Below are 53,317 nucleotides of genomic sequence, written 5' to 3'. Positions count from 1 at the left end.
ATGACTCATCGTAGGTACTGTCCAATGTGTAACCATACATATTAGTGCACTCACCATGGGAAATTAACTCATCTTGATAGCCAAGACCATTCATCCCTATAAGGTAGTGTACTACAACCTTTAATAGGTTATCTAAGTCTATGAACCATCTATGAACAAGTTATCTATTTACAGTGAACCTATGACTTAGATATTTCATGCAACTCCTAATGCATTCAAGTCATGTGCAATGGAAAAAGATGTAAGCCAAAATACTTACAAGGTAAAATGGATGGAAATAGGATAGATAAAAGTGAACTAGAACTTTATTAATAAATAATAAAATCCTAAAGCTTATTGCATCATGTCATGCTTTTAAGGGTTCTATACGAACAAAATCTCTTCTACCTCCTTGGTTGATAATAACTTTTACACTTAGCACTCTTTTCATCTCTTAAACCTAGAATTAGGCTCAAAATAGAGTTAGAACCTTAACTAGAGTCTTAGCATCAATTTAAGTTAAGTTGGATGATTTGAGTTTTTTACATTACATAAATCATATCATATATGTATCATTGAAACACATCTTTTGTCTCCAATCAATAAGTAATGATTTAATAAAAAGAATAAAAAAAAAATATTACATATAAACAAAGATAGTAAGGAAAAAAGAAATGCAATCTCAAGATTTTATAGTGGTTTAGCACAACCTAACCCACATCCACTCTCCTCAAGATCTAACCGAGATAAGAGTTCCACTAATCCAAAATTTTAAAGCTAAAGCTTTTAAACTCTTTACACTTGGATTCTCGGTTCTAATGGACCTTCCACAAGTGATACTTTTGAACAATCCCTAAAATAATATCCTACACTTGAGAATCCTTAAGTGATACCTCATATTTAGAATTTTTTTTTTTCTGTAAGTGATATCTCACACTTAAGCTCACCTCACAGAGTTTACAATAAATATCATTTTTAATACAAATTCCTAGTTTACAAATTTTTTTCTTCAAGGATACAAAGAAAAGTAGGATTGATTAAGTGCATTAAGAATGGAATGCAAGTTTAAGCCTAATGTACTCAAAATATTTTCTTAAGACTTGAAGATGATTGAATAATAGTTTGGAAATATTTTTTTTATTTTTTATTTTTATAAATGAAGTATATAGCCTTTATACAAGAGTTAAAATGTCAAACTAGTCATTAGAAATAAGCCTACTAGAAACAAATGTCTGCATTGTCATTAATATACTAGTCATTGGAATATTTAATGGGTTGTAAAAAGTTATTAAAGGCCAAAAGATAGATATGGATGTCTAGGCAGTCATCCATATTGCCAAGTGGTAGTCCAAGTGGATGTCCACATGGCTTCTAATAGATAAAAATCACTTCTTAGGATAAGTACTGGTCATCCAGGTGGACATCCACTTTACTTTTGGTAGCATTATGTCCTAAAACAAAGCAAGTAGACAACCACCTAGACATCCGCATATCAACTGGATGACCACCTGGTCATCCACATCTACTCTAACTAATGTTTTTAAAAGTTAATACATGTTTTGGGGCTAAGACATTTTTTTAACTAACTCATATAAATGTATACTACCTTCTAACAAAATATTAACTGATATTTTGAGGTTCAAGGTAGTCTCATAGGCTAGGTAGATCTTTCCATCCTTAAAATGATTTTCATGTAAACTATAAAAGTATAAAACCAATTAAAAACTTATGGATGAAGTTTTGATGCTTTAATAAAAATATGCAATCCTAACTTAATACACCCATCATCTTACATAAAATATCCTAATAATAAACTTGATAAACCTTTTGTTGAAATCATTTTGATTTTTCTCTTTTGTTCCAAATATCTTGTTCTTTGATGGCTCTAAGGAGATCTTCTTGTTTGTCACACTTAAATATAACCATTAGATCCAATTTTATCATCTTTAAAACCAAGATTAACCAAACTTTGGTCTAACAATTCCATTAACTAGTTGTAAACAACTTATCATCTTGCAAGAAATTCATAACTAGAATCTTCTATGTAACTCCTAATGCACCCAAGTTATGCACATACAAATGATACAAGCATGAATTCACAAATAAATAATAACGCAATCATGTATATAAAAGTAAAAACTTATACGAGCAACTTGTTCATATGATAAGGCAAATTAAAGTCCCCTAGTTTGTGAAAAAAGATATGCCCAACACTACTACAAAAATAATTTATGATGTCACTATTTATGGTGTCGTAGTTAAAATAATGACACCATTGAGCTTAAAATTTATAAAGGTGACACATCATATAAAAAAAATGTTCAATTAAGGTAGTTAGATAATGCTAATTTCAAGAAGTGACACCATATGAAATAAAAAATTTTAAATTTTATAACTCAATGGGCCCTTTTTTAAAATAGTGAGTAGAAACAGTTTATGAAAAGTCCATTGTTTCCATATATACATTAACTAATATAAAAGATCTTATTGCTTAATCCTAACCATCGTTTTCTTCTTTTTCTTCTTACACCCATGGTCGGCACACCCATAATTGATATTCTTTGCTTCGTAAAATCTTGGGTAAGTCAAAATCCCTTATCTATCATCTTCATTTTTTTTTTTTTTTTATTAATGCAAGAATCTTTGTTAGTATAATTGTTTTATATCTCTTGATTTAGTATATCTATGATGTGAGTTTTGTACATGATGTTTTTTATCGAGTTCCATGGAAGTAAAAAGTAGGTCTAACATTCTAACATATTTTTCGTTTCATTGCTAATAAGCCCCAAAACAAATGAAAATAAGAAAAATGAATGATTTTTAAAATTTTTGTCTAATTGAGAATGAGAGATACACTAGTTGGTAGTAATTTTTCACATGTAATAATATTTTATTGAAGACTTGACTATATAGTGTATTGGTTGTAATTTTTTACATGTGAAAATATTTTATTGAAGACTTGACTATATTTGATATTTTTTTCCACCGTGCTAGGAGTTTTTTGGTGAAATCTAACAACAGAGATTGACATCTACTACAAGATGATGCTCAATTAATCCAAAAGCATTTAAGCTATTTAGGGTTTTCTTCAGTTAACCTAAGAAAACATTCCCACTTTCTTTGTATTGAGAGTCACCTAAATGGAATAGAATATTGGGTATCATAAAGTGATAAAGGGTATTATGGATATGATTTCTTTTTTAGAGTCACCTAAATGTAATGAATTATTGGTAGGTGAAAAAAATATTGGAGTGATTGTAATAGTTGAATTAGTAAATGGGAGAGAAGTGTATGTTGCTTTGTTTATTCTATAAAAACAATAATTTTAGTGGTTGAAATTTACATGCTTTGTTGTTTTGTAAAAACAATAATTTTAGTATTTGAAATTTTAAAATGTGAATGAAATGCCTGAAAATATGTTTTGAAAAATATGATAGTAATAAATGGAAAATAGCTCATTTCCCAAAAATATTTTGATAAATTAAAATAATTTGTGGTTAAAATATATTTTTGTGAAAGCATTTAAAAATGAACCAAAATATTAATAATTTTTATTTTGTTTGAAAATAATTTAGGAATATAAAATAATATTGGGGATAATTTTTGAGTTTAAATTGGGTTATAAATAGTTAATTTTTTTTGGACTATCTTGTTTGAAAATAATCCGGTGATAATTTTTTTAAGTAAGAATGTTGAAAATAATTTTAAAAATAAAATTTTGTTGACAATGATTTTTCTAAAAGTATTTTAGGCATAAATGGAAATTTCTTATATAAAAATAAGAGAATTTATATATATATATATATATAATAGACATAAAAATAGAATTCTTTGATATTTAATAATCAAACGAATTTTTCTCTAAAAAAAAATAAAATAAGAATTTCTCTATATAATAAAATAATTTATATATGAGATAGTTGTCAATAAGAAAGTTTTGAAAATAAATTTGGGATAAAATATTTTTTAGTAAGTTTTGTTTAGAAAATTCAAGAATAAAGTAGTTTATTAACTTTTCTTAAAACAATATATGAGATAGCTCATTTCCTGACAATCTTTTGATAAATTAAATTAACTTGTAGTTAAACAAGTTGTAGTTGATGATCAACTTGTAGTTGATCATATAACCATCGCCTATCCACACAATTATATACATCTTCCAGTACAAAAGTATCTGATACCTTCATTGTACCACATCATCATGCTAATGTGGCATAATCTTAAACGTGAACCATAGATTATTTTAATTTTTTTTAAATTCCTTTAAAACAAGATTTGAGAGTTTTTTTTATTAAATTTTTTTTTTTTATGTTTTGTTTTTTTCAAAACTGCTTAGCACTGACCCTTGTGAACTGGCTGGTTAACATCCTTCATATAAAGATGTATTTGGAAAAATGTGGTTGAATCAATTAAATGCTTGTGTCAATTAGAACAGAATAAATATTTATTAGAACCAAATAAAACACATAGAGAAAAATACTTCAAACGTACATGCAAATGAATAGATATGCATGCCTCCACACGGTAAGCGGGAAACACCTAAAGTTAGAATCAAAGCCATGAAGCTTGGACGATGAGAAAAAGAACTGACAGGTGTTTTCCTTCCATAGACTCTCAGTTGGTGTCTAAAATACTCGGATTCAAAGAGGCAAATTGAAGGAGCTCCTCATCATGTTCAAATATAGCCATGTCTTGTTTCTCCAGAGTCATCAATGCTTCTATTCCATCCCCTTCTCTGGTATCCATCCAAATGATTCTACTATTGGACATGCTGCCTAATTAGGTAATCCATACGGGTTTTCCCCAGCCGAAGTCCATTTGGTATAATGGGAACCTGCACCAGCTGCTACATAAATATACATTAATAGGATTGTTACTATCAGAAAAACATTGGGATCCTTCCCTTAAAAACATTAATAGGATGGCAATTCATCGTTTGTAAACTTTTTCCCATAATGACTGCGAAGGTTTGCAATCCCTTTCTTCAACTGACCCACCAAGCCATGGAACTCAAAGTCATTTTCCTGAATTCCAGATATTGAAAAGAAGTACAAGTTTCCAAAAGAATTTGGTGGAAATGATGGGCTAGTATTCCACGCAGGTTCACCAGTTGGATCAAAACTGAGGACATTGGAGAACCTGAGCTTACTTCAGATGCAGCAGCAGCACATTTATAGAGTAGTGCAGTTGAAACTTCCACCCGTGTTGGATTTTGTACTCCTTAGCTGGTACCTAAGGCCTTGAGTGCATCTAATTTTGTTGCGTCCAATACAAACCTCTTTGTGACAATTTTCATTGACCTCACTTTCAGGCCTAATTAATGAAGCGATAGATGGGAAGAAAGAAGTGACAAACTGAGCAGAAATTTCTTCAACTGATTGTTGCGCCATCGCAGCCCTCGTTTACAAAGATGGTTACGAAGATGGTTATGCAGCCCTCCCAAGAAAGTGGAAGGATCGCAATGATCTCACTTAAAACTCACTTTCATTAAGCTCTTATTGCCTTTTTGACAGAACTTTCCTAGACATATACTAACCACACAAGTAAGCCACTTATTGTTCCAAACTTGGCTTTGATACCACTGTTATGAATTGATTCCTATAGCGATAATTTGAAAATATAGTAATAAAAGGAAAATAAAGCAATGGACAAAACTACTTACATGGTAAAACCCTCCTAATTATAGGGAAACCTTCACAAGGTTAGACTGAAAAATATCCCTATAAAGACAAAATTACAGTCTCTCTCTCAATTATGATGAGAGAATATAAAAGCTTACAAAAGGATGAAAACCTTTTTTTGTGATGAATAATGTTGGAAGTGGGGAAGTGGAGGCCTCCTTTTGTAGTACAAGGAAACCACCCCCCTCTCCCCTTCTCCTACCTGGTCTCCTAACCAATGTGGGATGACTTCAACTTTAATAAAATTTGTGCTAAGAAAAGGCTTAAATTTGTCCCTCATAGTGCTTGCATTTTGTGTTTGATAATCCTTTGTCTATCTCCAAATCTAGAGTATAAATTTGTAGTAACCTGAATTTTGAGTATCGAACCCAAGAGAGAATAAAACGGGCTTAAGTTAGTGAAGAGGGATGTGGAAGAGTATAAAGATAAGGCTAGGATGGTGAAGTTGTAAAGCTTTTCTATTGGATGAAATTGAGAATTTTTTGAAAACAGGGGAAGTAGAGATAATGAAGGGAAATTCAAAACTATAAGATTAATAATATGTTTAAAGACTTTTTTCAAATAGATGTAAAATTTACTTTTTTTGAATGAGCATCTTAAAGGAGAAGTGTATGTGGAACAACCCATGCTATGTGGTAAAAAGACATGAGAAAAAGGCCCAAGTGCATGAAATAGTAGAATTGACATATATTTTTAAAAGAATAATTTTATTAATGTCCTTATGAGCATCCTCTCTACATATAGAAATGAAAAATGTAATACATAACATTTTTGTGTATGTTGATTCATTTATTCTTCACTACAATTTATAATTCATTCATGTTTCAATAGTTCAAAGAAGTAATCCCTTAAGAATGTGAGATGACTAACATGGGTTGCATGTCATACCACCTTGGCATAGAAGTGAATAAAACCTAAAAGGGCATTTTTATTTCTCAAGAATTAAGGTTATGCAAAAGAAATTAATTGTCAAGAAGTTTAACATGAATATATGTACACCAATAGAATATGAAGTTAAATTGTTAAGATATAAAGAAGGAATCAATACAATATAAGATTTTAGTTGGAAGCCTATGCTACTTGACTTATGCAAGGTTGGCTATTCCTTTTGGAGTTAGACTTGTTAGTCATTATAACGAAGCAGTACTGATGATGACTCACATAAAGATCACAAAAAGAATTCCTATGCATTGAAGATACACCTTATTATTGCTTATATTATTCACTTCCAAATAATTTTAAGCTTGTTGCCTTTGTACCAATGCTTAGGATACTAGAGACTTTGATGATTGAAAGAGCATCGCCAACTTTTTGTTTTTTATTGAGAGATATCACATTCATTTGCACTTCAAAAAAGTAACCTATTGTAACATTTTCAACTTATGAAGTCAAAATTTTTTAAGCAACATTGTGCATTTGTTATGTAATTTGACTCAAAAATATGTTAAAGGTTTACCACTAGAAAAAAAAAATACAGAGAACTATGTGGACAACAAATAAGTGAGCATTATAAAAAAATCTAGTATTCTGTGATTAAAGCAAGCACATTAATACAAGATATCTATATCAGAGAGAGAGAGAGAGAGATCATAAAAAAAAAAAAAAAAAAAGGAAGGGCAAATGAAATTTGCAAACTCTCATAATCAAATCAATGATATTTTTACAAATGTCACAAGTTTGAATGTTTTAAAAAGCTAAGAATGCTATTTAAAGTAACAAATCAAATCTAAAGGGACACATAAGAAAATAAACTTAATTTTTGGAAGTTAATTTCCAAAAATTAGGATGTGATTTGGTTCTTAAAAAATCAATAGTAATATTTTTAGTTTGAGTGGTTAATTTAGGGTAATTTTTCAATGTTTTCTTAAACTTGTTTTTAAAAACTACTTTTTATTCTTTAACTTAAAAATAATTTTAAAAAATATGGTCAAACAAGCCTATGTTTTCTTTTTATTTTTAAAAAACTAATGAAAGCAACTCCTACTTGTTCTCTAAAAATTGTTTCTAAAGAACAACGGTTAAATAGTGTTAGAAATTTTTAAAAACAGTTTTTTTGTTTTTAAAAATAGAAAATTGTTTTTCAATCACATAGCCAAACATGCTCTTAATTTCTTTTCTTTTTTTAAAAAAAATTAGTTAGGAGTTTCAATTTTTTTAGGTGTTAGTATTTATAAATAAGAGGTTGTTTAATAGTTGAATAAGAGTAAGAGAAGACAATATTTTTCTTTATATAGTTGTTTATGTGTTTTCCCCTTACTTTAACAAAATGTCTCTATGTATGGCCAAAACTTAATACAATAGAACAGATTATAAAGGAAAGTTAAGGGATTACGATTTGAGGATAAGATAGAGCATATTATAGGGAGGAAATCGAGGCATTATAGGAGGTGTGGCAAGAAAGTATCTAGTACTTTCTTTATAGCATGTTATTCTGCTAATATATGGTAAAACCTGCTACTAATATATCATCCTCTAGAGATGCTATGGAACAAGTCTCGATCACTTCTCAAAGTCCATTTCTTTTGATACATTGCTTAATCCAATGGGAAGGCTCTACCGCAACAATGTAATTGCTAGATATTCTCTTGATATATAACATAAAAGGGAGAAATTATGTCCCAATTATTGGAGCACCTAAAAGGCAAATTAGGTCTAGATCACATAATCTAGCCCACTTGGGTCCTAATTAATTAAGCTCTAACTAATTAATTAACTTAGTCCAAAAAAGGCATTCATATGATCTAGTATAGCCTTTCATTTTTACCAAAATGCATTTAAACACATATATGAATTAGAAACCCAAAATACCCTCAAAATTGTGCCACCATACATTAAGAGCTTGAACAAGAGCCATTGAGACTCAAAAAAATATCATCCATCTTAGTGGTCCCTACTTGAACTTGTATAATTCCTTGATAGCATGGTTTATTAAAATTAACTGAGTTTTCTATTCACATGTATACATAAAGGCATTATGGTAAAAATGCAAGGTTGCACAAGAGCTTATGAACGGTCTCCTTAGACTAGGCTAATTGATTAATTAAAGTTCAATAAGGCTTAATCCCCTTATTGAGCTAGATTAAGTGACTTAAGCTAGTATAGACTCAAGTCACTTAAGCCAATTTTAAACCTATATTAAACCCCTTAGGGATTAAGGCTTTAGTTCAGTCTTCCTATTTACTCCAAAGACAAGAGAGCTCTAGCTATCAACCCTACATAAGATTCCACCCTTCTTGTACTAAGATTTAGGAAAGAAGATCTATGATGACCATCTTGCCTTTAACACTTCTTTTCACTATCAAAGTGTAATTTGTAAACATCCAAATCTTAATTATAATCTCAATTCTCTCTAGATTTATATTATTTATGGCTTTTGTTGTCATGATTTTCCATTGTGATTAGATCGCGAGAGCCCTAGGACTAGTAGAATGCACCCTAAGCGATCTAGTGTCGAGAATGGAGTGATCCAAAGATTCTTGATAATTAGTACTCTTTTTGAAATGGTTTTTTAGCTTTGGATAAAAGTTTGAAGGAAATTAGTTTAACAACTAATCAATTAATAAATTTATACAGAGAAATAATGAACAATATCTAGAAAAACCAATCAATGTACATATATATGGACTGAATAGAGTTGGATTGCCCGTTTTCATGCATTTGATCACTTCTTAGAATTCTGATTTTCATTCAAATGAACTCATATTCATTCCTAGATTACTACTGAATTTAGACAAATATGATTTAATGAAAAACAATGGATCAATTATGTATAAAGTATCCAATATATTATTATAGAATCAGGTGTGAAATCACAACTAGCCTTATATTCATTATATTTTTGATATAGTATCCAATAGATTTATAGGTGGCAAGACCAAATCACAACTTGTCAGCTCATCTAAACAAATCCTAGGAAAATCTGAAGTACTTACAAGCAATTCTAACTACTGCTTATTACAATCCTCGCCACGATTTAGTATTGGTAACTCCAATTTAATACTAGTTAATATAGAGATTGGTCTTTCCTTCAACATATAATATCGAAATAGCCAATTCGATAAAGCTTGATAGCATGCGATACCATGATTATTATATCTTTGTCTATCAAATTGAATTTCGTATATCAAATGAGTTTGCTATCCCTTCCAATAAGTTTTTAAATATATCAAAATGGGATTTGATAGCAATCGATATAAGAGATCTTCATCACCAGCTATCAAATTGGTATTCGATAGGGATAATGTAGCTCTCTAAATCACCAATGAGTTCTTCTTCTTATCGATGTCAAAATGCATCATGTATCAAATAGGATTTTGATATCTTAAAATCTATTTTTAATATTATGGAGGATAAAAGAAAATATATGTAATTATTGGATCCTTAAACATCCCATATTTCATGCTCCGTGTATTTGTACCTTAAAGTGCAAGCCATGCTCCACCAAGGACCTTTAAGTTTCACATGCACATTTCCATTTTATAAGAGAATACTAACATCTAAAATACTCTATATAGTATATTTTACCAAAAGGAATATTTACAAAATAGGAATTTGAGATACTTTATAATAATTTCCACCTTAAATCAAATTCCATGGAGTGAATCTTTCATCTCTTTGTCATACATGTCCTTATTGTTCACCTCACATACCCATATGCAATCACGGGTACACATGACTCTTCTAATATATCACAAAGATTCAACTATACTCGACCTCAAAACTTGTCTTAACCTGTTTCTTATTTCATGCCACAACTTCTTCATGCGCTATACAATCCCCTGTGCACCATATTCACCCCATACGCCACGGTCCTCTTATGTGCCATGAGTTCAAACACTTCATAGGATTCACCTTTCAAAATCCAATAAAAGTATGGAATAAACCACACTCCAAGTGACAAAGTTCATGCTCCACTAATCGCATTACATTGAGAGAATGACTAACTCCACTTCTAGTCAAAATTTCTTTGCAATTCTCGTGTATTCCATTCTCCTTGAATCTTTTACAAATCTTGACCTAGTCTCTATGATAAATTGTGTGTTGGAAAAAAAAGAAGTCTAATACCACTTGTTATGATAGTAAAAGCTTAAATGCTCTTGGTTAGTGCAAAACTAAAAAATAAAATAATTAAAATCAACTCACACACAATGGTTTATTGAATTTTAACATGAATAGACTAACATTGCCTACATTTACAAATGGAAGAGAATTATTATATTAACCATAAAGAATATTATAGAGGATAAAAAAACAAATATTATTATTGAGCCATGAAACTTCTATGTTCCTCATTTCTTGTCATATACATAAAATGATCATGGGTAGTCTCTCCACTGATTTTCTCACTCTTCTTCACATTTCATTAAGAATGACAACTAATAATCCATCTACTTTGTCAAACTGATTATTCAGACTGTTTGTTTAACAAACACATAGTAAAAAGTACATTTGAAGAATCAATTAAGGGTGTCTTCGGTACGTAGGAATGAATGGATATTTTATTTTTTTTCTCCTTCATTTCCATATTGGAATTACAAATTCATTCTTATTCATCATGAATAGGAATGGAAACAAAAAATTCATTTTCATTTCTCATTTCCACCTGTTGTTAAATAAACATGTAAATTAATGCTGTAAGCACAGTAGATTTCCCATATAATATAGCCATTAACCTGCAGGCTTCTGCAAATTCATCTTCTTGTACTTTCTCTCATTGTCATTGGCATTTTTGGTATAAGATTTTGTGATCTTGAGGTGGCTCAAAGAATAATATATTACAGGTAGGTCTTAATTGACATCCATACGAAAAGTTTCTCCATAAATCAATGTGAGGTCCAGTTAGGAAAAGCCTTAAACATGGAGTAGTTCCAAGTGTATACATCCAGATGGTGAAGGTAGTTATGCATCAATCAGGATAGGTTACCTCCAGACCATCTATGAAAAGCTGCCGGTGGTTGCTTAATTAATTTGGTTTGGACAATTCATCTAGATCCTAAATAATCTTTTGGGACACAGCTTTTTAGGCTTCTTTCCAGATTGCCTAAATAACAAAGATTTCCGGTTTTTTTTTTTTTTTTCCTTTTTATATTTAATTGTAAAGGAAAAAATTTATACTTCAATTAAAGTTCGCGTTTGCGTGTTTCATATTACTTTGAATGGAATCAAAGATATTTTTCACAAGGCATAAAGTCAAAAGAACTTTGCATTTGTTGGAAAATCAAAAGTAGCTTCCTCTAGCTTTACGAAATAGGCTACTCGTATTGTGTTTTAAGAATATAATTAGCCTATTGGAATTCTATACATCTACGCACCCATCACAGTTGGAGTGTCTTTTTCATTTTGACTACCTAACATGACATACCATCTGCGCTTAGATCTGCAATCGGACCATATGTGGTTGTGAAGGGTCCAATATCCACTCAAGTATCACAATATTCAGAACGACTATTCACAAATCAGGGTTGGGCGTACCGATCAGTTTGGTGTTTAATATTGGCAATGGGAGAGATCGAGGTTGAAGTGATCTCCACAGATACCATAAAACCATCTTCTCCGACCCCTGCCCACCTTCGCCATTTCCAACTCTCCTTTCTTGATCAAGTACTCAGTCCAATCTTTATACCCATCATCCTTTTCTATCCAATGGATGGCGATGTCAAAGTTGATACAATTGAAAGATTCATCTGGCTAAAGAAAACCTTATCCATGACCTTAGTTCAATTCTACCCACTAGCCGGACGAGTCAAGGACAATCTTTTCATCGACTGCACTGACCAGGGTGTTCCCTACTTTGAAGCCCAAGTTAAGTGCCAACTTTCGGAGTTCATATGCAACCCGGACCCCATGCAACTAAGCAAATTCGTTCCTTATGCACTGGACGATATAGTCGACATCGTCCTGGCAATCCAAGTCAATATCTTCAAGTGCGGTGGGATAGCAATTGGTGTTTGCATTTCCCACAAGGTCGCGGATGCTTCGTCAGTGATTACGCTTGTCAACGGTTGGGCGGCTGTGGCTTGCCGGGATACTCATATGGTCTGTCCACAATTTGGACTGGCCAACCTCTTCCCTCCCATAAATTTATCCGGGTTCAATCCAAGCACTGGTATGACAAAGGAGAAGATTCTGACAAAGAGATTTGTATTTAGTGCCTCTAGTGTAGCTGCACTTAGAGAGAAGTACGCTGATCAAAGCACAACCGAAGATCTCCCAAGGCGTCCTACACGTATCGAAGCCTTATCGGCTCTCATATGGAGCCGCTTCATGGCTGTCACTCATGGGATGGCAGACCCAAAAAAAATCTACACGATCCTGCATGCGGTGAACCTACGTACAAGGATGGACCCTCCATTGCCGGAGAATTACTTTGGGAATATTATCTGGTTTGCGATAACAAGACCATGCATCGACGGTATGAAAGAAGGGAAGCGCCATGCCCTTGTGAACCAAATGAGAGAAGCAATAGAAAAATCGATGGAGATTACATAAAAAAACTTCCAGAGGGCACAAAGCACTTGAATTTCTTGAAAGAGCGAGCTGAAAGAGTCACCAAAGGAGAGATAGAGTCATTTCGCTTTACCAGCTTTTGTAGGTTCCCTGTATATGAAGCTGATTTTGGATGGGGGAAGCCTATATGGGTTGGATCAGGTAGCCTACCTTTCAAGAATCTAGTTATTTTCATCGACAGTAGTGGAACTAATGGTGGAATAGAAGCATGGATTAACTTGGTGGAGGAAGACATGGATAAATTCCAAGGAGACGAGGAGTTACTCTCATTTGTTTCTCCAACTTAATTCAGACGGAATTTAAGGCTTTTCTCTGATATATTCAAGGTTCAGTTGTTTATGCAAGTGTGGCGGAAGTTGTCCATCAGTGTTGATGCAAGTGTGGTAGAAGTTGTCCATAATTAATTATGAAACAAATTAGCAGTTATTATTGTATTGTTATAATCATTGATTTATGTTTGATTTTAGCATTGGACTCCTTACTTTGCAGCTTCAAATCGATATATAGTTTGCTAAAAATAAATCTCGGGAAGTGCTTTAGATTTTATCTTAAAATCAGAGCACATATATGTTGGTACCAGATTGCAAGTTTCAAATTACTATGCGAATTTGTTGAATTTTGCTTCATCCCTCCTTTCCCGTGATTATGTACCTTCTTTCTTACTTCATCATGGTCATTCCTCATTTGTCAAGCTCATGACATCATCATCTTGTCTTTCTTCATGTTTCACGAGTTTTGACTCTCTCATTTAAGCATATTTTATAAGGGAACCCTAGATCATTCCATTTCCTAAGCCCAAATCAAGTTAAAAGCATGCAAAACTATTTTAGGGCTTTCTAAATCCTATTTACAGTGAAAAAATTACATTTTTAATATGATAATAGGATATAGAATGTGCATTCCGTGATTTGAATGTTCTTTAATTGATTCTTTTCGATGAAGAGTAAATTTATAGTTGTAAGAAGTCTCATTAACCCAAGTCTTCTGCCCAATAACTTGAACCACTTCTTTGGCACACTTTCGGTGGGTAGGAAGAGAGGATAGAGGTGATGACTCTCTTGCTCCCTCTCTGTGGAGGTGGAAGATAACTCTATGGAAAAGCTATAAAAACCCTAATCCCTAAGAGGGTCTTTATGGGGTTCCTCCCATAAATTTATCTGGGTTCAATCCAAGCACTGGTATGACAAAGGAGAAGATTCTGACAAAGAGATTTGTATTTAGTGCCTCTAGTGTAGCTGCACTTAGAGAGAAGTACGCTGATCAAAGCACAACCGAAGATCTCCCAAGGCGTCCTACACGTATCGAAGCCTTATCGGCTCTCATATGGAGCCGCTTTGTGGCTGTCACTCATGGGATGGCAGACCCAAGAAGAGTCTACACGATCCTGCATGCGGTGAACCTAAGTATAAGGATGGACCCTCCATTGACGGAGAATTACTTTGGGAATATTGTCCGGTTTGCGATAACAACACCAAGCATGGACGGTATGAACGAAGGGCAGTGCCATGCCCTTGTGAACCAACTGAGAAGCAATAGAAAAAATCGATGAACATTACATAAAAAAAACTTCGAGAGGTCATAGAGCACTTGAATTTCTTGAAAGAGCGAGCTGAAAGATTCACTAAAGGAGAGATAGAGTCATTTCGGAGAGATATGAGTCATTTCGCTTTACCAGCTTCTGTAGGTTCCCTTTATATGAAGCTGATTTTGGATGGGGGAAGCCTATATGGGTTGGATCAGCTAGCCTACCTTTCAAGAATCTAATTGTTGTCATGGACAGTAGTGGAACTAACGGTGGAATAGAAGCATGGATTAACTTGATGGAGGAAGACTTGGGTAAATTCCAAGGAGACAAGGAGCTCCTCTCATTTGTTTCTCCAACTTAATTCAGAAGGCTTTTCTCTGATTTATTCCCGGTTCAGTTGTTGATACAAGTGTAGTGAAGGTTGTCTATGATCCATTAATTATGAAACAAATTAACATTTAGTATTGTATATATTGTTATAGTAAATGTTTTTGGTTTGATTTGGCTCTAATATCCTCTTTATCAGTAACCTTTTGCTCTGAATTTGTGACAACACTTGTTTTAGCCCTTTTGGGGGATTTTGAAAAACATAGAGCAAATTTAATTTAATTTAATTTTTTAAATATGATAATTAAAAAAAATATTTTCAATTTATTGAGAAGAGTCCAATTAGAGTAGAAGATGTCTTTTGAAAGACAACTTCAGTTGAATTTCCAAATTATCATTTAAAAGGACAATTCTACGGTTATTTTTAAAAAAACAACTTCCAATTGATAATTTTGGAAATAATGTTGAAATTGTCACTTTTTAGTCTATATTTAAATTTATCAAAATTGGGTCAAGTATCACTTTATATCATAATCAATATTTTCATAACTAAATCAGTTATTAAACTAAGAAAGTTATTGAATAGCTAAAAGTATTTACTAGATCATGGTTCATTGATCAGTGGGCTGGGCCATTGCACTTGAACCATGATATCATTATGATATGATAAATGATATATATTAGTGCTGAGGAAGGTAGATAATATCGAATGACATTAGATTAGTTGAAAGCAAATATAAATCAAACAGCAACTTGACCCCGTGGTGACACCCCTCCTTGGACCAATGCCAGCCAGCTTCACGACACCAGAAGTAAGGAGAGCCCATAAATAAAATCAAAGACTCGATTGGTTTTGTGAAAATCGCCAGTTTAATTGTCCAACGGTCTAAAACATGTAATCGAACAAAAGGAGGAATGGGGGTCGATCAATCAACCCGATTCGATTTGAAAATATTAATTATAATTAATCATGATTGATAATCAATCAGTGAGATATCTCAATCTGCTAACCTTCAAATTTAAGTTTGCCATGAATGTGCATGAAAAATGTCTTACTTGAAGTTCTATTTCAACTAATAACTGATATGCACTAATAGTGTTTGGCGATTTTTAGATGTGTTGAGATGGAAATTGAACTTAATAGGGTGAAATTTTTGTCAGTCTATCTTAGTTTAATAAATATTTGGTGTTTGTATCAATTAACATAACTTGATCTTGACCTAAAACAAGGTATTTGGATCTTATAGTTCTGTTAGATTATTTGAATGTGATGACTATTTGGATAATGAATATAGGAGAAAGAAAATAAGGATGAAAAAATAAATAAAAGAAATATAAAAGAAAATAGAAAGTAAATTAAAAAAAAATTTATGCTTTTTAATATTATTTATGTTTACATTATGGAAAAGAATGAAGATTTGCATAATTGTAGGAATGAAATTTGATAATTTAGGATCGTATATAAGCTATTGATTTTTTTATTGATTGTAATTAATCGTCTATACATAGTTTCCTAGAATAGGCTAGCTAATATACTATATAAATATATGCTCTCTTTTGTAAGTAAGTTATACAGAAAATTCTCAAATATTTGATTTCTTTTAGATGGTATCATAGCACCAAACTTGGTGACTCTAAAATGTTCCAAACATTTGCACAACCTAATCTTTTGTTACAATTGCCACCATGGGAGACAAGGCAATGGCGGAACAAGATTGACATCGTATAAGTTTACCGTAGAAGCCTCAAACCCTTACTCTCTACACCACTCAAACCACTCAAGTATGGTACTCATCTTCAAGGTGCTTGAAGGAGACAACTACAACACATGGAGTCGGGCTATGCGAATTAGTTTGAGTGCTAAGGACAAGATTGGATTTGTCATAAGTTCCATCAAGCCACCTTCTTTGACAAATGATAGTTTTCCTTCTTGGCAATGATGCAACGACATGGTGATCCCATGGCTATTGAATTCCATTCATCAAAACATAGCAAGCAGCATGATTTATGCTAAAACAATAACAAAAACAATTTAAGAATTTATCAGACCAAACGAGACATCATGGAAAATAGGGAGGTACAAAAGTCAATTTTGGTCTACTACACAAAGCTTAAAGCATTTTAAAATAAACTTCCATCCTATGATGTGTTCAATCATCGAAGTAAATTTTGACATCCAAAGAGTGTAGAGTTTTTTTTTTTTTTTTTCAAGAAGATTTTGTGGCGCAACAACTTAGCTTCATATACTTTTGTCAAAGTATCCTAAATTTCTTTTGTCAATTGTAATTCTAAGATTCTTGACAATATATTATCTTCTACTACTAATGTAAGCTTGAAACGATATCCCCATCCATTTGCTCCTACTTTTTGTCTTCAATATTTTGTGGCCTTTTAGAAATTGCTTCTAGGAAATTTTCCTTCCTAAGATGGCTTTCATTTCCATTTTTCATAGCTCAAAATTACTCCTTTTGAATTTTTCTATTTCACATTTCACTATCATTTGTTTTTTTACTGTGAATAGTAACTAAGAATAGTAATAAGTGTCTATGTGTTAAATACACCAAGAAAGTCTCCAAGAAAATGAAAGGATCACAATGGTCTCGCTTAAAACTCACTTCCCTTAAGCTCTTATTGCCTTTTTTTACATAACTTTCCTAGACATATACTAACCACACAAGTAACCACTTGTTGTCCTAAACTTGGCTTTGATACCACTGTTATGAATTGATTCCTACAGCAATAATTTGAAAATATAGTAATGAAAGGAAAATAAAGCAATGGACAACAGTACTTACATAGTAAAACCCTCCTAATTATAGGGAAGCCTTCACGGGGTAAAACTAAAAAAATATCACCTATGAAGACAAAATTACAACTTCTCTCTCAATTATGATGAGAGAATATAAAAGCTTACAAAAGGATGGAAACCTTTTTTTGGGATGAATAATGTAGGAAATGGGGAAGTGGAGGGCTCCTTTTGTAGTACAAGGAAACCACCACCCACCCCCCACCCCTCCTCCTGCCTGATCTCCTAACCGAAGTGGGATGACTTCAACTTTAATAAAAATTGTGCTAAAAAAGGCTTAAATCTGCCCCTCATAGTGCTTGCATTTTGTGGTTGATAATCTTTTATCTATCCCCAAATCAAGAGTCTAAATTTGTAGTAACCTGAATTTCGACTATTGAACCCAAGAGGGAATAAAATGGGTTTAAGTTAGTGAAGAGGGATGTGGAAGAGTATGAAGATAAGGCTGTGACGGTGAAGTTGTAAAGCTTTTCTATTGGATAAAATTGAGAATTTTTTGAAAACTGGGGATATAGAGATAATGAAGGGAAATTCAAAACTATAAGATTAATAATATGTTTGAAGACTTTTTTCAAATAGATGTAAAATTTACCTTTTTGAATGAGCATCTTAAAGAAGTGTATGTAGAACAACCCATGCTAATGTGGTAACAGGACATGAGAAAAAGGCCCAAGAGTATGGAATAGTAGAATTGACAAATATTTTTAAAAGAATAATTTTATTAATGTCCTTCTAAGCATGCTCTCTACATAAAGGAATGAAAAATGTAATACATAACTTTTTTTTGTATGTTGATTCATTTATTCTTCACTAGAATTTATAATTCATTCATGTTTCAATAGTTCAAAGAAGTAATGCCTTAAGAATGTGAGATGACTAACATTGGTTGCATGTCATACCACCTTGGCATAGAAGTGAATAAAACCTAAAAGGACATTTTTATTTCTCAAGAAGGTTGTGCAAAAGAAATTAATTGTCAAGAAGTCTAACATGAATATACATACAACAATAGAATATGAAGTTAAATTGTTAAGATATAAAGAAGGAATCAATATGATATAAGATTTTAGTTGGAAGCCTATGCTATGTGACTTATGTAAGGTTAGCTATTCTTTTTGGAGTTAGACTTGTTAGTCATTATAACGAAGCACTAATGATGACTCACATAAAGATCACAAAAAGAATTCCTAGCTTGATGCATTGAAGATGCACCTTATTATAGCTTATATTATTCACTTCCAAATAATTTTAAGCTTGTTGGCTTTGTACCGATAGTGCTTAGGATACTAGAGACTTTGATGATTGAAAGAGCATCGCCAACTTTGTGTTTTTTTATTGAGAGATATCACATTCATTTGCACTTCAAAAAAGTAACCTATTGTAACATTTTCAACTTATGAAGTCAAAATTGATTAGGCAACATGAATATATGTACACCAATAGAATATGAAGTTAAATTGTTAAGATATAAAGAAGGAATCAATACAATATAAGATTTTAGTTGGAAGCCTATGCTACTTGACTTATGCAAGGTTGGCTATTCTTTTTGGAGTTAGGCTTGTTAGTCATTATAACAAAGCAGTACTGATGATGACTCACATAAAGATCACAAAAAGAATTCCTATGCATTGAAGATACACCTTATTATTGCTTATATTATTCACTTCCAAATAATTTTAAGCTTGTTGCCTTTGTACCAATAGTGCTTCGGATACTAGAGACTTTGATGATTGAAAGAGCATCGCCAACTTTGTGTTTTTTTATTGAGAGATATCACATTCATTTGCACTTCAAAAAAGTAACCTATTGTAACATTTTCAACTTATGAAGTCAAAATTGATTAGGCAACATTGTGCATTTGTTATGTAATTTGACTTAAAAATATGTTAAAGGTTTACCACTAGAAAAACAAATACAGATCTATGTAGACAACAAATAAGTGAGCATTATCAAAAAATCTAGTGTTCCATGATTGAAACAGTCACATCAATACAAGGTATCATAGTATTAGAGAGAGATCATAAAAAATAAATAAATAAATCAGTGATATTTTTACAAATGTCACAAGTTTGAATGTTTTAGTAGGCTAAGAATGCTATTTAAAGTAACAAATCAAATATAAAGGGACACATAGGAAAATAAACTTAATTTTGGGAAGTTAATTTCCAAAAATTAGGATATGATTTGGTTCTTCAAAAATCAATAGTAATATTTTTAGTTTGAGTGGTTAACTTAGAGCCCATTTTGCCATGTTTTCTAAAACTTGTTTTTAAAAACTATTTTTTTATTTTTTATCTTAAAAACAATTTAAAAAAACATGGTCAAACAGTCCATGTTTTCTTTTTATTTTTTAAAAACTAGTGAAAACAACTCTTACTTGTTCTCTAAAAATTGTTTTTAATTTATTTCACTTTGTTTTTAAAAATTGTTTTTAGAGAATAATGGTTAAATAGTATTAGAAATTTTTAAAGATAGTTTTTTGTTTTCAAAAATAGAAAATTGTTTTTAAATCACACAACCAAATATGCTCTTAATTTCTTTTTTCTTTTTCTTTTTTAATTAATTAGGAGTTTCAATTTTTTTTAGGTGTTGGTATTTAAAAATAAGAGGTTGTTTAATAGTTGAATAAAGAGTAAGAGAAGACAATATTTTTCTTTATATAGTTGTTTATGTGTTTTCCCCTTACTTTAACAAAATGTCTGTATGTATGTCCAAAACTTAATACAATAGAACAGATTATAAAGGAAAGTTAAGGGATTACGATTTGATGATAAGATAGAGCATATTATAGGGAGGAAATCAAGGCATTATAGGAGGTGTGGCAAGAAAGTATCTAGTACTTTCTTTATAGCATGTTATTCTGCTAATATATGGTAAAACCTGCTACTAATATATCATTCTCTAGAGATGCTATGGAACAAGTCTCGAGCACTTCTGATACATTGCTTAATCCGATAGGAAGGCTCTACCGCAACAGTGTAATTGCTAGATATCCTCTTGATATAACATAAAAGGGAGAAATTATGTCCCAATTATTGGAGCACTTAAAAGGCAAATTATAGTAGATGTGTTAACTATTTTTTCTTTTCTTGTTCTTGTAATGGAGGTTAACCACCCCTCGAACCAAATGATGATGGCTTAGGATTCCCTCAAATCAAATAATGAACGATGAAATTGTAGAGCCCCTCAAATTTATCAGCAGGGAAACCTTTAGTTAGAATAGTTTATTCATGCAGCAGAACATAACAAATATCCAAATCATGGCACATGACATGTTCTTGGACAAAATGATAATTTATATCAGTATGCTTCATGCAGATATGTAAAATGAGATTTGATGCCAAGGAATCAACAATGGAGATATGACATATTGCAAGAGATACATGTTTCGATTAGGTATACCCAACTCTTTAAATAGAGTCGAAAGGACTTGTTTGGTGTTCTTCAATTTAAACCTCTAAATTTACAGTCATCATTTTCCTAGCTACTTCATCTCTCAATACGATTTGTTCAAGCTTGATTTTCTAGGTACTTCATGCAGGTTGCTGTTCTTCAATTTGGACCTTTAAATTTACAGTCATCTATTTCCTAGGTATTTCATCTTGTGACAAAAACCAAAGTTTACTACTTAATAACGTAGTATTCAGGATAAGAGACATTTTTTTATATAGACCTGAACATTATAATATCAACTGATGATTATAATTTTGGCATAATTACTTTGTTAAATAAAAACATATTCAAATAACTGCTTGAATCAATAGGGGATATTCAAATGAAGGAAAAATTATAATCACGAAATGAAGAGTTCACTATAAGAAAAGGGCCTCTCAAGGGGCTTCAAAAGCATTTGGATTCAAAGAGGCGAATCGAAGGAGCTCCTCATCATGTTCAAATACGTTCATGTTTTGTTCTTCAAGACTAACCAACGCTTCTATTCCATCTCCATTTCTAGTATCCATCAAAATAAAGGTATTCCACATAACATTTGTGCAGCTAATCCATACGGGTTTTCCCCACCCAAAATCCACTTGGTATAATGGGGACCTACACCAGCTAGTACATGTAAATCTAACCATATTCCCCTTTCTCTTGAATGAGCTTGCAGATGCTTTCCTAAACTCAGAAACCAGCCGGGACAATTCATACCAACTAAAACTTATTCCATAGGTAAGACGAAAACCTGCTATCCCTTCCTTCAACTGGGCCACCAAGTCATGGAACTCAACTTCACCCTCCTCGGTGGCAGATATTGAAAAGCACCAAACCAAGTTTCCAAAGGACTTGTCTGGCAATGGCGGGATTACTAGTCTGCGCAGGTTCACCATTTGTACCAAGTCCGATGCCCTCGGTGAATCTGAGACTGCTCTAGATGCAGCATCGGCACATTTATATAGTAGTGCAGTTACAACTTGGACCCGTGTGGGATTTTCTACTCCATGGCTAGTAGCCAAGGTCTTGAGTGCATCTAACTTTGAGGCATTGAATACAAACCTCCTTACCACACGATTTATTTTCCTTGGCACATACTCAGGTATGTCTAATGAATCATGAGGTGGGAAGAATGAAGTGATGAACTGAGCGGAGATTTCTTCTTTACCTGATTGCCGTGCCATCGTGGCCCAGTCATTTAAGAAGGCGCTCATGGAGGATATATCAGCAACCTTGTGTGACATAGACACCCCAATGGCCATTCCCCCGCAATCGAAGAAGGTGATCTGAACGATCAATGTACTGCTCAAATCTAAGTTGTCACACTGGATTTGACCTTGAGCAAGCAGGTTCAGAGCCTCAAACTCAGGATGATTTAGAAATCCTTGCAGATGACAGTCCATCCGGGCTTCAAAGACATCAACTCCCTTATCATTGCACTCAATACTCCCACCATCCCCAATCCTCCCGGCTAGTGGATAGTATCGAGTTAGAGTTTCAGAGAGGGATTTCTTGAGCCCACTTAATCTATGGGAAAAGTCAACTGGGTTTTCACCGCCATTGCTGGTGTAGAATAGGATGATGGGAATATACACGCCATAACTCATTTGATCGAATACGGAGAGCTTGTACCATCTTTGGGAATGTGGGGTTGGAGAGGAAGGTTTGATAGTTTCTTTGGATAATATCTCTGGTTTCATGGTTGCCAAACCCTCCCTACAGATTTTCTCAGGCTCGTTATCTTTCTGAACGAGGTTTGTAAGCCACAACCATGCCACTGTTCTCAAAAACAGTCTTTTTTTTTTTCTATATTTGTTAATTTTTTATGACATTTTTTTTAAAGATTTTAATGAAATATTGAAGATTTTCTCACGCTTGTTTCCTTGTATATCCCAGAGTAGGATCGTGGTTAATATTTGAATATGCACAAATTAAAATTTATAGAAATATTTTTAAATTCCCATTTAGTATATGAAAATCTATTTTCACAAAAGAATATCAATGTAATATTTCACATAATATTCCTTACCAAAAGAGAATATACAATAAATTGGTTGCCTTGTATTAAAGATTTCATTGAGGAAGTATCAATTACCTTCTTTCTACCATATAAACATGTTGACATGACATAACCATCCCTTTTTGTTGTTGTCTTATTAAAAAAAATTAAATAAAATAAAATGAAATAATAAGTTATTTTATTGGATAGCTAAATTCCATATAATAATAATATTAATAATAATAATAATAATAATAATAATAATACCATATCAACAAGGCAACATGGTACAACAGAGGTATATATGGATTATTTTTCCTATTTAAAACATTTTAGGTAGTATATGTTAGTGAAAATATTGTATATAATATTTTATATATTAGAGTTTTAATTGTAATTAAAAGCAATTTAAGATACTTAAATTTGATTCTGAAAGTTCATACATGGGGTAAAATCTACCCATTCATAGATAGGCATTTTGTAGAGGTAGTGTAATTTTTTTAAAAAAATATTTCATCAAAAATGATTTTGAAATTATCATACATTTTTATTTTAAATAGAATTTAAACTTTTAAAGGTGAACTCACTATAAAAAGTGAGCTTGTCTTTTCAAAATATGAGAATCGTTGTTTAAAAAAACAAATTGAATACAAAAATAAAACTAGGGGTGAAATGTATTGTATTTTTGTATTGACTTTTTAAATAATTATATTTTAATAATATTTTCTAAAATAGTATTTAGAAGAAAAAAAAAAAAAAAAAACTATTCATAGATTCTTGAATATATAAAGAATCAACCTCAAATCAACATGTTTGAAAGTTGCTATTCATAGTCATTATAAGAGACTTTTGTAACATGTGAAATAAGTGTATCATTAACTATTTCAAATAATATCACGTTTCAATTAATTGACACTTATAACATATTAAATTTTACCATCGTATAATTTATAGTTTCAAATAAAATAAATCAATATATATATAACATAAGCCTCACATAACGGAAAAAATTAAATAATTCTAGAACTAAGAATATAATTATTAATTAAGCAATTTTAGATAATTATCAATGTGTAACATATATAATTATGTTGAATAAAATTTCTCAATCGAATTAAGGAGTCCCCTTAACTTTCAAGCCACATTAATAGTTAGAGAAAACCACCACCAAAATTCAAAGATTTTAAGAATAAATTTGAAGGTTCAAAGATTTCAAGAACAAATATGAAGATTCAAATTTCAAGAATATGTTTGAAAATCCTCAAAATAAAGTTTGAAAAGTTTCCAAGATGAGATCAAGAAAGCATGTTTTCAATTTGAAATCAAATATTTATATTTTCAATTCGAGATCAAGCATTCATGTCATCAATCAATGCTTTTCCATTAGAGCCTAACTCAAGACAAGAGCCATGTGCCAACTCAAGACAAGGCCTTAAGCCAAGTCAAAGGTTAGCACATTTAACAAATCAATAAAATTTCAATATATTCACTAGTTTTTTGTTTCTATGTACAAACTTTTGGCATGCCTTCTAGACAATAATTTTGCACTACACTACATGAAGTCCATGCATGAAAACAAATTCAGAAATCAAAGAATCGAATCTAATCCCGCGAAAGCTAGTGGTGCTAGAACAAGCTCTGACTCATGACTTGAAGTAAGGTGAAAATTATTTATTTATTTTCTTGATATAATTATGTTTTTTTTTTCAAGGCGCTTCAAAAATTCCAAACATCCCCCTAACCCTTTTTAAGCAATGAAGAAAGACATGGTTGAACAAGAAGTATTACACTTGTCTCAAAAGGGAATTCTAGAATCCACTTGCACTCAAGAAAATGATAAGCCTAGCAGTGGGCCTATGCTAATGTTTGCATATGAGACCCTAAAATCAAGACAACCAATAGCAACTAATCCTTATGCCACTTATAAGAGCAACTTGTTCATATGACAGGGCAAATTAAAGTCCCCTAGTTTGTGAAAAAATGATATGCCCAAATTGCTCCGCTACTCATTGACAGGATTTAAAGTATACAGTCACTAGAGCCAAGTTTTACTAATCCATCTATAAGATCTTCATAAAATAGGAAATCTTTTCTAACATCTTCAGGGCAATAGAAGCCCCTCGCAGCTTTTAAGAGCTTGTTGAATATTTAGTAGTTGAGAGACCATCCATGGCTTTTACTCCAGTGTTGGTTGTTTGGTGGTTTTTCCATGTTATACATTGTAAAATCAATTGTGTTCATCTATGTATGAGATTTTTGCTCTCATTAAAAAATAAATATAAAAAGTCAAACCTAAATTAGATAATAAAAATATTAAATTGGGATTTAATTTAAAGACTACCTATTTCTTTAACTATGTATCTTATAGGTGCAGAACATTTGCATTGCACTCCACAAGTACCTTATTATAGCTAGAAGAATAAAAAATCTGAATATATATAGTACCTTTATTATTCAACGTTGAATTCAGGAGGTATGGCAAGCAAGAGGTATTACTGAATTTGGCATATATGTATCATCATTAGCTGTCTCCTAAATGTAAATTGTAGTCATGATCCTGTATATATAATACAGGAAAACCTAAGCAAACTTTGAAGGTGGTTTCAATTGGCAAGTGATGGAAATCATGAAACTGGAGATAATATCCAGACAAACCATCAAACCCTCCTCTCCCACCCCAGATTCCAAAAAAATTTACAAGCTCTCCTTATTAGATCTACTTACTGCTAATCGCATTTATGTGCCTATCATCTTCTTCTACCAGAACAAGGAAGGGGATAACTCAGTTGATGTCGCCCAAATATCAAGTGTGCTCAAGAAATCCCTATCTGAAACCCCAACCCATTACTATCCACTGGCTGCAAGGATGAAAGATGGAGTTACGGTTGAGTGCAACGATGAGGGAGCCTATTTTTCCGAAGCCCGAGTTGATTTTCACCTGGAAGGATTTCTAAAACATCCGGAGGCTCGGGATGATTTAGACCTGCTTGTGCCAGGGGAAATCCAATCGAACAGCTCGGACATGGGCAGTTTACTGCTTATTCAGATCACCGTTTTCAGCTGTGGAGGAATTGCGATTGGGCTGCGTTCGGTACGCAAGGTTGCTGATGCCCACAGCATAAGTGCCTTCTTAAATGACTGGACCACGATGGCACCTAAATCTGGTGAGGAAATCTCCGCTAAGTTAACTACTTTCTTCCAACCCGGTGATTCATTGAGCATGCCTGAAGCTTAGCCTTACAAAGGAAATTTGGTCAAAAGGAGGTTTGTATTTGACGCCGTAAAATTAGGTGCACTCAAGGCCATGGCGACTCAGTCTGGAGTGGAAAATCCCACGCGGGCCGAAGTTGTGGCTGCACTTATTTACAGATGTGCGGTTTCTGCATCTAAAGTGAGCTCAGGTTCTCTAAAGCCATCTGTTCTACGCCAAATTATGAACTTGCGGAAAAAGATTGTCCCACCATTGCCAGAGAAGTCTTTTGGAAACTTACTTTGGACTTGTGGGATACACACTGCACGAGAGAGTGAGATTGAGTTTCATGCCTTGGTGGGTCAGTTGAAGGCAGGGTGGGCACATTTCTGTGATACCTATGGGAAAATTTTCACAGGACAAGAACTGATACGACTCATGTTCAAGGAAGAGGCTAAATCAGCCCATTCCAACGATAATCACCATGTCAATATGTATAGATGCACTAGTTGGTGTAGGTCTTCATTATACCAAACCGACTTTGGATGGGGAAAACCCATATGGCTAAGTCCTACAGGCGTTGGTTCAAAGAATATAATCTGTTTGACTGATACCAGAGAAGGGGGTGGAATTGAAGCATTTGTTACTCTTGAAGAACAAGAGATGGCTGTATTTGAACGTGATGAGGAGCTCCTTCAATTCTCCTCTTTGAATTAATCCAGGTGTTGTTGATGATGAAAGAAGGTTCGGGGCTTCCGATTGAACTTGGTGATGGAAGAAATCAGGAGAAACAGTTGTTTGGATTTAGATTTGCTTTCTGGTATTGTGTGACTATTATTATTCCTTTTGATGTTTAACTATGTTGGGGTTTGGGGTTTTGTTATGTTCATTGTGTACGCTTAAACATTTCATATCAGATTACTTCTATTTTCTTCTTCAATTTGGTCTCAAAATAAGGTGCATAGGAATTCATTACTTTAAAATCTTGTAAGGTTTGGAGATTGATTATTTCAAGTGCAGTGCCTGGAACTCCACTAAGCTATTCCTACTCTCCTAGTACTACTGTAGATAAATTAATTATTGTGCCACATGTAATTGGCTCAGCTGCAGCCTGCAGGCCCTCCGTTCACTTATGGTAGTTTTAGAGCAGTATTTGATGTCCCAAAAATACGATGGATATTGGAGTCCAAGGCTGAGATGGATCCACTTAATAGTATTGAGAAGTTTTTATAGCGTTACCAACTTTTATGCTCATTTTGGAAAGCACAATTCAATTTTCAAAATTTTATACATCGACTTTCTGGCACTCCAATGACGCAAACTTTGTGTAACTAATCATGTATGATTATTAGTAGAACCACCATAATATTTTCACTCTTCAAAAGTTTTCTTAGACAAAGATCTGAAATTTTTTTTTATTTATTTACTGAATTTTCAATCCAAAGATAGATGAAGAGGATGTTAGATAAATCAACTTAATGATTTAAAGTAGATTAAATTAACATGTTCAGTAAAATAATTTAATATCATAATTTAAAATAATTACCTTATTTTTAATTTAATTTTTGTATAAAATTTATTTTTTATAAGTGAAATTAGATAATTAAATTTGGAATCTCTCAAGATTTAGTTGTTTAATTCAAAGAATTTAGTTCTTTGATTTTTGGCAACTTGTGTCTTTCATTAAGGAAATTTATCGGTAAGAATATTTATTTTTAATTCTCTATTGAGTTTGATTGAAAGATTTATTTTCTTTTAGAAATTTGCCCAAAAAGAAATATATATTTATCTTTAATTCTCTTTTTATTTCAATTAGAAGATTTAATTTTATTACTATATCTAAATTTTGTAACCATCCAAATTTCGTCAAGTATCACCTTTTGAATACATGTTTTATGTTCAATGTGTGTGACTCGTCACTTATCAAACACAAATTTAGTTGAATTGGGAAGTCACAATTTTGAAGGCCAATTTAATCATAATTTAATTCATTAAAAATTTTGATGTTTACATCTATACCATTTTTCAATGTGAGTTGTTGATATATATTACTTAAATGTTAAATAAATTTATAAAGAAATAAGTTTTAAGTAAAATATATATAGAGAGATCTAAATATAAATAAATAAAACTTAAGTATTACAAATAAATGAAACATAGTCCTATGTATACATAAATTGAATTATTTTTAGTAAGTGACTAAGGGTGTTTTAAGGGTAACAATTCCCTTACTTCTTTTGTCTTTTCTCCCCTTTGTATATGATAATTTTTCAAGCCCTTTCTTTGGTTAGACATTTGTGAAGGAGGCTATCTGGAAAGATGCCAAAACAACTGTGTCCAAAAGATTGTGTGATTTGTATAGAATTCCAGTGAAATCATCTTTATGATCTTGCATGATCCGGGTATAAGATAAGAATGCACCACCACATAAATTTTATCAAAATACTATTTAACAATACACAAGTGGAATGTGTGAAGCATATAATATACCACAATTTAGACTTATTGCTTCCATGGATCCTGTAAGGATTAAAAATGTACGGCAACCCAATTAATTTATCAAACAAGTCACACAACCTCTCCTCCAAATTAAGTACAAAGAGGATGGCTCCATTAAATGTTTCGAGGCCCGACTAGTTGTAAAGGGTTTCACAAATACAAGTAGTAGATTATGATGAAATGTTTAATCCCAAAGTTAAACCAAGACAGGTGGTTTGGTTATAGCACTCTATCCCTGGTTGACTTTATTTTTTATATATATTGCAAACAATATTAACCATAGTTACACTAGAAGAAATGTATTAAACAAAATAAAGCTTAGGATAAAGAGAAGACATACAAAATTATCGAGTGCTTGTCTTCAATTTTGCACTTCAAAATTATGGAGGTAATTATCCATTAGTAAGAGGAATAAAATTAGAGAAAAGGAAGGACAACCAAGATAAAAATATGTGGTGATTTTTTTTAGTTCCTTTAAGGATTTATTGCTACATGTGAATGTGTGTTCAAAAAAGTAGAGCCACCATTCATAAAACCAGTTTGAAGAAAAGGTTTTTTCAAGATTAGTATGGAAATAAAAGAACCATGAATTATCTTTAGTCTAAAATAAAAAGCAGTATTAGGTAAACTTTGGAGTCAAAAAATTGTGGTTCTAGTCTTTTGGTGATAAAATCTTGAAAACTTTGACTTTTGAAAAACCAATTCTTTGTTTTGTAAATCTTTTCATCAAGCTTATGATTGATTTTAACTGATTTTCATTCAATGAGAATTTGTTCATAAAATTATTGGTTTTACCTAAGGATGGGAGAAAAGTAAAATCTAGGAGGATTTTTTATATTATTAGTACAGTTTTCTAAATTTTTTTGAAAGTCTTGAGGGGGACGGGGAAGAGATAGAACCATCAAGAGAAATCTTTCTTGACATATTGGGTTTGACTAAAAGGAGTAAGTAAAGATTGAGCATAAGAGAAAAAGGAGAGAATGTCTTGATAGAAGAGTTTAGATTTAGGAATTGGAAAAGAATTTCAAATTAGATGGGGTCAAATTAAAATTTGGAAAAAAAAAAAGGATTGATATTGGATTTTTCTTCTTAATTTTCAAAGTTAGATTCTTCTACGATGATTATTTCATTCGAAGAATTTGGTTTGGAAGGGGATGCAATCGATTGATTTTTCGTCGTTTATTAGATCAAAACAAAATTTATAACCTAATTCAACTATGTTAAGGTAACTCTTACCCGATCAAAAAGGTTTTTTAGCAAAAGCTATGCTAGTATAGCAATCTTAAGTGTCATCCATTGGAATGGATTATTCTCAGTAATTAAGGCTTAAATAGGAGGAAAAGAAATTATTGTGATCAATTAAAATTGATTTGACAATTCATGATAAAAGTTCAAAATAACAATGATTTCAAATTGAGAGGAACAATAAAATGTAAAATAAAAGAAAATCAATAAGGAAAAAAAACTCTTAGAGTTAGGATTTTCTAGAAAACAATCTTTATGGTGAATAGATGTTGAGATCTATTTTTCATCAAGTTAGATTGAAAATCTAAATTCTCATCTAAATCAATTTTTTATTTAGCTTTAGTTCTAGATCTAATTTCTTTTCAAATTAGGTTATTTAATCCAAGAGATCAATTCAAATCATATATTCAATTCATCTTAAATCATCTTCCAATTATTCTTACAATGCAACTATTTGATCTCATCAAATCTAGCTTTAAAATTTTAATAAATCTATCTAATTTGCAATGTATTAGTCATTCAAGATAATTTGAAGAGAAAAATCTCCAAAATTCAAATAATCAATCAATTAGATCAAATTACCTTTACAATTCAAGCTCATTTCTCTAATTCACCATGGATCTTACCTCTAAATCCTCCTTCCTCTAAGAAAAAATGAGATTTAGTCACTCATGCTTGGAGATTGTCTCACAAGGCATGTTTGGCTAGTGAGAAAATGAGGGAAAATGAAGGAAAATAGAGAATTCTATTAAGAGAGAGAATATCGAAAATTCTACAATCAAAAGTATTCCAAAAGCTCCTTACATGAGAAATTCAAGTTTCTATTTATAGGCCAAGGTCAAGTGGACACTTGGCAACCTCTCATTGGTCTTCTAAAACCTTCCAAATTCAAAGAAATCTGGAAGTTTAACATTTCGCATAAAATATTCACATTTCGCACGATCGTGCGAAATTCTAAGGTGAGTAGTTGTAGCATGTTGAAACACTTTCTAGACCATTTCGCATGAGTGTCCGAAATTTTATCATGATCATGCGAAATCAACTTACACATCTTCCTTAGCCTGTAGTTGATTTTCCTCATCTTATCCATTTCACACAATCATGAGAAATTTTCATATGATCATGTGAATTTGCAACATTTGGTGTTTGAGCTTCCCTTTGTCATTTCTTCCATTTCCTTCTTTTGATTCCACCTTAACTACCTCTAATTAGCCCAAATCCTGGTCCAAACCAATTGCATTACCTCTTTCATTATGCATTTGGATCATCATCAACATTATTTGTTCTTTTCAATTTGATTCATCTCTTTGGTCACCAATTTATCAAAATTATACCTTGAAATAACTCTAAAACTTCATAAAACTTGTTAGTGACTCTTGCAAGGGCAACAACATGTTAATTGAATGTTTTTAGGCATAATTACTACTCAAAAGATGTGAAACTCATGAGAATTATTATCTAAAATACGCTCCTTTTGAGTAGTAACCAGTATGCTTTTGAAAAGCTCATCTCTTTTCAAGAGTCTCTCATAGAAGATATAAAAGAGAATTTGAAATTTCTTTAATAAATTCTATTTGAAAATTAAAAAAATAGATATTAAATCATTTGTCATCTAGCAAAAATATATTTTAAAACTAGATTTTTAACAATCTTTTAAATAATTTCTTTTACACTTTTGCAATAAACTCTTAAAAGAAATTATTCATTACAAAAATCATCTTGACATTGTTGTATGCATAAAATAATTGACAAAATCTCTTTTTTAATAATTGAGTAATTTAACTATAATCTTGTCCATATTTGTGAATGAAATTTAACAATTTTTTCTTGATCTCTTAATTTTTGTTTTAATACTTATCCTTCAATAGAAGCATCTGTTTCTCCTATTATAAAAACTTTTGTGTCTAAAATATTTAGACAATATAATTAATGTTTAACTTGAGTCTTGACTTTTCTTATTATCCCAATATTTGTTAGAGTTTGAAGGGGAAAATTCTTTTTAAGTCTATTATACAATAGTTTGACCATTTTCTTAAATTTGGGTAAAAGTTAGACACATAATTAGGGCATGCTAGGAATCTTTGAAGTTGGTTTTTGCCTTTAATTTCATGTGAAAATTTGTCTACAATATGACAATATTTCCACTCTAATGAGTAAAAGGAAACTTAAAAAATATAAGCAAAAAACTCTTTTAATAATAGGAAGTGATTCAAATGACTCAAAAGACCTTACTTTTGGATTTAATCTAGAAAATAAAGATGATTATTATGAAATATTACCATAGAATTCACAATTTGACCTAACAAGATTTCTTTAGTGAATATTCTTGACAAAATATTAAAAGATAATTCACCCATCAATAATTCAAGATCAACAATCTTTTACAATATGTAATCTAGCAAAAGGTGACCAGACTTATTCGTTGAGATAATAACCCATGGGAAGGATTGATTTGAGGAGGAGAAAGATTTGAGGATGAGGAATTAGCAAATTGACTCGCAAATTAATTATCAATAATTCAATATCTAGATTCCTCTACTAGCTCAAATTTTTAGATGATAAATAGAGACTAAAAAATAATTTTTAAAAAATAAATAAATAAAATGTTTACTAGGTCAAATTTAAAAAAAAAAAATTAAAACATTTTTTAAGATAATAAACTAAGTCTCTATTTAAAGTTTTTATATTTCATATAAGATTAACTATTATTTTTTGTTTTAGAAAAAAAAAAAAACAAAAGAAGGTGTATCTTTTGGCAAAAATAAAGAAATGAGAAAAAGAAAAAGAAAATTATTCATTAGCATTGCTCAAACTTGAACCAAACACCTTCAGTGTGTTAAACTAGCGTGATAAACAATGATAGCACAACACCATTGGAAGCCCATTGTGTCAAAAGGTTAATCCATCAATATTGTTATCAATTTTATGTATTATTTAGGCTTCTATGGTTAAGTGTAACTTCTTAGGGGTTAACATTAACAATCCAATGAGTTTGTTAACTAAGAAACAAAATTATATCAACTACAATTTCTTTTTATTGTAAATTATTTTCAGTTCCAATAGAAAATAAATCAAATTTTAATATATTTTAATTTTTATAAATTAATTTATTTTTGTTTTTAAAAATTAAAATAATAATAACTAATCCTATCAATGAATATTAGATGATCAACAAATCCTACACTCTTCTTACACATCCTTGATGCAGCACTCTCTCATGCTCCTTAGTAGATCCCTCATAGTCCTTATTGAGGTTCTATCCTATGTAAGTCTCACACCTTTTTTACAACCAATAGGTAATTTGAAAATAAATCTCGAAAGCTTTGAGAAATGAAAGCTCGAGTTTAATGAATGATTATCTGGGGTCACAAATTTCAACAAAATAACTTGAAAAAACCTTGGGCTAGTTTTGGAAAATAAGCATATCTTTAATTTACCAAACTACCCCTGAATAATGAAGTTGAAAAGATAACTTAAAGAAAAATTGACTAACATTCAAATGCTCTACATGGAGCATTTCAATGTCGGGTTTAATGTTTGAATGCTCCCTATAGGGTGTTCAAACATTCCTAATGAAAAACCTAATATTGACTTTGTTTTTCTACCATTTTGTCCATAATACATACATAATAATCATATATTTAGTCATTCTAAAAGATTTCACATAATAATCATATATTTCAAATGCATATATATCTCAAATAAAATTGATATTGAGATATTTTGAAGGCAACTTTGAAGTAATATAAAGTTGAACTAATAGTTATAAGAGCCAAAAAAGTATGTTGCCAATTTTAAACTGCCAACCAACCTTAATACATCAACAATGAAGTAAAAATGTCTTATCTTTATTATAAAAAAATAATGAATAACGACCATAATAATATTTTTTTTATAGAAGGAAAAATTCATCCAATTACCAATTTTAAAATATTTTTAGTTATGAAGTAAAAATACATTAAAGAAACTTAATACATTGAGTACTTTTCAAATATCTTATCTTTATTATTAAAAAGTAGTAACGAATATAATAATTATTTTTTATAAAAGGAAAAATTCATCCAAAAATGTTTTTAGTTATAAAGTGAAGATGCTTAACACTTTAACTATATTCAAACATGAATGAAAAATCAAAAGGAGGTGTATCCTTAGGTAAAATAATAATAATAATAATAATAAACAATAAAAAGAAAATTATTCATTGGCGTCGCCCGAACTTGAACCGGAGACCTTCAGTGTGTTAGACTGACGTGATAACCAACTACACCACGACACCATTGGAAGCCAATTGTGTCAAAAGGGTAATGTATTGTGTTAACAATTTATCATTTAAATTTATGTTCAATTTACTTATGATATTTTTATTAATTTTGTGTATTATTTAGGTTCTATGTCCAATTATAACTTATTAGGATGTGACATTGAGAATTAAGAAACAAAATTATATCAATTGCTCTTTCTTTATGTTGTAAACTATTTTCAATTTCAAATTGAAAATAAATTAAATTTTAAGATATTTCATTTTTTTACCAATTAATTTATTTTTATTTTTCAAAATTAAAACAATAATAAGTTACTACAAATCAAAAATAAATAACTAATCTCATTAATGAATATTAGATGATTGGATTTTACAAGGTGAAAAATGTTATTATTAACTTTTATTTGCACAAGGTTCCAAGAAAATATTAAAAAAGAAAAAAATGATAAAGAAAATGATTACCTTGTATTTGATTTTACCATATAAAATATTTAATTTTATATATAAAAAATTAAAATAAGTTAAATGAGCAAGAAGGAACATATAAACATAATTTTTTTTTTTTTTTCATTTTCTCTTTTCTTATATTTTTCCTTCCTATTTTTCTTTTCTCCACATTTTTCCTCAAATTTTTTTGAAACCAAGCATATAATAATAATGTGTAAATCATAATATATATATATATGCAATAATATTGTTCTTTATAATAATATACCTAACATTTTTCATGTGAACAAAAACTATAGACCAAACAAGATTTTACACATTTTAGTTTTAAAAAATAGTCTTCAATTGAACAAGATTTTACACTTTTTATTTTTGAAAAACAGTTTTTACTATTTTAAGAAATTTAAAAAAAAAAAAAAAAAAAAAAAAAAAAAAAAAAAAAAAAAAAAAAACTATAACTAAACCAAGCATACAATCCTTTGGAAGGCAAGGTAAAGTAAGGTGATGAGTCAATTAACCTCAAAATAGTGTTGAAGTTATCCTTAAAACACTACCAAGTGGTTTGATGAAAATTGAAAAGAGGAGTGTAACTTCTAGGCAATTCCTTGGAAAAAGGTAGTAGTGGAGTCGATTAAATCAGTGCAGTCTCGTGTGACTTGTTCGATTAATTAATTGGGTTTCCGTAGATTTGAATGCTTACATGATTCATGGGAAGCAATACGTCTAAAATGTTGTATATCATATGTTGCACACAGTCCACATGTGCATTGATTAATTATTATTTTGATAAAATTAATGTGGTTGTGCATTCTTATCTTATACCCAAATTATGCAAGATCATAAGGATGATTTCATTAGAATTCTCTGAAAATCACATAATCTTGTTAACACACCTGTGTTGGCATCTTTGCAAATAGCCTATATCTCAAATATCTAACTTAAGGAAGGGCCCCATAAATGATCATAGAAAAATGGGAGAAAAGTCAAGAGAAGTGAGGGGAAATGTTACCTTTTGCCAATAGAATTTTGGATGGTTTTTTTTTATAAAATGCAACATTAAAACACCTTTAGTTTTATAAAAAAAAATAGATCAAAATTTACAATAACATGAATATTTTTGGAGGCAAACTATAACTTTATGTCTATTACATAAAATTTAACTTTTTAGCCACAAGAACACCCCACTGAACATATTTTTGTGATATGATTGTTGCAATTACTTATTTTGTTGGGAAATGTCCTAAATTCCTAATTAGTAAAGATTTATTTTTTACAAAGAATATTATATAGAGTTTTTTCTAAGTTAATGTACCATTATAATATTAGATTTCCTTGTAAAATAAAAAAAAGTTATTAAAAATATTTGTATAAATATTTTAGGTCATGACAAGAAAAAGTTATGAGATAAATATGTGCTTGTAAAAACTATGCAAGTGGATAAAAATGTGAGGAAGAATAGGAGGCACTCAATCGAGCAAGGGACTCATGGTTTAAGGTGTAGATATAAAGAGTGGGAAAACATGGGATGTTTTAGGAACCCAATAATTGTATCTAATTCTATCCTTTGTAATATTCTCTATGGTATAGTGAAATGATTCTCTTTCATCCGTGGATGTAGGCATTTGGTCAAACCATGTTAAAACCTTATGTACCTTTGTGTGAATTATATTATCTTTATGTTCTTGAACTAACGCTGTTTGTATTAAAGCTTCTAGTGACACAACATACTTCTATTTGCAATAAGGGGATCATGTATAAGAACTTTTCACATAAACATGAATGTAGATGGTTAAATAGAACTTTTGTGGCATTCTATAGTATTGAAAAATAATTTTTTTATTAGAAAAATGATGGTGAATCTAATATGGTCACATACCAAAAATAATTTAATAGGATTATATCTCATTTATTTGTAGTAGTAAGTCCTTTTTATTTGTATTTAGGTCCGTATTTTTTTTTACTTTAAAATTAATATCTTTATGGTGAAATAAAATCTTCATGGCTCAATACAAAACTACAAGGCATGACTAGAAGTCAAGTGGTTTAGTCAAATGGTACATAGGGTTATATTTTAACGAGACTTTCATCCCAATATTGAAGCATGCCTTCATTAAAATATCGCTAATAATAACTTTGACAAGGAGTTGGACAATTCAACAGTTGGATGTAAACAATGTTTTCTTAAATGTCATTCTTCAAGTAGAGATCTTTATAGAGTAGCCTCCAAGATTTGTTAACACTGAGTCTCATTATTTAATTTACAGGTTGAATAAGGCTCTTTATGGACTAAACCAAACCCTACAAGACTAGTTTCCAAAACTACACATTGTCTAACAATCTTTTGGTTTTATTTCAACTTGATCAGACTAATTGTTGTTCATTAGAATTACATTAAGTTATTCCACATTTGTGCTTGTCTATATGGATGGTATATTGATTACAGGCAATGATAACACAATTGTTACTAGTCTTATTACTAGTTTGAATAAGGAATTTTCTCTAAAGGATCTAGGAGTGTAAACTATTGGCATTCAGGTACAATGTACCAATGAAAGGTTAGTCCTCTCCCAAACCATAGATTTGCTTTATAAGGCAAAGATGCAATATGCCATAGGTCAAATCACTCCTATGACTAGTGGAGTGAAGTTTTTAGCTTCTAGTAGTTATCTTATGGAGAATGTGTGGTGTGATATAGGTCAATCATTGATGCTCCATAATATGTAATTGTTGATATGGAGTCTTTAAAAGCAAGATATAATGTAACAAGGTTAGACATGAACTTCCACTTTTCTATCAATCGTTTGCACTTATATTGATTTAAGCATTCAAACCTATATCACTTGCATTGTATATGACTTAGGTGCATTAGAAGTTGCATTAAAGATATAAGTTATAAGTTCCTTGTAAGATGGTAAGTAGTTTACAGTTAATCTATGGATTGAGCAATTGAGTAATCCAATAGAGGTTGTACTGTACTACCTCCTAATTTGAGGGATAACTTATCTTGGTTATTATGATGGGTTTCCCATAGTGAGTACACTAGTGTATATCGTTACACATTACACAGGACCTACAGTGAATCATGACGTAAGGCTATTAGATTAGCATGATTTACCAAGCTTATATATTACATGGACACACAACCTTGAGAAAATATTGAGTCTCTATTGAAATTAATAACAGACTTTAATCGATAGATAAGACCCTAATATGGTCATATATCCATATAGATTAGGTCATTATTGATGGAGATTCGTGACAATATGTATTCCCTATAGAGACACGATAAGGAACAATGTAACCTAGGATTCCTAGTAATAGGAATCATAACTAGACCTTAAATAGCTTATAGTGTTAACGGGGTTTGTCAACTTAAGCAAAATTCCTTAAAGTCACATTGGAAAGTAGTAAAAATAATTTTAAGATCCTTGAATGGGATTTTCGATCTAGTTTACATCCACAAAGATCTAAAAATCTTGATTTGGTTGGACATTGTACTTGCGACCTTGATGATAAAAGATCAACATCAGGCTATTGTGTTTCTCTTATCTCAAGCTTAATAGCTTGGCATTTAAAGAAACAAAAACAAAAAAAAAAAAAACATTTTGGTTCTAGATTGAGCACAAAGGCTAATTAATCATAGAAGTCTAGCAAAGATATTGTTGCTAAATTCACCTGGATACAGTCCCTACTATATGATTACTACTCAAAAAGTGCTATTTGATAGCCTTTAATTAATCCTTTTAAACACTTTTGAGTAGTAGTTAGTGCCTTTTAACCCAATTAGCATGTTAAGGCCCCTTTCAATCAATTCTAATCAAAATGTGTAAGTTTTGGTGTTTTTGTTAGTATTTTGATCACCAAAGCATTATGAGATTGAGGAGAGTTATTTGGAATCCATGGCAAAGCAATGAAGAGCTCAAATTCATGAAGAACCAAGATTTGGAGCTCCATAGCCCTTTGCTAAAGTCGTTCAAAGTATGCAAGGAGAGAAGCAAAGAGGAGAAAAGAGTGAAGAAAACAGAGGACTGCAGCTGCAGTCTTCCTTCGCATTTTTGGAGCACTTCCCGAAGTCCATTTTCTACATGCTATATACCATTTCAAAGCTTAGGAAGTCAACAATCCAATGCTTCAAACCGTGTGCAATTTGGAGCTGAAATGAGGAAGTTACAGCCTTTGGAAGACAACTGCTCCAAGCTGAAGGAAGGCTTCAGCAAAGTGTTGCGAAATCACCCTTTTGTTGCGAGATATTTCGCAACACTTTTGCACAGTGCCATGGATTTCCCCTGAAGCTTCACGCCGCGATGGAAGCCAAACACCACATGATGGAAGTCCACTTTGCAAAGGTGTTGAAGCAGCTGGTTGCTATGAAGAAATTTCGCAGCTCCTCTTGTGCATCTGCAAAATCTCGCAGACCTCATTTTCACCTGCGAAACGGTCCTGAAGCTTCCCGATAGCTGTGCACCGACTCTTTTAGATCTTTTCTTCTGATATTTTTGTGTCTAAATTTCCATTTTCTCCTTGTATTCAGCCACTCATGTAATTCCTTAGTTAGGAAGTATGCAAGGAAGGGTAAATTACCTTCCTATATAAATTCTCAGGAGGACTCTCGGAGGAGGTGGTTCCAGGAGATCCATCATAGATATATGTAAGCAACGAACAGAGCACTTGCTCTGTTTCTTCTATATATTTTTGTTTTCTCTTTCATTTTCATTTTCTTGATAGCCAAACATTCTCTGAGATGTTTTCTCAGAGAATGAGAGGCTAGGCTCTTTGTTTCTTGGAGTGAAGAAAGCCGGGTGAGTTTCCTCATGCATAAATTGGAAGTTTTGTTGTTTTAGTTTTTAATGAAGAGAAAGTGTGACCCGTTGATGGTTTTTATCTTTTTAGTTAACTTAAAACACCTTTAAATCACCTGGGCCAACACTTGGTAAGGCAAGTGATCTTCACCCATGGAGATGCACTAGTTTACCCCTTGCGAGCCTCTGGTAGATGACTTGAAGGTAGGATTTTCTAGACTAGCCAACACTTGGTAAGCTTTTGGACTCCAAGGAGACATCCATTAGTTATCTCTTGCGAGCTTTTGACGGGTAATCCAAGGTTAAAGATCACCTTGAATGGTAAAGGCTAGTGAGAGGCTCAAACCATTGCAAGTTGCATCAGTGAGAGAATTAAAGCTGAAATCCAATTGAGGGAAGCATTTGTGCAGCACCTGTTAGAGAATTGACTTTATGTTAATTCTCTAATGTGAGGAATTGAAACAAGTGACCGGAACTCTCCTTTTTGTATAAGGAATCTGAGCCTAGTGATCTGAAACTCCAAGAAACACTTTTCTTTGTAGGAAAAATCAGTTACTATTTTTGGTTAGCTTAAAACCAATCTTTTTCATTCAAACGTCTTTATGTTTTCTTTTAAAGCTAACCTTGAAATGAAAAGGCACCAATTCAGCTTTGAATTAATATCATTTGTGAAATGAAAACCCATCCCAGTGAACGATCCTAGAGCCACTATGCTATAGTAGCTTTGTCTTTGCTACCCTAGTATATGGTGTAATAGGTTATAAATTTTGTTGATTAATCCCTCAATCAAGGAGCACCAGCTGGACACGAATCAGCTGAGACACCAATTAGGCATGAATCACTATAAAATATCAAAATCCCAGTCAAAGGATTCTAGTGGTTTGGTGTGACAATCCTAGTACAATCATGCTTGCAACCAACCAATTCTTCATGTTAGGAATCCATACTTTATTAAAGAAAAAGTATTGCAAATAGAATTGAATTAAATCAAACATGTGTCATCAACCAATCAAACTGCTGATGTTCTTACAAAGGCAGTTTCCAACTCAAGGGTCTACCCTTTACAAAACAAACCTCAAAGTAACAAATCTTTTTACCCAAGGGGGATGTCAGGATGGATACTTAAGTATATGTTAAGTTTGTAAGAGAATTAGACTATATATATATAAAATGAAGTATGAAAACTTGTTGTTCAATGAATGAAATAATTCTTTCCCATAAAACATTTTCATCCTCTTCTGCTTTTCCTAGAGTAACGTTTCTTGTTTTTCCTTTAGATCACAAACTAATTAGAGGGACGATCATTTCTATGTTCAACACATTTTAGTTATCATCAACAGTTCTCTATATTTAAACCCACACTTTATATGTATAGTTCATGGGCCCACGATATAGTCAACCTGTAGAGAATGAAGTTGACTTAGAGACGAGTCCCATTTGCGAGGTTATATGATGCTAGCTACCTTATTAATATTCAGGAAAAGGGTTGAATATAGAACATTGGAATTGTTTTCTTTCTTTAACGCATCAAAATCAATGTCTACTACTTTCAACCTCTAAAGGAATGAGTGGATCAACTGTTTTTACTATTTCCATTGACTATTTGAAACTCCATTTACATCCTTCAAAGTTGGTTAATGTTTGATCAACCTTATTGTTTTCTTGGTAAATGGCTTTATCAAACTCCCACCAACCCATCACCTTAATTATTTGGGTTTAAGTTGTTATCAATGGTTTTAGTCTTTTTACATGTTTTACTACAAAATTCCAAACTATTAGAAAATAGGCCATCAATGCATGTGAAGTTACTATGATAAAAAACTATTGTATCTGTTATGGATTATATGCATGATTCAAAGTCACAACATCGGTCATTGACTCGAAAGGTCCCGAGGAGTATCAGTCTCAATGTATTGGCTTGGTATCGAACGATACATAAAATAAGTTAATTAGAAAATTCAAAAAAATATAAAAATATTATGTAAATCATTAGAAAAATATAAACAATTAAATAAGCTCAAAAAATTAATAAAATAAAATTGTCTCATATTTAACACTATTTAAATAGTTATAAAAGTATCCGCTCAAAGTTATTTATGATAATGCTAATAAAAGAAATTTATTTTATTTCAAATACAATAACATTTTTACAAACAAACATACAATACAATAATCAATTCCATATTGAATGACGAGGGGGTTCAATATCATCATCATCAGTCCTACGACGAGTATACAAATTGGGATGGTAATTCCCGTAGTGAGGATATGGTTGAAAGAGTTGTTCATAACTTGAATATGTTAACTAAGATGATTGGCTTGATGATCCATAATAAAAAAAATATGATTTCGAAGGTTGTTCGAGATCAACACCATATTGATAGTATCCAAAACCTCGATAAGCAATGCTACTGCTACTAGAAGATTGATCATATCCATAGGAATCACTAGCTCGTGTTTCAATATTTGAATATTCCTCTGGATGCATCATTGGAAATCAATTAAAATCATTTCTACTAAAAGTATTGGAAGAGCTATCACGGTCTCTGAAGTTGTGATATGATCTGTCATCTACTCCTCTGAAATACTACCTTGATCCTATACCTAAATTTTGTAAGTGCTCATCAATACGGTGATAATTTGATCTATGATAATTATGCCCACTAGAATAATCATCATCATTGGGAAATGTAGTTAGTCTTTCCAAATGCTTTCATAGTTCCCATATCCCTGATCGATATCTATACTTTGTGTCTTGTGTGGCATAGTAATTTTCATCTTCATGTGCCCATGACATGCTAGGATCTACTTAACTAACATAACCGCCACCGGTGCTACCATCTCCTCCAGTACCCTCACTGATGCCACCAACTCCTCTACTGCCCCCACTAGTGCCACCACCCTGCCTACTCAATTATGACCATCATCACTACTAGAACTTGAAGAAATTATTCTAGGAGTCTTACCTTTATGATGGGAATCGATATCTCATTCTTATGTAGCATTACTTGTACGCCTACTAACTCTACGATTTGTGGCACCATCATCTTCATGAATTGTTTTTCTACCTTCTTCATTTGGAGGAAGACCTTTATCCAACCAATCCAAATTGTCAGATGATAAAATAGGTTCATCTCCTTCTCGTATCCACTCATCTAATATATCACCATCATTAAAGATATGATTCAAATCAATTGGATTGTATAAATCTTTATTGTTTCGCTCTTACATCAAATTCTTAACTCAAAGTCACATATTGTAGTGCACATAAACTAACTTATGCAACTTTTTAATTGCCAAATAGTTGCACAACTTTGTGTGAATCAATGACCATGTACTCCAATTTCTTTCACAACCCGATGAAGAACAAGTTGGGCTTAAAATTTTAACAACAATCTTTTGTAGATGTGGACCTTCGTCGCCATAGTTGTTCCACCATTTAGCTATAATAAAGAAAATGCATACTTATTAATCACTATGATATATTTAACAAAAAATGATAATAATTTCGTATCTGTAATAAACGTAAATGTATTGAGTACTTAGAAGAGATTGATTTATTGCTTTATTTGTAAGTGCACTTCCAAATTCTCCTTGGCCGTCAATAAATAATTTCACCTACATCATTAACATTTTATTTTTATTTTTTTGTTAATGCACATTACATATACAAAATGTATTATAGAAATGTCACAAACTATTATTATACCTCGTTAATAGCTTTTGCTTGTCTATCCAAATGTGACTCTAATATCTTGATAACCTCCTTTAATCCAATTTTAATTTTCAGATGGTTGGAGAAATACTTTGAATATTGGAACATTGGATTTAAAAAAAATATGTTGTCATAAGTTAAATAATGATCAGTTTATAATAATTTGTACTTGAAAAAAATATATAAAGAATTTTTTTTATTACCTGCAACATGCAAATGTCTGTGCAATTGACCTTCCTACCTTCTATCAATGCCTTCCCAATACTTTTCCTATTGCTTGACCGATGCCTTGATAACAAATTTAGCTTTATCCATTGCTTCATAAATGATTGATAATGTGGGATTTTTATATTGATAAACCAATTTCAATATTTTGACAAGAGGTTCCATGATAGTTTGAACTTCCCCTACCTTCTTCCAAAATCGATCAGTTAAGATAAGGTTGGATACCTTATCTCTTAGACTTTTTCTACTCCTATCTTTATTGAATTCATGTCACTCATTTGTTGTGCACATTCTCTTCAAATCAGCCTCATAACATATAAAACTCTCAAGTGAAATGAATTCAATGGCAAAACAGGTTATTCCTAGCCTTAACAGATCTCTATCCTTGGTGAACACTTTCATCAAATTCACTACTTTCAACTATTATAAATAAATCTTGTGATCATCTTTCCTTGATCTAATGTCTCCTTAATCTGCTTCATGCTTGAAATATTTTCAAGCATTAAATCAATATAGTGGGTTGCACAAGAAGACCAAAACAAATGTTTCTGCTTCTCCATCAACAATATACGATTGCTTTAAAACTTGCTTCATTGTCAATGACTACTTGAACAACATTTTCATCCCCAACCTTCTCTACAACTTTATCCATAAGGGAAAAGATGTAGTCTATTGTCTTAGATATGTTGGTAGTGTCAACTGAAGAATGGTAGATCATACTTCTATCACAATAAATCATGAAATTGATGATAGGCTTTCTAGTCCTAGAACTCCAACCATCACACATGATTGTGAACCAATATATAGGTCATTTAGCCTTCAATGTTGTTATATAAACCACAAGCTCTTTCACCTCATCTTCCAAATATGTATTTCTAATTCAGTATCCCATGGGACCCTTGATACTCGGACCTGCTTCTACTATGGTATCAATCATTGATTGATAGTAAGGCCCACTGTCAGCTACATTAAAGGGTATTGCATTAAAGAGAAAGAATGTAGAAATAGTTTTACCCACTTTTTTCACGTCTTTAGTAGAAAACTTTGATGGGAACATGTAGGGATCAATTCCTTTTGGAGGTGTGCTAGCTCCTTCTCTTACATTGAAGCTATGTGTCGGTTTGCGCTTAATCCTAGCATTAGAAGGTTGTGAGGAACTAGCACCATTCTGATGGTCTTGTCTACCTTTTTCAAAAATTCGACGATTTTCTTTTATTGCTTGTTTCATTTGTCTTCTTTCAAGATCAACCATAGTAACTTCCTTAATTTCATCATCAGAATCACCCTCATCAATTTCATAGAAATTTTCTTTATTTAAGGAACTCAAAAGTCATTCTTTTTTTTTTTTCTTTAACTGTGTTTTTTTCTTTTGCAGTATCAAACATATGTTATCTAACACTATGTGACACTTCTACCGGTACACGTGGACATCATTCCACTTGTCCAGATATATGTGTGATGTGTTGCTTTAATCTTGTTATACCACCATGTATAACTTTCCCATAATATTTACAATCTGTGGTTCTTCTACTACCATTAACAGGTTCTGCATGCTTCCAACCAATATCATGTTTTGAAGCCATTTTGAAATTTTAACCTAACCATATATAAAAGGAAAACAACTTACTTTTCAAATTAAATATATATAAACACATTTATATAAGAATTATAATATTCAATTTTCCACTCACTTATATGTTTCATATTGTTTCCATATAAAAATAAATTCTACTAAAAAAACAATAAACACAATCTCACCAAGTTTACCATCTTTTATTTTTCCACGTATTTATATGTTTTTTAATTAAAATAAATAATATTTAAATAAATGAATATTTTTATAAAAAAAATCATTTAAAAAAGTTTGTTTTGATAATTATTGATTTCCTATTGTAATTTAATTGTAGAATATTATAAAATAAAAAATCTACATGATATAATGAAGTAAAATTGATTCAAATATAAATGTAATTTCTCTATATCATGTAAATGCATACCCTTCAATCCGAATTATTAAATCTTACTTTTATAGTTATGATTATTTGAAAAAAAAAAATTGTTTTAAATAATTATTAATTTTCTAATGTAATTTAATTTTGCAATATTATAAGATAAAAACATAAATTAAAAATATAATATCTATATCATATAAAGTTTACCATATAAATGTATTTTATATTAAGAAATATAATTTCTATACCATCCAAAATAATTTAGTGAACCAATTTAATATTATAAGATAAAAAAAATTACATAATTTAATAAATTAAAAATATAATCTCTATATAAAATAAAAACATTATATATAAATATATTTAATATCATCATAATATTGTCATTATGAATTCTCCAATTTCATATAAACATTACTTTCCAATTCTTCAATTTCATAACATTACATCTGAACATTACTTTACACTGCATACATAAATTTCCTAATTTTACCAATTTAAATACATGTAAATTAATTTAATATTATAAAATAAAAAATTTACATAATTTAATAAATTAAAAATATAATCTCAACATAATAAGGTAAATAAAATTTTAAATATATTTTTAATTGATTCAAATTATGTAATTTTTGTAATCTAATTATGAATCAAATCAGCAAAATATAATTTACCAATTTATATAATTTGATTTAATAAATTAAAAATATAATCTCAACGTGGTGTGACTGTGTGTGGCAGTGTGGGTGTGATGATTTAAATAAGGTAAATCAAATTTTACCTTTACTAATATATCTTCAATTTCCTTTTTGTTAGCTTGTCTTCCCCAATGACCTAACACACCACGATTTGATGGCTATCTTCCCCAACACTCCACATTCTACAGATGGTTAGACATTTCCCAACACACCCTCATTACCACAAACAATCACACGTTTATAGCAGTCATGATAACACATAACCACAATCAAAGGAAGGATTGCCTTGTCGTCGTCCAGTCACCGTTGTGGCACCGGCGGCGCGCCAAAGATCTACACTTCGGCAATGGTAGATTTAGGGTTAAGTAAGTAAATTTTCCACCATGCATCATCATTTGTTGATTTTTTTTTTTTTTTTCTCTTTTTAAAGGCTTTTGAAAGGGTCACGGGTTTGTTTCAAACTTGTTTTTTTCTTCTACTCGTTTGATGTTGTGGTTGAAAGATTGGGTTCATGAATCACACATTCATGGATGTTTTCTTTTGTAGAGGAATCTCTTATTTCTCTTAAAATCTTTGATTCTTGTTGTGATGGGAAAGGAGAAGGAATCTCTTGATTAGGTTTTTTTTTAACCGAGTTGGCCAAGTTAACTCGGAATATCAGTCGAGTCATCCAAGTCCAACCGATTCAAGGGCAAGTTTGGGTATAAATCCGTATCTAGTATCGGACTCGTCGCAGTCGGTGTCGAGGTGGATACAACTCAGCCGAGTCGTATCGGACTTAACAGATTTTTTGAACCCTGTTGAGGATATATGAGAGTTGAATGCTAGCTTGAGCTTCCACGAAGGTAACTGCTTCATAACTAAGATCAATTGAAACATCAACTTTGATCATTCCACCTAAAGGGTAGAATAGGGTTAAGGTTTCCAATAAAGAATTCTTCAACCGTGTACATATGATGGAGTAATCCAAATTGTCATCACACTCAAAGGCAGCATAGAATAGAACAATAGGCACATAGGTTGGGGAAACAAGTTGATCTACGAGAGAGAGTTTGAAGCTTTTAAAATAATATGGAGTTGGGGAGGATGGTTTGATGGATTCCATGGAGATTATCTCATACTCATCTTTGAATTTGATTTGCAATACTAAAAAAAAAAAACTATGAGCTAGGCCTTGTTATAATTGGTAGTAGTCTGCCCGACCATCATATACATATATATAGAGCACATGGGGTCATGCTTTCATGCACAGTTTGTTACCTAGCATTGTCTATATATTAAGCACATAGAATCAGGGTTCAAAAAATCGGTCGAGCCTAGTATGACTCAACCGAGTCGTATCCACCTCTATGCCAATCGCGACAAGTTTGATACTAGATATAGATTTATACCCAGACTCAACCTTGAATTGGTTGGACTTGGATGACTTAGCTGATATTCCGAGATAACTCGACTAACTCAGTAAAAAAAATAAAAAATAAAATAAAATAAACCAATCAAGATATTCTCTCTCCTTTAATAATTATTTAAAACAATTTTTTTTCCAAATAATTTTTTTTTCAAATAATCATAACTATAAAAGCAATAATTTAATAACACAGGTTGAAGGGTATGCATTTACATGGTATAGAGAAATTACATTTATATTTGAATCAATTTTACTTCGTTATATCATGTAGATTTTTTATTTTATAATATTCTACAATTAAATTACAATAGGAAATCAATAATTATCAAACAAAACTTTTTAAATAGAATTTTGTTTTATAAAAATATTCATTTATTTAACTATTATTTATTTTAATTAAAAAAACATATAAATAAGTGGAAAATAAAATATGGTGAACTTAGGTGATATCGTGTTTATTGCTTTTTTTTAGTAGAATTTATTTTTATATGGTAACAATATGAAACATATAAGTGAGTGGAAAATTAAATGTTACAATTCTTATATAAATGTGTTTATATATATTTAATTTGAAAAGTAAGATGTTTTCCTTTTATACATGGTTAGGTTAAAATTTCAAAATGGCTTTAAAACATGATATTGGTTGGGAGCATGCAGAACCTGTTGGTGGTAGTAGAAGAACCACGAAGTGTAAATATTGTGGGAAAGTTATACATGGCGGTATAACAATATTAAAGCTACACATCGCACATATATCCGAACAAGTGGAAGGATGCCCACGTGTTGCGGTAGAAGTGTCACATAGTGTTAGACAACATATGTTTGATATTGCAAAAGAAAAAACATAGTTAAAGAAAAAAAAAAATAAACAACATTTGAGTTCCTTAAATAAAGAATATTTCCATGAAATTGATGAGGGTGATTCTGATGATGAAATTGAGGAAATTGTTATGGTTGATTTTGAAAGAAGACAAATGAAACAAGCAATGAAAAAAAGTCGACAAATTTTTGAAGAAGGTAGACAAGAGCATCAAAAGGGTGCTAGTTCCTCACAACCTTTTAATGCTAGAATTAAGCGCGGACTGACACGTAGCTTCAGTGTAAGAGAATGAGCCAGCATACCTCTAAAAGGAATTGATCCCTACATGTTCTCATCAAAGCAAAATTCAATAAAATAAAATAAAAATTGTTTTATACTAAAGGCGTGAAGAAAGTGGTTAAAGCTATTTCTAAATTCTCTCTTTAATGCAATACCCTTTAATGCAGCTGACAGTGGGCCTTACTATCAATTAATGATTGATACCATAGCAGAATCAGGTCCAGGCATCAAAGGGCCCACGGGATACCAAATTGAAAATACATATTTGGAAGAGGAGGTGCAAAAGCTTGAGGTATATATAACAACATTGAAGGCTAAATGGCCTATATATGGGTGCACAATCATGTGTGATGGTTGGAGTTTTAGGACTAGAAAGCCTATCATAAATTTCATGATTTATTGTGATAGAAGTATGAGATACCATTCTTCAGTTAACACTACCAACATACCTAAGACAACAGACTACATCTTTTCCCTTATGGATAAAGTTGTAGAGGAGGTTGGGGAGGAAAATGTTGTTCAAGTAGTCACTGATAATGAGGTAAGTTTTAATGTAGTCAGTATGTTGTTAATGGATAAGCGGAAACATTTGTTTTAGTCTCCTTGTGCAGCCCACTATATTGATTTAATGCTTGAAGATATTGCAATCATGAAGCAGATTAAGGAAACATTAGATCAAACAAATATGATCACGGGATTTATTTATAATAGCTTGAAAGTAGTAAATTTGATGAAAGTGTTCACCAAGGATAGAGATCTGTTAAGGCCAAGAATAACCCTTTTTGCCACTGAATTCATTTCACTTGAGAGTCTTATACGTTATGAGGCTGATTTGAAGAGAACATGCATAACAAATGAGTGGCATGAATTCAATAAAGATATGAGCATAAAAAGTCTAAGAGATAAGGTATCCAACTTTATCTTAACTAATCGATTTTGGAAGAAGGCAAGGGAAGTTCAAACCATCATGGAACCTCTCGTCAAAATATTGAAATTGGTTGATCAAGATAAAAAGCCCACACTATCAATCATTTATGAAGCAATGGATAGAGCTAAATTGGTCATCAAGGCATCGGTCAAGCAATGCAAAAAGTATTGGGAAGTCATTGATAGAAGGTAGGAAGGTCGATTGCACAGACATTTGCATGTTGTAGGTAATAAAAAAAAACTCTTTACATATTTTTTATTATTTTTTTCAAGTACAAATTATTATAAACTGATCATTATTTAACTTACGGCGGCATATTTTTTAAATCCAATGTTCCAATATTCAAAGTGTTTCTCCAACCATCCGGAAATTAAAATTGGATTAAAGGAGGTTATCAAGATATTAGAGCCAAATTTGGATAGAGAAGCAAAAGCTATTAACGAGGTATAATAATAGTTTGTGACCTTTATATAATACATTTTGTACATGTAATGTGCTTTAACAAAAAAAAAATGTTAATGATGTAGGTGAAATTATTTGTTGACAGCCAAGGAGAATTTGAAAGTGCACTTACAAAGAAAGCAATAAATCAATATTTTCCAAGTACTCAATACATTTATATGTCTATTACAAATAAAAAATTATCATCATTTTTTGTTAAATATATCATAGTGATTAATAAGTATGAATTTTCTTTATTATAATTGAATGGTGGAACAACTATGGCGATGAAAGTCCACATCATAAGTTAGTTTATGTGCACTACAATATGCGACTTCGAGTTAAGAATTTGATGCAAAGCGAAACAATGAAGATTTATACAATCTAATTGATCTGAATCATATCTTTAATGATGATGATATATTATATGAGTGGATACGAGAAGGAGATGAGCCTATTTTATCATTTGATAATTTGGATTGGTTGGATAAAGGTCTTCCCCCTAATGAAGAAGGTAGAGAAACAGTTCATGAAGATGATGGTGCCACAAATCGTAGAGTTAGTAGGCGTACAAGTAATGCTACACGAGAAAGAGATATTGATTCTCATCGTAAAGGTAAGGTTCCTAGAATAATTTCTTCAAGTTCTAGTAGTGATGATGGTCACAATGGGGGCAGTAGGCGAGGTGGTGGCACTAGTGGGGGCAATAGAGGAGTTGGTGGCACCGGTGAGGGTACTGAGGAGATGGTAGCACTGGTGGCGGTTATGTTAGTTAAGTATATCCTAGCATGTCATGGGCAAAAGGAGATGAAAATTACTATGCCACACAAGATACATATCATGGATATCGACCAGGGATTGGGAACAACGAAAGCATTTGGAAAGGCTAACTACATTTCCCAACGATGATGATTATTCTAGTAGGCATGATTATCATAGATCAAATTATCATCGTATTGATGAGCACTTACAGAATTTATGTATAAGATCAAGGTCGTATTTCAGAAGAGTAGATGATAGATCATATCATAACTTTAGAGACCGTGATAGCTCTTCCAATACTTATAGTAGAAATGATTTTGATCGATTTCCAATGATGCATCTAAAGGAATATTCAAATACTGGAACACGAGATAATGATTCCTATGGATATGATTAATCTTCTAGTAGTAGTAGCATCGTTTATCGAGGTTTTGGATACTATCAATATGGTGTTGATCCCGAACAGCCTTTGAAACCATATTTTCTTGATTATGGATCATCAAGTCAATCATCTCAACCAACATATTCGAGTAGTGAACAACTCTTTCAACCATATCCTCACTACAAGAATTACCATCCCAATTTGTATACTCATCGTAAGACTGATGATGATGATTTTGAACCTCCTCGTCATTCAACATGGAATTGATTATTGTATTGTATATTTGTTAGTAAAAATGTTATTGTATTTGAAATAAAATAATTTTCTTTTATTAGCATTATCATAAATAACTTTGAGCGAATACTTTTATAACTATTTAAATAATGTTAAATATGAGACAATTTTATTTTATTAATTTTTTGAGCTTATTTAATTGTATATATTTTTCTGATAATTTACATAATATTTTTATAATTTTTAAAATTTTCTAATTAGCTTATTTTACGTGTCATCCGATACCAAACTGATACATTGAGACCAATATGCCTCAGGACCCTCCGAGTCAGTGATCGATACCGCGACTTTGAACCATGGCCGATGGTGCAACATTAGCCTCATTTCTATGTGGTTGGACTCTAACCGCTCGTAGGGCTTTTGAAAGCATTGCTGATCCTCTTTTTGATATGGCAACCCTCTTTCCCCCTAGTGATCATCTGCATGTGATCATGCCATCTGGTTTGTTTAGTAAGCAGAAGATTGTAACTACGAGGTTTGTGTTTGATGCAACCAGCTTAGCCACTCTAAAAGGCAGAGCTGCTAAGGCCACCTGCATGAACAACCCGACTCGCATTGAAGCCATCACAGCTCTTCTCTGTAAGTCTGCAATGAATTCAACCAGTGAAAAATCTGCGAAGGCAATGCTACCAAGGATAAAATCCCATGTAGTGAATCTGAGAGAGGATGGTCCCAAAGCTTCCAGGCCATGCGTTTGGCAATCTCTGGCGTAACGCCATTGCTTCAATAGCAGAGGGCAACAACAAGATAGAGCTGCCTGATATAGTTGTTCAGCTGAGGACAGCCACAAGGAAGATCAATGAAGAGTACGTGAGGAAACTTCAAGGTGAAGATGGGCTATCACAGGCTATTGAATCTCTGAAAGAAGTAAGTGAAATGGTGACCAAAGGGCAGGTTGAGTTTTACAGGTCTGGCAGTTGGGTGAGATTTCCATTTTACCAAACTGATTTTGGATGGGAAAAGCCTATGTGGGTATGCACCAGCAATGCGCCTATTAAGAATATTGTTATCTTGATAAAAGCATGAGGTCCGGTGATGGAAAAGAGGCATGGGTATCGATGGATGAACAACACATGACCAAGTTTGAACGTGAGGAGCAGCTTCTCATGCATTTTCGCCCCAACCATATTGCATGTGATTCAAACATTGGTTCAACTCCTCTAGAAGCATATGTCTATTCAAACTCATCATCCTGAAACACGGTCTGTAAATTGTTGTCAGTCAAAGTCATCATCAAGAAGCGTTTCCAAATCCTCCATGCGAAGAATTTATTGTCCGTGCTCAAAAATATACAGAGACCACCTAAGCTTAAAGCCTTAAACTAATGAATAAGAGCTTAAACCTACTTTGTTAACTACTTAACATTATATTAAAACCGTTTGGAGCTAAAGAAATTACGTGGCTCCAAACATCAAATTACTGAAGTTATTAATTCATAGCTTAAATTTTGGGGCTCTTCCTATTTTTGCGATTTGGGCTCCAATTAGAGCGAGGATATGCTCAAACTTATCTTTCTAGGCTGTGGAGGCTTGCATCTAAGATTTGGGCTGAGTAATGTCCAATGGGCTAAGCAGTTACGAAGGAAAATTGAATGGTATTGAATAGAAACCTTGCCATGGAAGAAAACTTCTCATAAGCTTGATGATAAAGAGAAATTGATAGATAAAATTAATTAAAACTTTAGAGATACCATACCTAGCATATGTGGGTACAGCAA

General features: G+C 31.8%; 6 protein-coding genes and 1 non-coding gene across 7 annotated transcripts; 5 read left to right on the top strand and 2 right to left on the bottom strand.

Annotated features, from left to right (window-relative positions):
• Window positions 1-12,158: 12,158 nt before the first annotated feature.
• Window positions 12,159-13,148, top strand: LOC117920767 (stemmadenine O-acetyltransferase-like). The gene has a single exon (XM_034838383.1). The coding sequence runs from the start codon at window positions 12,159-12,161 to the stop codon at window positions 13,146-13,148; it is 990 nt and encodes a 329-aa protein (XP_034694274.1).
• Window positions 13,149-14,346: 1,198 nt separating this feature from the next.
• On the top strand, window positions 14,347-15,052 carry LOC117920756 ((13S,14R)-1,13-dihydroxy-N-methylcanadine 13-O-acetyltransferase AT1-like). The gene is made up of 2 exons (XM_034838372.1): window positions 14,347-14,650; window positions 14,868-15,052. Exons 1-2 carry the CDS (start codon window positions 14,347-14,349, stop codon window positions 15,050-15,052), a joined length of 489 nt encoding a protein of 162 aa, XP_034694263.1.
• Window positions 15,053-21,654: 6,602 nt separating this feature from the next.
• LOC117920750 (stemmadenine O-acetyltransferase-like) lies at window positions 21,655-22,956 on the bottom strand. The gene has a single exon (XM_034838360.1). The coding sequence runs from the start codon at window positions 22,954-22,956 to the stop codon at window positions 21,655-21,657; it is 1,302 nt and encodes a 433-aa protein (XP_034694251.1).
• Window positions 22,957-25,872: 2,916 nt separating this feature from the next.
• On the top strand, window positions 25,873-26,490 carry LOC117920742 ((13S,14R)-1,13-dihydroxy-N-methylcanadine 13-O-acetyltransferase AT1-like). The gene has a single exon (XM_034838348.1). It carries the CDS (start codon window positions 25,873-25,875, stop codon window positions 26,488-26,490), a length of 618 nt encoding a protein of 205 aa, XP_034694239.1.
• Window positions 26,491-26,559: 69 nt separating this feature from the next.
• LOC117920733 (tabersonine-19-hydroxy-O-acetyltransferase-like) lies at window positions 26,560-27,162 on the top strand. The gene has a single exon (XM_034838336.1). It carries the CDS (start codon window positions 26,560-26,562, stop codon window positions 27,160-27,162), a length of 603 nt encoding a protein of 200 aa, XP_034694227.1.
• Window positions 27,163-34,391: 7,229 nt separating this feature from the next.
• Window positions 34,392-34,465, bottom strand: TRNAV-AAC. Its single transcript has one exon. It is a non-coding gene; the product is annotated as a tRNA-Val (tRNA).
• Window positions 34,466-51,896: 17,431 nt separating this feature from the next.
• On the top strand, window positions 51,897-52,796 carry LOC117920724 (vinorine synthase-like). Its single transcript, XM_034838324.1, has 3 exons — window positions 51,897-52,179; window positions 52,286-52,508; window positions 52,622-52,796. Exons 1-3 carry the CDS (start codon window positions 51,897-51,899, stop codon window positions 52,794-52,796), a joined length of 681 nt encoding a protein of 226 aa, XP_034694215.1.
• Window positions 52,797-53,317: the final 521 nt, after the last annotated feature.

Source organism: Vitis riparia, chromosome 1, assembly GCF_004353265.1.
Source record: "Vitis riparia cultivar Riparia Gloire de Montpellier isolate 1030 chromosome 1, EGFV_Vit.rip_1.0, whole genome shotgun sequence".
Taxonomy (NCBI): domain Eukaryota; kingdom Viridiplantae; phylum Streptophyta; class Magnoliopsida; order Vitales; family Vitaceae; genus Vitis; species Vitis riparia.
The sequence above is the reverse complement of the archived record's forward strand: the minus strand, read 5'-3'. Positions and strand labels throughout refer to the sequence as shown.

Bases quoted from the DNA above. Each gene is read 5' to 3' on its own strand.
- LOC117920767 (XM_034838383.1), top strand. From the start codon at position 12,159: ATGGGAGAGATCGAGGTTGAAGTGATCTCCACAGATACCATAAAACCA.
- LOC117920724 (XM_034838324.1), top strand. From the start codon at position 51,897: ATGGCCGATGGTGCAACATTAGCCTCATTTCTATGTGGTTGGACTCTA. The intron at 52,180-52,285 runs GTAAGTCTGCAA...CAAAGCTTCCAG, and splicing joins AGCCATCACAGCTCTTCTCT to GCCATGCGTTTGGCAATCTC. The intron at 52,509-52,621 runs GTCTGGCAGTTG...TCTTGATAAAAG, and splicing joins GGGCAGGTTGAGTTTTACAG to CATGAGGTCCGGTGATGGAA.
- LOC117920756 (XM_034838372.1), top strand. From the start codon at position 14,347: ATGACAAAGGAGAAGATTCTGACAAAGAGATTTGTATTTAGTGCCTCT. The intron at 14,651-14,867 runs GTATGAACGAAG...CTTTATATGAAG, and splicing joins AACAACACCAAGCATGGACG to CTGATTTTGGATGGGGGAAG.
- LOC117920750 (XM_034838360.1), bottom strand. From the start codon at position 22,956: ATGAAACCAGAGATATTATCCAAAGAAACTATCAAACCTTCCTCTCCA.
- LOC117920742 (XM_034838348.1), top strand. From the start codon at position 25,873: ATGGAAATCATGAAACTGGAGATAATATCCAGACAAACCATCAAACCC.
- LOC117920733 (XM_034838336.1), top strand. From the start codon at position 26,560: ATGGCGACTCAGTCTGGAGTGGAAAATCCCACGCGGGCCGAAGTTGTG.